Raw genomic sequence first — 72,089 nt, 5'->3', positions numbered from 1 at the left:
TATCATCCCTGTTAATTATGTATATTTGCATGTTTTATATATTCTTCAGTCAAATTTTCAAGAAATATTTGCCACTGAACATGAGTAATCAACAATTAACAACCTCCAACTTGTTTTCTTACTCTTTCAAAGCATGTTTAAGGAATTTCCTTTTCACAAAACTAAAAACTACCTTTGTATTATCATTATAACAGTTGTATATTTTGCAAAGTGCTTAACCAGCAAACCGCAAACCAAAAACTAACCTCATAATATACAGACTCAATTTCATACTTACATTTTTCTTGTCCTTGATTATGATCAGCTTTAAAGATCATATTTATGAGTGAAATATTTCCTACTTTAATCAATGAATAAACAACAGCTTTAAAAAAACTCCTCAAGAAATTTTCCCACTTGACAGTAATGTTTTGAATACTTTGATTTACAGTTAGATGAAAGCTGTTTTAATGCTTTACCACTAGATATCCAAAGAGAAATAAAAGGTGCTTATGGCAATCAAAGTAAAGGGATGCAGATAAACAATAGATCTCTAAATGCCAAGAATAATCGTGTTAATCTCGCATCACCTAGTAAAGATCAGTCACCAGGTCATGGAAAGAAAAACAGTCCAGTGTTTAAAGTGCCTAAACAACCAAAAGGAAAATCTGGAAGAGGGAGACCAAAGAAACTTAACTTTGTATCAAAGAAACAACCAAAAATTAATGCTGCTGTTTCAGGGAAGAAATCTACAGAGGTAGATCTTCAGTTGAATATTCCTTAAAAAATTATAATTGAAAATTCCTTTGGGTTTATACTAAGAATGAAATTAAATGCTTATTAATCGTTTGTTAATCTTTGGTTTCATGTAAAAACAAATCTTATTTGACAAGTTTAGTAGGTTCTTTATCAAAGGAATTTAGAAAAAATAGTCGAAATAAGTAAAGAAACTTTAGCATATTATTGTGTCATATTTGAATTGAAATAGTCCATTGAATTGGAGATAAAAAAAAGATATATGAGAAATGATATATTTTACATGGTAATTTTTTTACTTTTACATTTAGTTGTTAAAACTGTTGTTCTGTTTATATTACAGTTACATCCTACAGATTTATTCAGAATATCAGATGATCCAATTATAATTGATAATGAACCACCTTCTATCACAACTTATCATGGAAAAACTGCCCCTCAGGAACATGGAACAACCTCAAATACAAATCAGGACAGCATTAAAGTCCAGGTTAACCTGTGTGGGGCTGTTACTATAACAGAAGTCAGAGCTTTGTTAAAGGAGTGGATCCAGACATCAAATGGTAAGAACAAAAACCTAAATACCTCAACCATGTGTGTAGACATTGACAAATACTAGTATATTTGACCTTGCTTTCAGAAAACTGACCTTTCAATGTGGATCTCATTGGGGTCTAAGCATGACGCGGGATTGTCGATTTTATGGTAAGCGTGACACGTGAAAGTCAAATTATTGTGCTGTGAAAACGGGAAATGAGGTCTAGCATGACACAGAAATTACAAAAAAAATTGAGAATTGCTTACGTACATTAGTGTAAGTGGGATACGGGAATCTGACTAAACAGTAAGCAGGATCCGGGATCAGAACCCCCCAATAAGACCACTTTCAATGGCTATTTCCAAACTTTGATAAAACATTGGGACATTCCATTAAATGTCGATATATCTGAATCCCATTTTGCTATTCAATAAGATAGGCATTAAACATTTTATTATTAAAAACAACTTTGGCAAAAAAATCATTTTTGTCTTTAAATACTCATTTGTTAACATTTTAATTTCAACAGATATCAATTTAAAATAAATTTTTGTATCTTTTTTTAAATTATTATTTTTGATTTACAGATCCAGAGAAAGACGATGAGGAAATAATGACTAGTTATCTCACAAATCTGGTACTAGATCGTAATTTAGAGCAAGTTGATTTGGTGGTCAAGTTTTTGAACAGGTAAGAAGGTTTACCGTAGCTTAGTTTGATACACATGCAAAGAAAAATTAATTGTGTCAGAATTTTTTATTCTGTATTTCGATTACCATTTCATACAAAGAAGATCACCTCATGCAAAGATAAAACAATGCATACTTGCCAAACTTGAAAAACTGCAAAAGAGGTCAATTTCATTTAAAACATTGCTTTTTTTATGCCCCACCTACAATAGTAGAGGGGCATAATGTTTCCTGGTCTGTACGTCCCTCTGCGTGTCCATACGTCAGTTTGTCCCGCTTCAGGTTAAAGTTTTTGGTCAAGGTAGTTTTTGATGAAGTTGAAGTCAAATCAACTTAAAAAAATTATAAAAACAGGAAGCAACCAAAATTCAAATTGTTAAAAGTGTGTGCATAATCACCAAAAAACACCTAGATATTAAACAAACAATTACTTTAAAGCTTATAGTAACCAAAAGAACAAGAATCAAGACATCAATTTCAACTGAAATTTAAATATTGCAATAAGACAAACATTGAATTCAGCTTTTTAAATAAAAATAATTATTGTATTGATTTTTTTTCAGGCACATTAAAAGATTAGAGAATGCCGCTTGGATATCTACTTTTGACAGAATATTAGACTCTGTACAAAATGTTGTGAAAGGCCTTTATGGAAGTAGATTAAAGATATGAATAATAAACACATTTCCTGTAGTTTATTTTTAAAAAAATGATAAAAGAAGATGTGGTATGAGTGCCCATTAGTCAAATCATTAGCCACAATTTGTAAAATTAACCATTATAGGTAAAAGGTCTTTAACACAGAGCCTTGGCCCACACTGAACAGCAAGCTATAAAGGGCCCCAACCATTTAAACAAGAAAAATGAACAGTCCTATCTATATAAAAAAAGTATAAAAGTTATCAGAATATCTGTTGGGCCATCATTTGATTTCAAATCAGCTTTTATATGACTTGTAATAAAATTATCGGTACCTATTTTCTTGCACCAAAGCTTATATAAAAGATGAAGAGCTATAATCCAAAAGGTCCAAAAAGTATAGCCAAATCTGTGAAAGGAATCAGAGCTTTGCACGAGGGAGATGCATTCCTTAATTTATAATGATTTCTATATTTTGTAAGAGCAAATTTTGATAACACAAAAAATCCGTATTTTCATGCCAGAACCGAAGTACTGGCTACTGGACTGGTGATACCCTCGGGGACTAATAGTCCACCAGCAGAGGCATCGACCCAGTGGTAGTAATAAAATTAACGGTACCAATTTTCTTGCACCAGATGCGCATTTCGACAATACATGTCTCTTCAGTGATGCTCGTGGCCAAAATATTTGAAATCCAAAGCTTATATAAAAGATGACGAGCTATAATCCAAAAAGTCCAAAAAGTATAGCCAAATCCGTGAAAGGAATCAGAGCTTTGCATGAGGGAGTAAGTGAACTGACATATACAGGAAATAGTTTCTCTTTTTTATACACAAAAGTTTATTCCCAAAATAAAAAGGATTTTTTCTTAATTACTAATGTTTTAATTGGCAGTTGATTAGACATCCTAAATTTTGATTTTTTATGCATCAGTGTTATTTCTTATCATTAATCGGCTGGGTTTGTATGTTTTTATCAGCCTTTCCAAAGGCTAAATTCAGAAGACCTTGTTTAGAAAACTTTAATCAGAGCTATCTTGGAAGGGAATGATTTAATATTTTGTCTGCAGCTTGATAATGTTGAGTTGAAGCGAGGAAGCACTTTTGACATCCACAGTGAAGCCATGTCCTGTTTGTCCTTAGCAGTCATTGTACAAGGAGGTACTTTTTTGCTGTTGTAGAAATGATGATCTTGTATGGTTTGAAATTGGTTTCTATGCCTCCAAGGAGTCTAAACACAATAGTTCAGTTTTAAATGACATGGATTTTTTGGAGTAAGATTGCATGAAATGCAATTCAAATCCCATTGTCACTGACTTGATACCTCATCTATACTTTTATATTACAGGCAACAGGACAGTAAAGCAATATTCTTTAGAGAAAGTCGTGTATCAATTTATAAATGATATAAATGATTTATACTCATTTATATTTATAAATGATATATACTCATATTAACGTTACAAAGTGATGTGTATTATTTTACTTTTCAAGAAACTATTTTAATGAAAATTTCACAAGTTAAACGTGTTGCATGAATCTACTTGTTCTAATATTAATGTATCACAATTTAAAATTCTATGTCGAATTGGTGCTAAGAGTTTGCACTGCAAAATGAATGCTCCCAATACCAGTCAGTGCTAAAAAGTACTTTGACTGTGGTTGTGATCTCAGTAGTATTTACTCCACAACTGTTTGTATCCTTAACATAATTTCATGAGGAAGTATTTATTTAGCCTTCAGACGACGTTTATTTTACACCTGGTATTCGACCTTTATTAGTGTAGTGAGAACAGCTTACCATTCTGAATCAACCAAGTTCACCTGCCATGCTGTTTGTCGAAAGACTTGTAGATGTAAGTGTTCTGCATTCCTGTCATGTAATGCTGTCATTTTAGGAATATATTTAACATTGCCATAAAGAGCAGAGGTTTGGCTAGCCATAAAACCTGGTTCAACCCACATTTTTTTCTTTAAATGTCCTGTACCAAGTCAGGAGTATGGCAGTTATTATCTAAAAGTTCGTTTCTATGTCTGTAGCATTGTCTTTTGTTTTTGTTGTGCTTCAGTGTTCCGTTGTTTTGTTGTTTTCCTCTATAATGGTTGATGTGTCTCCCTTGGTTTTAGTTTGTAACCTGGATTTGTTTTCTCTCTATTGATTTGTGACTTTTGAATAGGGGTATACTAATGTTGCCTATAATAATCCGGCGGTGCTGTTTGTTTAAAACTTCATATTTCAGAAGATAGACTAGCTGGAAAAACCAAGCTTGTCTTTTGTGCCTCATCATCGGCCTCTGTCTTGTAAATGATAGTTGTGGGATTATAACATCGAAAATTACTTCAAATATAAGTTATTCATCCTGTATCTTTAATTTTTTGTCAGACAAGGGCCAAGTGATCTTTTCTCATCACTTTGTATCTGGTGTCCGGTGCGTCGTCTGTCTTTAGCTTTTACAAAAATCTTCTCCTCTACAATTACTGGGCCAAATAAAACCAAACTTGGCCACAATCATCATTGGGGTATCTAGTTTAAACAAGAGGCTCTTAAGAGCCTGTGTCGCCCAATTGTTAATTTTTAAAGAAGTTTTGCCACTTTTGGTTATTATCTTGAATACTATTATAGATAGAGATAAACTGTAAACAGCAATAATGTTCAGCAAAGTAATATCTACAAATAAGTCATCATGACTAAAATGGTCAGTTGACTCCTTAAGGAGTTATTTCCCTTTATAGTAGTCATATCATACGTTACAGTTGCATCTGAAGTTGATACTGAAACAAATTCAAATAATACATAAATATAAGTCTATTTCTTCTTGCAAAATCTCTCGATAAAAGTATTCCCCATTCCAAATTAAAGACAAATTAAAAGAATTAATCCTGTTTTGATTCATATAAACGAATAGTTAACGTAGCTACACGCATCTAATCTTAGAAAGGGGTGCAAAAATCACTTTCATACAAACAAGAAATACTCGGATGAAAACAACAACATGCTTAATTTCTTGATTGACAGCATGTGTGTCACGTTTGAAGGACGTTTTTTTCAAAGAAGAATCTGCACTCCAATGGGAACAAATTGTGCTCCTCTTCTTGTCGAATTTTCCTTTATTCATGAGTTACTTCATACAGGAGCTTCTAAGGAAGAATGAAAAGAGATTAGAATAATCTTTTGACTTTGTGTTGAGCTTTATAGATAAGATCGGTTCACTGAGGAATTCAAAGCCTCAGTCATCAATTGATTTATAACTCTTAAACACCGGTATACTACTTTTATTATCCCATCCTACTTGAAATTAAGGATACAACCGATACAGTTGAGTATGTCTCATATCTTGACACCATCTAGATGATAACGAATGAGAGTCGGCCTAGAACAATACTTTATGACAAAAGAGATTATTCTAGTTTCCCTAATTGTCATTTCGCATTTGTATGTAGTTGCATTCCAGCAGTGACTGCATATGAAGTATATACCTCCAAACTGATACGATTTTCAGAGCTTGGATTTTTTAACATGATGTTCTTGATATAGGGTTACTGCTTACAAAGGCTATAAAACCAATCATCTGTCTCACAGATGACAGACTGTGCGAGGGCTGTACAGCCAGTCAAGGTCGTTAAAAACTCCCATCATCAGATGACCACGGATATGAAAAAAAATGGTAACCATAAAATAAAGGCAACAGTATATCGCTGCTCAAAATTCATAAATCGATTGAGGGAAAAGCAAATCCGGGTTGCAAACGGAAATTGAGAGAAACTCATCAAATATAAGAGTACTACAACACAATAGAAACACAAGTTACACAACATTAAAAGGTAACACGCATAGAAACGAACTATAATATAACAATAATATCGTTATCTTTTTCTCGAATGTGAGGTACTAGTACTTGATTAGACTTATCATTGAGTTTGTACTTCCATGTCACGGCAGCACGACATGTGCCAGATGTAAACCAGGATATGTAATTTCTTGATTACCTGATGTCATTCTCTGGTGTTTGCTCAGTCTTTAGTTTCCTATGTTGTGTTGTGTTGTGTTGTGTAAACTATATGTCTTATGTTGATCGAGCAGAAGTTGTGCTTCTTCGTTAATATTGCAAATGTTTGCTAGGCGAATGATACAAGCAACTAGATGTAGATTTTATTTTCTTGAAGAGATGGCTTGTATGCCATCTTATGACCTAAACTTTTGGTCAGACATATTGTTATACTTTTCTAGTCTTGTGTAGACGAAATGCGCGTCTAACGTATTCAATAATTAGTCTAGTATCTTTGATGATGTTTAATTTGCAGACTCTCAAGTCGATCCAAAGGTCAATTTATTTACAATGTTAAATTTGTGATTTACATTAGAGAACCTGTAACAAGTTAACAAATGCAACATAACAACTGAACATTTCTTGTCTATTTGTCTACAGCTCAGTCCTAAAATACGATTTGAAACATTCAGAAATGGGGTAGGATCTACTACATTTTCAAACAAATTATTCTAATATTGTGACGGAAACCAGCGGCGTTGTGCTGAAGTTCTACACTTTCATCATGTAAACCAAGCTACCATCCTGAATAAGCAGTTTCAATCTGCAGTCTTTTCAAGGAAAGTTGTAGTTCAAATAAATTCAAATCTCATCATATGCTAGGCCAATACCCATCAGCGGAATAGCTCAATATCACAGAAAATGTAATGCTGAATATTTTCCAAAAATGTATCCAAATTTAGCATCAGGTTCATAACCTCTGAAACCATTAAAAGAACTAGCAAACGAGATAGCACCAAGTATAACTATTATCTTTACAAAATCACTTAAAACCGGGGAAGTAAAATATGATTGTAGGAATGTAGAAAAGAAAAACAAATACTGAACTCAACTGAATTTCAAAACGGAAAGTCTGTAAACAAAAGGCAAAATCAAAAGCTCAACACATCTCACGAATAGATAACAGACTTGGAACAGGCATTTTCTTATGCAGAAAATGGTGGATTAAACCTGGTTTTATAGAAATCTAAACCTCTCACCATGACATTCGTATAACATTTCCGTTTTCAATAAAGGTGAGAGATATCTCACACCCATCTGCTACAATTTCATGGAATATATCATGAATAACAAGCCAGATTTTGAAACTTGTAAAACTCCACATCATTTTATACCCTTTACAATAATGTACGGTTTTCGCAGAAAAAAATTCATGTAACTTTTGATACTTTTAATTTAAAATATCACATAAATAGTATCCAACAAAGAATCTATGACCAGGCTTATCAAATTATAAATTGTTCTATCAATAAATGTGAAAAATTAAATTTCTTTTGTCATACGAAAAGAATTAGGAAAAGGCCCCCATATATTGATATATGTAAATTCAAAACTGACCGATCAGTTTTCAGTAAATTTAAACTAAGTGCACATTCCCTAGCAATTGAAAGAGGGCGTTATACCAACATTGAAAGAAGTAAACGCATTTGCTTATCCTGTAACAGACAAGAAATTGAGGATGAATACCATTTCTTCTCAATCTGTCCATGTTATTCATCATTAAGGGATACCTATATACAAAATATTAATAAAAATCTTAATTTCAATTTTATTAAATTACAGTCCACTATAACACTTAAGCATTTGACTGTACTTTTAAATAGCAGTCTACCAGTCATTATAAAAATCACCATAAAGTATATTAATGATTGTCTTTTATTAAGAACATCTGTATAACTTGTATTTCTTTTAATATGCAATGCCAACCTAATTTTTGTTTGTGCTCTTTTTTCAATTGTTCATGAACATTAATAATGTGTTAACTGTTGATATTTATAGCCTTTTTTCTTCTTTGTTATGAATACCACTGTCACTCTAATATAATTGTAATCAATTTAACTATTGTACGTTTATTGTCTTAATTTTGTATGCCATAACCATTTAATGTAAATGTGTTTGTGCGAATAAAATATTGTCTTATTGTCTTATTGTCTTATTGTAAACCCAGTTGATTGAATTTATTGACGATATAACCAACAACATGAGCATAGGATATCAAACAGCCGTACTCACTTTGTCAATAAGTGGATCGCTCTCCTTCTGTCTTGTCGGACAGTGGATGGATAAAGCTCAACTCATTCTCATTCTGATGTAGAGTCTGCAGTACCCTAAGGAACCTGTCAATATTTATTTGGGGTTGGGACCTGTGCAATTCATATTTCTCCCTTAAAAGAAATCTTTGTCCTACCCTCTGAATATACCAAAAATGTTTCTGTCCTATATTAAATGTCTACTAAATAAGTATATGTCCTATCTAATCTATGAATAAATCAAACAGATTGTAACTTCATTTTTTTTTATCAGATTAACATAGATCATATATAGTAGTCTTTGAATTTGTCTGGAATTTTAACTTATTTCCTATTTACTATTTACATTTACTATTATTACTACTGTATTCATCATTAGTATTATTATCATCATTGCTATTATCACTGTCAGAACTGTAAAAGGCACTTATTACAAGGTCATCTTTGACTGGTTTTTTTTCCGAAGTTAATTTTCTACTCATAATGTTTTATTGTTAAATAGTTTTCCTTATTTTTAAAGATGTTTATTTTATTAAATCCTACCTTTATTTAATGATTTGCATTTGGTTATTTGTACCACACTGATGGCAGTATATCATATCAATTATTAAAATCGCGCCCCATCACTGTTCTCTTTTTACTCCATAGTGACTTCATACACCAAGGAGGTTAACTTCTATCCCATATGGTTTGCATTATACATATTGCGCCAGAATCGGTAATTTGGTAACTACTACTACTACTCGTACTCCATAGTGACTTCATACACCAATGAGGTTAACTTCTCTCCCATATGGTTTGCATTGTAAATATTGCGCCAGAATCGGTATTTGGTAACATTTGTTTTTTGTGTTTTTTTGTTATTACCGTGATGTATTATTTTTTTTTAATGTACACGTATATTTTTTTTCAACCTTTTTAAAAGCATTACGTGATTATTAATGTCTAGACTTAAGATTGTATTTCCTTTGTTTTTACTTGTTTGTCTCTCAATTAATCTTGTTTATTTTGTTGAAGTTAGGTTTGTGTAGCCTATTTTCTACATTCATACATATGTTATAAAAGTATTGCTGTCCTAACAGTGCTTAAAACTAAAAAAGTAGAATTCCTATCAAAAACTAAGTAAAAAAAATGTGTGTCCTACTGCGTTTTGCACCGGTCCTAACCCCAATAAAATATTGACCGGTCCATAAGGTTTTGTAATCGGGCCTACATTATTTCTATTCTACACCAACGACATCTCAGATGGGATTAAAACCAACGTCCGAATATTTGCAGACGATACAATAGCGTACCTCACAATATCATCAGATAAAGATTCCGAAATGATTTACAAAAAGATCATATGGCTAATTTTGTATATCTTTTGTATAATCTTCTGGCCAAAAACCATCAGTAATAAAGATCTATACACCCTAACCTTACAACGAGACATCAGAGTTGAAATTAAAGAAAGGCGATGGAAATGGATAGGCCATGTTCTACGGAAAGACAAACATGACATCACAAGGATAGCTCTTCTTTGGACACCAGCAGAGGGGAAAAGAAAGAGAGGAAGACCTTAAGAGACATGGCGACGTACAATAGAAAGCGAACTAAGAGCCATGGGAATGACATGGGGAGAAGCCGAAAGAAAGGCACAAGACAGGCAACAGTGGAGGGCGTTGGTAGTGGCCTCATGTGCAAGTATGCACGAAGAGGATTAAGTAAGTAAGTAATTTTGTATATAGGAAAATTAAATTGATGAATGATAGGAAAAACAGCCTCAGGAATATTGGACCTAACTGTGAAATGTATATACTCAGTCTCTATATCATCGTGACAGGCCGGATGTTGGAATGTTGCTACATATAGATTGAAATGAAGTTCTGAAATCCTCTCTTTTCTCGTAAAGTTTCGCTCGACCGGCCATCATCCACAAATTTGTTTGTTGTGGTTCTCCTGCTTGCCATTTTACAGAAGACGACAGGCCTTTCTCATATGTTTTCAGAAAAAGTTTTTATATCCAAAAATTGTCAAATATAAGATAAAAATAGGTAGACTAAATAAAAAAAAAAAAAATAGATTTTTAAATGATATGCCAAAGCGTAGTTCACATAGTGGTCTTTTTCAAATATAAAATTTAAAAAAAAATGGGTTTCTGGTTTTTTTTTCAAGCTACAAGTTGTGCAAAATTATTAGATTTTGTATAGATTGTTCATTGAAAACACGACTTTGCGTGATAAAAAGAAAACTTAACTACTTGGTAAAATATGAGAAGATGGTCAGCTTTCGAAAATAAAAATCACAATGAGGGTCGCAGGACTCATTGTCTTTTTATAATTAAAAATAGATGAGTTTGTAACACATTCCAGTACAAAAGCTACATTATCTGAGTTATCTCCCCTCATTTGAGAATGATAAAGCGTAACTGTATGATGACACACATAATTTCCTTCATTTAGACGAAAAGTCTAACATGTTAACTTTACAATATTCTCACATAATTTGCACATTTCAGTAAAAAGCTAGTCCAGTAACACCTTAACAAGGACATATGTTAGCAGAAGTCCATTAGAAAATCATGACTTCTGATGTTAGTTTATTGTAAAGCACACCAAACCATACAGTATTTGAGTTTTATTTTTATCAAAGCTTCTGAATCTGATTGAGATACAGAAAAAAGTACGAAATAACGAATCAAGAGGCTATCACCTTTTTATTTCAAAATTTGTATTATGGTAAGTCAAGCTTTTATGAAAGCTTATACTTGAAATCACAAAGTTTTGTCACATGATCATGATCGTCATTAAGCTTCTGAGTGTGATTGATTCACAGAAAAAAGTATGAAATAACGAATTTTAGGCTTTCACCTTTTTCTTCCAAATTTGTGTTTATGGTAAAGCAAGCTTTTGTGAAAGCTTGTACTTGAAAATCCAAACTCCATACAGCGTTATCGTTCGGGTCATACTTCCCTTTCTCTGTAAAGAAGCGTAGCCAGATGTCACCACTGTTTCGGAGTTTGCTTGAAAATCATAAAGTTTTGTCACATGATCATGATCGTCATAGTGATTGGGTTGTATCAGCCGCCATGATTGTTATGATTTTCGATATACCATGTGGAAAATGTCTCCTTTTGTAATTGGATATTAAAATTAAGTTCTGAATGATACGAACAAGAATATGATGCATATAAAACAGCAGCTCGAAGACAGATACGTAGATGACAATGAGGAGGAGGAGTCTGGTTCGGAAGAATCAGAATCAAGCGAAATCGAAAGACTTGACACTGCAACTCCAGTCGAATCCTATGACAATGTTCCTACAGAAACGCCCACTGAAAGAGGAATAGCAAAAACAAAAAAGGCCGAAGAGTTGATTTTAAAGATTATCGGTCAAACTAAAGCCCTAGGCTCAAACACTTTAGATCTAGGATCAAAGGGTGTGCGACAAATACCCAGTGAACTCTTAGAACTATCTCAATTAGAGGTAATGAATTAGTAAATTACCTCTCCTCTAGCAATACACAAATTCTCTACACTTCTTCTAAATATTGCCAACATTCAACATGATGTTTATAAGTTGTGCATGATTAAACACTGGTTAAGATCCCCAGCATGCCTTGTGTGAGTTCCTAATAATCATTGAAAATTTACTTAATTTTCATGCTAAAAATTACAGAAGTAAAGATACAGATTCTTTATTTGTTAAATTTTTTGGAAAGTGTTAAACACAGTTTTCATGCATCCTGAGCGTTTTAAGTAGGCATCTTTATCTTAAACATTTGTACCTACATGTATGTCTCATGATCGTTCACATACATGACATGTGACTAATAAGTTGACATACATTGTACTGGTAATCTACAAATTTACTAATTTTTTAAACAAGATGAAAACCTAACATGGTCTTGCACAAAAAGTTATCAATCAGATACATGAGGCAAACAAGAAAAAAACACTTGCCCCAATTTTGCACATGAATAAAGAATAAAGCAAATGTACTTCAGAAAATATTTAAAATTTCTTTGATCTAGCCGCAGATTATAAGCTTCTTGGGTAAACCGTCAATAACATTAAATATATTTACATTTTGTAAGTTCACAATTTTTGCTAGGGCCATGAAAAAAAACATGCTTGTTTGCCCCAACCCTACAGATAGGCATGAAGACTGAAAAGCATATGTCACTTCAAATTCAATTTGGCTTTGCCAAAGAAAAAAACCCAACCCAATGTACATTTTACTTCTACATGTACCTACCCACTGTCCCTGTCTTAAGATAAAACAAGATATTTTTTAAGTGTGACCTACATGTAGGTTGTTGTGACAAAAGTCTTTATAGCATACATGTAACTGTGAAAAAATTAAAGCTTATGGTTAGCCATCTTTATAATATTATATATAATATTATTAATAACATGGTGACAAGATAGAAATTTGATGTTTAAATTAAAATATAAGATATATATATAAGGGGTAAAAAATCTTGCATATATATGGTTTGTACATGTATGTTACAATGTTGACAATTTTTCTTGTATATTTCAGTACCTGTATTTGGAAGGGAATGAGTTATGCAGTCTGCCTGATGATTTCTTTGATAAACTTCCTAACCTTGTGTGGTTGGACATAAGAAGAAATGGATTGCTACGTTTACCAAGTGTTTACACTGGAAGACATCAAAATCTTAGAAATCTTCTGCTGGAAGGAAACAATTTACGTAGTTTGCCATTAGAATTGGGTAAGCAAGTACAGTACAATGAAGTGCAGATTCATCTTTTCAAAAACAATCTTGAATGCCGATATTGAATTTTTTGTTTCTTTTTAGTCATAAGGGATAAATCATTGTAATGACATGCAAACATTTAAAACAGCAACATGGATTAGATACCTTAGCTTCTTACATGTATGTTCTTTGACACACTGCATTAACTACATCTAAGAAAACAATTACTGTACACATCTACATTATTGTTGAATATTTTTGATACAGTGTAATTCAAAAAAAAAAAATCAGCTGTTTTCTGCTCTTTGGTCGGGTTGTTGTCTCTTCAACACATTCCCCATTTCCATTCTCCATTTTATTTATACTGTTTAAACAACTTTGTGTCAAATAATTTTATCCATGAAACCTTATAATTGACAGTTTAGCAAAATGTTCATGAATGTTATAGTATGAGATTTTTATATCTTTGCAGGTTTGATCAAATCATTAAATGGACTAAACATCAGTGGCAATCCAATAGAATTTCCTCCAGGGGAGATAATAGAGAAAGGAACCAATGAAATTCTCAAATTCCTCAGAGAAATGCTTCTTGCCAAGTCTCAAGGACGTCTCACAACTAGTCTAAATGGGGGCACCGGTATGTATTTTTTCACCTACAAGTAGGTTTTTTTATGGTATGTATAAATGTAGCATTAACTTAAATATGTATTAATGTTCACATTGCTGATCACTAGGAGAACATTGATTGTACAAATTTGAAAAAGACTATGAATATATGACATATAAGCATTTCTTATAATCTTTTGTACACTAGTTTCTTACAACTGCTTGTCATTTTTGATTAGAGCGTCACTGATGAGTCTTTTGTATACAAAACATGCATCTAGTACAAATTTAAAAATTCAATTAGGACTGGTATCTATGTCAGATGAGTTTATTTACACTCACTCACTGTACTAACACAGTGAACTATTGTATCATCATTATGACAGTTTAATCCTTTCACTATTTGCCAGGGTACATAAAATGGCACCTGACAGGGTCTTCCTATCTGTAATTTAATTAACCTTAAATGAGGTGACATTTAAAATTGAAATTACCTGCATTCTACATAGGCAGTATTGGTTTTAAACCCTGTGTTTTATAGAAACTCTTTGTGAGATTAAAAACAAAACTTACCAATTGCAGGTAATTTAAAACAAAACACTACTTGTAATTGCAGAAAATTAAGTTTATGTATAAAGCATCATGATTCTTTTATAGGAGAAAATGGGGAGGATAGTAGTAGTAGCTCAGAGGACTGGCAGGATGAGAGAGATTTACGAGACTGGGCTAAGATACAACATAGATCTTTGTCCATGGAAGACAATAAGAGTACTACAACAAAATCTTCAGAATTTGGACTGATACCTCATTCTGCAGAGCTACATAGACCAGTTAGTTATACAGAAATAAAACAAGAAAAAACTGATAAAATAATAAAAGCAGGTGCCATGGGAACAGTAGAAAGGTAAGACTTCTTGACTTGTTTAAACCAAAAAAAAACAAACATGCATTTTTATATATCAGAAATTATTCTAATCACATGAACTTCGATAAGTTTATATAGGGCTCATGCTACTGGACCGTTGGGGTAAATCACTTTTCTGTTGTTCTCTTTACTTTTCTTCTCATCCAAAAGCAATATCTAGTTTCCAGGGGGGTAGATTGAGAGTATGTCAAAGATATTTCAAAGAAACTTTTTTTACGCCAATAAATTGAACTTTATTGGAGATTAAAGCTCCTGTGATAAAAAGTATTATGGTTTTGTAGAATTTAAGGTGTATAATGTTATTCAAAAATTAAAATTGCTAATAAAGTTTCCTTTTGTTGAATAAAATAGGATAAAAGGTGACTTTTGGCTGCCATAATGATACAGCAACCAGTTTTAGAGTCAATAAAATTTACTATTGTATTTAATGGGAATGGTTTCATAAAAAATGTGTATGTATTCTTATGTTTGAATAATGAAAAACTGTTTATAATAATTTTTTTCCCTTAAAATATTTTTTTTTCAATGGTCATCTTATTGTGAAAACTACATGTATACAATTTATTCAAGGAGGCCTAAAAGTGGTAAAATTAGACCTAAGAGTAGTCCACAAAGGTATTTTTATCAAAGTAACATGGCTTATAGCATATCCAGAATGCTTGGAGGAAAATGCATGACCGTAAATATCCATGCTTGCTTTTGAATAATCCTAAGAAAGAATGGTCGTTAGAAATTAGATTAAATATGTAAATTTTCACAGATATATTGCATGCTCTATTCTTAGTGGCTTAAAGATTGCTTATCTTTTATGCATGCCTAAATAATGAATGATGCATGTTACCAAACATTAATTAGTCTTTGAAATACTATATTTTGTACTGATAATTGATAAACATTTTGGCTCCATGTGATTTTCAGACTTAATACGTTAACACAAAGTGTTGATAGGTAAGAACAGAGTGGTTTATTACTAATGTTTTCAACACACAACATTTAACACAAATCTGTTTCCAACACACAACAATTAACACAAATCTGTTTTCAACACACAACATTTAACACAAATCTGTTTTCAACACGCAATGTTAAACACAAATATTTATAGTATAACTAGTCGCTGTATTCGAATATCAAATATTAGACAACGTGTGACTGAACAACGGCGTTCGGTCACAAATTGTCTTATTTTTTATATTCAAATACGGCGATTAGTTATACTTTTTATTACATTGGCTAATGTTTTTTTTTATGACATTAATGTAGAAAATGTAAGGAACTATATGTTTTTCCTATGCATTCACAATTTGTTTTGATCCGCCGTTATCGACGTCTTGACAACGCCTATTGTTGTATGACATCAGAGAGTGAAATAACCACGTTTATTTCATATTTGTAATTATCGGTTTTTATTTAAATGGGAAATCAATGTAATGTATTGCAACCAATATAATTACAACATTTATAAGGATTTTATTTCTAACACACAACATTGAACACAAATCAACATGGATAAGGATTTTTTAACATTCACAATATTTGAGTACAATTTCAATAACACAATATAGCACTTTCTTTCCTTCATTCTCATTGGTCAGTGCATATTTGTTTCTCACTTTATTTTGAATATATATATATATAAATCTCGTCAATTCTTTGAAAGATTGAGACATTTTTTTTTAAATGGGAACATTTAAGCAGTTATTTTGCATTTGGGTTGTAAACTTCTTGTAATGGAATTATAAAGATATTATTTTCAGCATTGAACAATGCTTATCAAATTAGATTAAACTTTTTTTTAAAAGCTTGAACCATAGAAAAACAACTCACAAACATTCAATATCATTGATCAGAAAAGAGGGGAAATTATGATTTTTTTGTTTTCAAAAGAAATGGTTTTGATTTTGATATCATCAGACTTATCTTTGGAGAAGCTTTCATTTCTTTTAATCAAGTGAATCTTCAAAAGTGATAACCATCATACATATAATAAAATTGAGAATTGAAATGGTGAATGTGTCAAAGAGACAACAACCCGACCATAGAGCAGACAACAGCAGAAGGTCACCAACAGGTCTTCAAGGCAACAAGAAATTCCCGCACCCGGAGGCGTCCTTCAGCTGACCCCTAAACAAATATATATACTAGTTCAGTGATAATGAACGCCATACTAAACACCAAATTGTACACAAGAAACTAAAAGTAAAAATAATACTAGACTAACAAAGGCCAGAGGCTCCTGACTTGGGACAGGCTCAAAAATGCGGCGGGGTTAAACATGTATATGAGATCTCAACCTTCCCCTATACCTCTAGCCAATGCATAAAAAAATGAATAGTTTTCTCTACCAAGAGTATTTTACATGTACATATATTTATACAATACTCAGGGAAGATACATGCATGTTTTTTTGCAATTACTATATATACTAAGCTACAACTCAGCTTGAGTATCTTCTTCTGTTCTGTTTATTTTATCACATTTACAGAAATTCTCTATGCGTACAGTTACACACAGTATTTATGCATGTTAAGTTGCATGTTATTTGATATTGTAAGAAATGATTTTCATTAGTGTTTAAAATGTATGTGATAAGCAAATAGGAATGGGGCTTTAGTATTCTTGACACAATTATAATCGAAATAGACTATGATTTCTGTTTGATTAATTGTCAGGCCTAGTGGGTTTTTTTTTAGAAAAAAAATGTAATCTTATTGTATTATATGTTTTTTAAAGTAATTTTATAAATGACAAATTATTTTTAAAAAGTTCTGTTTTGTTAAAAAAAAGATATATTAATGTTACTCATCTTTGTGCATTGTTTTCTGGGTCATGCCAAGTTGTAAGGAACAAATAAAGCACCTTTTTTTTCAAACTTCAAACCACTATTGTAATCATGATGACATTTTATGATGTCTGAATAGAAATTTGACTTCTTTAACAAATTTTATAAATACATTTGTATGTGGTTTGATAAAACAATACAGATTGGGGAACAAGGCAAACTTTTTCTTCAAAGAGATTGGGGAACAAGGCAAACTTTTTCTTCAAAGATTTCCAATGTTCAAAGTTTTTAATACTTCAAAAAATGTTTTAGTAGAATGCTTCTTTAACTAAGTAAAATATTTTATTAACATTTTCCATTAAAAAATCTTCCAAAGTTATTAGATTGATTTGTATTTTATTCATAAATACATTTCTACGTAGGGGTCTTATTTCCAACAGAAGAAATGATTCTAGTAGGTACTTACTCACGAGACAGAGTACATTTACTAGTAGACAAAACACTGTCAGGTAAAGTGTGAAATTATAGTGTGAAATCATAGAGTGTGAAATGCTGCAGTGTGCATTTATTAAGTGTGAACTGCTGGCAAAAGGTATATAACTTCTGCTGAATGATGTATAATATTGTGTAAAGTAACGCAGTGTGAAGAATGGTGGTACATGTATTGCAGAACTAGATTCTGTATTGTAATACCTGGTGTGAATAACTGTTGTTGGAATTCTTTTTATTACTGCATTATGATGTGGTGTGAAACTTATATGCTGCTACAGTGGGAATTTTTATAAAGTTCCATTTAAAGTGCCTAAAAGTAGAATTAATGTAAAATGTAAGTGGTTATGGTATATTTAGCAGTTTGTATAGTCATGGTACAAAAAATGTATATTAAGCAGTTTGTAGGATTCTAATGCTAGCTTGGTTGATAGGTACTGAGAATTTTGCAGGAACATATATATAATTTATCGTTCCGTGTAGAACTTAAGCATTTTAGCCTAAATATACACAACCAAGCTTAATGTTGATTCAGTCAAACTCACTCTTATAAATGACTATTTCCTTCTGTTTACTGCTTTCTTTTTATATCTTCTTTCTTTGTTCCTTCTTACTTTCTTTCTCTACTCTTGTTTCTTAGCTTTCACTGCCTCAATGAAAGAAACAAAGTAAGGACTCACTTTCCAACCATCCGTGTTAGTATCTCGCGCCGAAATCATCAGAGTGGTGACTACAGGTTTGCATTTCATTTATTTATAAATTTTAATCTAACTAGGACTGTTTCCTTTTTTTTTCTTCTATTTTTTAATTACCTTTTAAATTTAATTTTAGGGTTGAATTAATATGATTCTCTGAGATTTAAGCACCATGATCTTTATTTTGACCTCATTTTTCATAATTTCATAAACGTAATAGTCTAGAGGACCTATCATTCATTATTTTTCTTTTTATGTCATCTTTCTTTTTTATATATCTTTTACACATCTTTTCTCTTTGATTTCCTATATACTCTTTCTTCTCTGTTTTTCTTACTCTATCTTCTTTGTTTTTCTTTCTATATCTTCTCTGTTTTTCTCCTCTGTCTTTGTTCAGCTTCCACCAGGTTAATAAAAAACATGAGGAACAAAATCCAATTTTTCCACTGATAGAAATAAAGATCACCAAGAAAAGACTTACAAAGCCATATGTTCCAGATCACACGAGGTTTGACTTATACTTCTATTCTTACTGTGAGAGGATTGAGCAACTATTTCTTTTTTACTTTCATAAATCTTTATTCTAAACCACATATCTTTTTACAAGGATCTGTCATTTTCAATGACTTCTTAATTCTTTAAATGAAAAACAGCATTTGAATTTGGTAGATTAGGAAATAACAGAATAGTAAAAATTATCTTTTTCTTAATAAGGAATGTTTTAAGATTTTGCTGAAATGTGCCACTGTGGATTTATTTAATTTTTGTGGGGATTCAAATTTCGAGGATAGAGGATAAATCGCCTGTACCCACTTAATCTGCCAAAATGTATATCAAATGACTTATACCAGTAATGAATCCACAGTAAATTATATGATTAAACTAAGAAGTTAAAACATTTACAAATAAAAAGAATTGTTAAATTTAAAAGAGGAACATTCACCTCATGGAAAAAAAATAGTTGAATTTTTTATTGATATTATATTGTAACATTGTTATGAATGATTGAATGAATACATGTGTAAAACTCCTTTATGTGGTAATGGTAACTCCTTTTTGAACTTGCATGTGTTGTGTATGAAAACACCTTACTAAAAGATGTGTATTAAACATCAATGACACAGCAGTCCATTGACGCATCATTTTTATTATTCTATTGCATATTTTTTTCAGGCAACAACGTGAAAGTGAAAATGGTAATATAATTGGAATTACATGTAATTGAAATGTATTTCTATTTGATTTTGCAGACGACAGTCAGCCAATAACAGTGTGTTATCATGGAAAGTTAACCCCTATCCAGAGCCCCCTCCAGCAGATTATGTACATTTTAAAATGAACGAAGAAAGACAGCTCGCCAAGGTCAAAGATTTCAAAGAAAAAACAGATGCCATATTGCAGAGAAGAAAGTTTGTACATTTTAAAAGCTTAGATAAATGTTTATGATTTGAATTAAAAAAATTAGGAAAAAAGAGAGAAATTATTCTGTTCATAATTGTTTTTTTTTTTTTTTTATACACAGAGATGTTTCTCTAACCTCCTGTTCACTAATATATGTACAAAACAATCAACAAAAAACTGTGACAAAAAAAACCCAACCAAATAAACAAACTAGATATATATTTTTTTATCTAAATGTGAATATTTATTTACAGAGATGAAAATGTTCTCAAAGAATGGAGACATGAAACAAAAATTAAACAACAGAAACGTCAAATTGAGATCATGAGATCAGGGAAAAAAGGTATGAAAATTACTTATATGAAGTATGAAATGTTTTTATTAATGAAATCAATCTTCCTTATGATGTTTGACTATAATATATATACAGCTAATGAAAATGTAAAATGGCATAAAAATGGCTGAAAACATCAAAATCTAGTATTTTTAAAAGCAGTCTATGGTAATCAAGCCAATTTCCAAGGTTCAAGTGAAGAATCTGTTGTGATGTAAGAGTGAAAGTTCTTTTTTTAATGGAGTACCAATTTCAAAGAATTTTTGTGTTTAATCAAACCCCAAATTAGAATGCCAAACATTAAATTCAAATTTCCCATTGATGTATGATGTATAATCTACAAAGTATTACCAAAGAATTAAAAACAAACAAGCCAATGATTTTCATACAAACCAAGACATATGGAATCCAAAGATAACTTTCTAGGGTATAAGGCATCCTTTCTTGATTATCATTATTGTATTCTATCTTTTAGACTATACAGATCCTGTAGAAAAGGCACCATTTGATATTGATGAGAATCATATTAAAGTTATGTCCAACGAAGAAAGGATTAAGGTTGGTAATTTTTACAAATAAGGCCTGCTTAAATGTGTATCTCCGTATGTGAGAGTTGATTTTTCTGTGTAATTAGAAGATCTATCCTCTGTATGTTCAGTAATAAGTTTAATTTTTATTTCATTCTAAAAAAAAATAAAAAATGAAAGTAAAATTGGTACATATATATAGAAACATGTGAATGCAAAAATGTGTCTTCTTTGGATAGAGTAGTTTGTCTATAAAAAAAAAACTGTTTTGTTAGTTTTCAAATAAATTAAGCGTTTGATTTAGGAGGGGAAAAAAACATTTAATTGGGTATATCACAAGATATAACATTATTGAAAAAAACACAAGGAAAAATAATGTATGCAATGGTCAATGTACTTTTATTTTTTATGAAATTTCAATATCTGTGCAAGTTATTGTTTGGTAGTTTAAGGAATCTTTGGTTTGAGATTTTGCAATTAAATATGATTGCATTTTGATAAAAAAATAATTGTGGTTTCTGTCTATGAAAAAAGTTGTGCCAGAAATATAATAATTTACAATATATATTTTTAGTTTAACCAAATATATATATTTTACAGCAAGATGTAAAGACTGCCCACGAAAGGTTAAGACGTCAATTGTCTCCAGCAAGCAGACAGAAAGTAGAGGAAGAAAAGTAGGTCTATCTTTTGTAAAGGTCATTTTTGTCTTGTAACAAAAATTGAAGGATAAATAATTATTGTGTGTCTACTTGTGTCAATTATATAAATTAGCCAGTAGGTCAGTTTTAAAGTCTGATACATTGAGTGTTTTATATGTTGCCTCAATGACAGGAATAGATCATGACAATTGTTTTGTTTGAGACTTAGATTTCATTTACAAAAGAAGTTACAAAATGGTATTTTATAAAGAATTTTGATATTATTTTTTAAAGCTTTTTCATGAAACTTTGATTAAGTTATATTTTAATAGATGTCCATACAATTTAATGATGTTTTTGATTGATTTTGATATAGTGGTACTAACAAATGCCTAACTCCTCCCCATTTGTACACCATAAAGACCCATTTTACAGAATACTTTCTTCATGGTAGGACCGGAATAGCTAGCAGTGCACTGACATATTACCATTTTAAAGACATCAGCAGTGAATGTTTTGAAGATTAATTATTTTACATTGTTATTAATTTCCAATGACTTTCAGGGTAATGATGAATCAAGAATTTAACCGTATACAATTTACTCAAATTATGAAAATTAATTTCCACAAAAATTCTCCTTATTATAGTTGCACTAAAATAAACACAAATACCAATCCTACACCCTCTGGAATTGTATTATTTAGCTTTTGATCTGTATGTTTTTGAAAAGTCGTATATATCAGAAAATCTATGTTGAAAGAACAGCTTTCCCATGACATTAACATTTCTTGTGTGACAATTAATGTAGAATATTGTACTTAAGTTAGTGTAACATACATGTATTTTACAACTTGTAGTGGTGCAGAAATAAAGTAAGAAATGTGTAGATGTAATACAATAGCTTAATCCCCCAGAAACCTCTGTATATATTTAGTCAATCCTGCTTTAACAGATTACTTTTAGTTTACTTTGATGTATTTGATTTTTAATTATGACCTTTCTTTAAAAACCATGTTTCTATCCAACATGGTTTCGAAGGAATATGAAACAGTTATTAAACAGAAACATTTATAAATAATTATTTTCTGATCTTTGAATGTTTCTTCTTTTAGTTTGGGAAATGGTGAATTACTGAACATTTCAATACATCTGCCAGTTAATACGAATCTTTCATTTCATTTTCATTATGTTGCAGAATATATCATGTTTAAGTGTTGTAATAAAAATCATTTATTTTCTGCTTTAACCATTTATTGAATAACATTATTGTCATCCTTTCACAATTTTCTTTTAGAATAAGTGTTAAATATGAATTAGTGTAGTAATGAGTATTGTTGATATTCTATGCATAGAAATTGGTTCTAAAAATACTTTATGGGATATGGTTGTCAATGAGACAACTCTCCATCTGAGACCAAATACCTTCTCTTTTTCTTTTCAAACTCATCAGTTTCATACATCTGAAAATATAAAGAAGAAATGGAATGTTATATTAAATACAAGGAGATGTGGTATGATTGTCAACAAGACCATTATCTTATAAACAAATCTCTGTTTAATTGCATCTTAAGGTTTGATTCTTATTTATTAAAAGTCGATTTTTTATAAATAAAATGCATAAAACATGCAAGAAACAGCATCAATTTGATTACATAGTTTACAAAATTTCATGTTTTTATTAACACCTACCGTAGTTGTCTATCAGTAAGCAGGAGTTGTATTGGTGTGAAAACAAGGGATATAGGTTATAACTTATTTTACTTTTCTTCAGAGCTGCAAGAATAAAAGAATTAGAAAAGAAGATAAAACTACATACATCATCGATGCATGCTAGAAGGAAACAGCAAAAGGGTACACCACAGGAAGAAATGGAAGCTGCTAGGAGAGATTTGGAAATTGTAAGCCATTATAACATAGCCGTATTATCTCCCCTATGTATACATGAGTGTATTACACATATATGGTCACTGCTTGAAAATAGACATGAGTGTTTGAAATTTGAGCACTCATGCACTTCATGAATCATATAAACTGGGAAGTCCTTTGCTTAAAATTTATTTATTACTTCTAATAGACAACTCCAAAGTAATTGTAATTTAGACATAGATTCCTATGTATAAATGTTTACCTGTCAGTTGAGATGTGATTCATCTTATGAAAACCTTATCCACCATAGTAGTTCCCTTTATTTGTTATGTATTAGAAGTGGCCAACCTTTTCCTCCCCCTTCAGATAGATTTGTAGAAAGATTGATACTGCTGCTTTGTGTTGAAATTTCACCTTTCCTCCCTTTTTACCCCTCTTTAGCATGGTTTAAAATAATTAAAAACATTGTAATAGACTATAGTTACATTGAGTTCTTTTTTCTTTTTTTTTTGTATATATTAATAAATGCAACCAAAAAATATTAATTATATTTAACAACACAGCTTACATATATTTGTATCCACATGCTTTGCATGTCACTGCCTTAGATATATAATCACTGTTTTTGCAGTCCCTTCCAGATATTTACCTTTTCACTATCACCTTTATGTCAATCGTATTTCTGATCAAAAGGAAATCTTCTTATTGATATGAATATATTGTATAAATATGGTGAACATTTGCTTGATGAAAATTTTTTTAATAGTATTTTCAATAAATTTCCAAGATGACATTGAGTTTTGATGTCATGAAATATTGTCTTTTCTTTTACAAATATTATTGAAAAAAATAGAAAAGTTAAAGGTTAAAGGTTAAGAGAAACAGCTGTCATGAGGACTATCCTTCGGCACAGCTTTGATTTTAACATATGCTTATTAAACAATTTATTTGTCCAGGTGAAAAATCTTCAGAAAGATTTGCTGAAACGGTATCAGGAACTGAAGGCCTGGACTACAGGTTATATCATTGTTACATTGTAGATTGCTAAATATTTTGCTTTTCTTACAATCAGTGCATGCTTTATGAGGAAAACTAATTCTCACTCTACTTTTAACTTTTATAATTAATGATTTTTTTAATACATTAATTTACTTGTATACTCATTTTAACTTTTAATAAAGTAGAATAAGTTTTAACTATGTTATTTTCTAATAGAAGTCTTTTTTATTAATTTTAATTTGTTTTCCATATAAGCAGAAAAGCTATACTTTTTGTAGAGCCTGCAACTTTTGTTGCAGAAAGCTCGACATAGGGATAGTGATCCGGGGGCGGCGGCTACGGGGGCGGCAGCGTTAGCTAACTTCTTAAAAGCTTTATATTTTAGAAGGTAGAAGACCTGGATGCTTCATACTTTGTATATAAATGCCTCATGTTACGAACTTTCCACCAGTCACATGTCCAATGTCCTTGACCTCATTTTCATGGTTCAGTGACTACTTGAAAAAAAGTTAAGATTTTTTGTAATGTTAAATTCTCTCTTATTATAAGTAATTGGATAACTATATTAGTTATGTGCGTACCTTGCAAGGTCCTCATGCCCGTCAGACAGTTTTCACTTGACCTCGACCTCATTTCATGGATCAGTGAACAAGGTTAAGTTTTGGTGGTTAAGTCCATATCTCAGATACTATAAGCAATAGGTCTAGTATATTCGGTGTATGGAAGGACTGTAAGGTGTACATGTCCAACTGGCAGGTGTCACCTGACCTTGACCTCATTTTCATGGTTCAGTAGTTATAGTTAAGTTTTTGTGTTTTGGTCTGTTTTTCTTATACTATATGCAATAGGTCTACTATATTTGGTGTATGGAATGATTGTAAGGTGTACATGTCTACCTGACAGGTGTCATCTGACCTTGACCTCATTTTCATGGTTCAGTGGTTATAGTTAAGTTTTTGTGTTTTGGTCTGTTTTTCTTATACTATATGCAATAGGTCTGCTATATTTGGCGTATGGAATGATTGTAAGGTGTACATGTCTAGCTGACAGGTGTCATCTGACCTTGACCTCATTTTCATTGTTCAGTGGTCAAAGTTAAGTTTTTGAGTTTTGGACTATTTTTCTAATACTTTATGCAAATAGGTCAACTATATTTGGTGTATGAAAATATTTTATGATCTATATGTCTGTTACGCAGGTTTTATTTGACCTTGACCTCATTTTCACGACCCATTACTAAGTGTTAAGTGTTTGTGTTTTGGTCTGTTTTTCCTAATTTATTAGCAATAAGTCAACTATATTTGTTGTTTTGAAGAATTGTTAGCTGTACATGTCTGCCTGGCATGGTTCATCTGACCTTGACCTCATTTTCATGGTTTATTGATCAATGTTGAGTTTATGTGACAGTTGTAGTAAAGCTTTATATTTAGGTCTATCAACATAATATCAATGATTAGTAAAGAAGGCTAGACATTTCAGCGTGTGCACTCTTGTTTATTTAGGTGGTACCTAACACTACAGGGAGATAACTCTGTAAATCAGCAGATTGCTTTAATGACGTTGTGTTCTTAAGGGAATATTAAGCTTCTCAATGATCAAAATAAGTGTTTGTCAAACTGCTATATAACCAGTGTAATTTTTCTGATTAAACGGTTAGTTCAATTTTTTTTTTTTTTTTATATTTTTGTCAAAGGGTCAAAGTAAATACTTTGTCAAAATTTTAAGAAAATTAAACGAGCCAAATTAATTTTAGTTAAGGTGTTAGGTACCACCTTAACTTTTATATCACCTGTGAAGAAAGTGTGATACAATGTAAAGAAGGATATTTTTGTGAGATAAGTATCTTCACTTATTTGCAAGATTAAGAATCAGTTAATATATTCCAATCCCAAGGTTTCTTATAATAAAGCAAGGACAGTTTTTCACATGTCTACAGAAGTCATAAAAACTTTCTGGGAATAAAAATAAAAAGACATTTCTTTTTTAATTTAAAATCTGGACTGATGTTTCATTTTGATAATCAGAAATAGTTTGATTTAATGACAATTTTCTCCCCCAAATGATACAATGGTATGCAAAACACAGATGCAACAGAAGCCCATATAACTCACATATTAAAATTGATCATTGACTGAGCTTTCACAAATTCTTTCTCTAGAATTGTTAGTCATATTATAAATAGAATTATATATAATCTTCTGATGCCCAAAATGAAAAATTCCCGAAATATTTTTAATATAATACCGGCAGTAAGTTCATATCTAGAAAAGTCGTATTTATTTCTTTTAAATTTAAAATAGTTTTAGCTTTTTGACATATTATGTTTGTTTATTCGAAATTTATATTTTATTATTCCATAGAGCTTTATATATATATATATGGATAGAAATATGGATAGAAATATATTCAGATATCAGGTTTTTGTCTCACCTTCAAAGTTTAAAAAAAAGGTGTGCTGTTCTCGGCTTTGATGATGGCTGCATCAGTAATGAACTAGTTTGTTATTATGTCAGTTTATGGTGGGTCAATAACATCTTGGTATGAAGTTAGTACATTTATGTACATCTCATTTCCATGGAGTTAATTTTGAATGCCACCTCTGTTATGTTTTTTGACTGAATTTTTTCATTCTTCATATCATCAGTGAATTATTTCTTTGCCTTTTTCTACGCATTTGAAACGCAAAATTCTTGATCTACCTGGAATAAGAATTAGAGAAACTTTTATAATATTTTCTATGGAAAGTTGCTTACTTTTGGAATGAGCCAATATGTTCAAGAAATTATGATCCAGCAGTTGTTTTTAAATTTGCAGTTTTATCAGCTAACAGAATACTAATACACGTGAATTTAACTCGGAGAAGAAAGAGAGTCATTTAATTTATTAATTTGCATGTTTTCATTCAATTTAATGACATTTTATTTTTAAATCCTATCTTTCAAATTGATGTTAAATATAGTCAAAACATGAAAGAAGAATTAGTATGTAAAACTTTATTATGACACATTAATTTAGATAATCACAAAATTAGATGAAGTGTATATATTTCTGAAGAAAACTTGCCTCATGAATTGTTTTAGATAACTTGAAGACAAAAAATGTTAACAAAGTTAAATTTTATCTAAAAACTGATCATTTGAGCATGCTTGTCAGGTTGAATCAATTTCCCATTGTAACTGTAACAACTTCTTTTCTCCAGGGTGTGGTGATTTTTTGCCAATGATTGCCACATAGTTAAGGTATCAGGTCATGCAGTTTTGTTTTTTGTCTTTGTTCTGTTTTGTTCTGTTATATGATTTCTCATTTAGATACTTAACAAGGGAGATAAATGTGATTTCTCATTTAGATACTTAACAAGGGAGATAACTGTGATTTCTCATTTAGCTACTTAACAAGGGAGATAATGTAATTTCTCATTTAGATACTTAACAAGGGAGATAATGTAATTTCTCATTTAGATACTTAACAAGGGAGATAACCAAAATTGGGACATATTGATACTTTCAATTCAGAAATTTTTTGTGCATTAATTATTGCGATTTTGTCTTTTTAAACTTAGAAATGTGATTTTAATTATTTTTGTCATATTGATAAAAATCCTGTTCATTCATACAACAAATTTTAAAATGCGAATTTATATATCATTTTTTTTGCAATAATAAAAACTATGCAATAATTTCTGACTTTACAATAGTTTTACTTAAGTTGTCTAACAAAAATTACTTGAATATGGTTAACTTAATGTTAAGGCTGATATTTTTGAAATGATGAATGATCATTTTGCTTATATGAATATTTTTTACGTCCTTAGAAATCAAAACAAGTCGGTATGTAAAATATAAACTTCTGAAAAGGAGAGAGAGTGGATTACAGTGCTTTCTATCTCAAATTCAGCTGAAGGATGAATTTTTTAGCTAGCAGATAGGAATCTTTACCTTATCGTGGCCAGTTTATATTTTTATTTTATTGTTTAGAATGGTGCTATGATGTAACCAACTTTGTTTGTTTCCCATATTCATTGCATATTTTCATTTATTGACACACTTATTTACAGAATAACTATTGATTTTAATTGATATGGACTTGTTTGTCTTGTTACATATTCTGGAGTTTTTAGCTCTTGTCTACAAGTCTGTCCTTAAAAAAATTCTAAAAGATTGTTACTTCACCATTTAAAATTATATATACTATTTAGAAACCAAAATATTACTCTGACCAACCTTGTGAGACTTGTGTGGGTAGGTAAGATGGTTAAACCCCTGTACTGTTGACCAGATTTGGCTCCCATTGAAAATTATCTAAATGAAAAGTCATATTATTTTGAAGTTAACTGCATGCACAAACATTAATCTTAAATGTTACAGTTGTTTGAATATGTTTATTTTTAATATCAAAGAACCACTCGTTTGTACTTCTAATAGCACTTGCTAACACAGGTTAACCAAAATTGCATATTTGTGTTCAGAATTTTAGCCCTGTTACAGATGAAATAGAAATTCGGACATCCAAACTTTTTCCTGTGGAGGTTAAAAATATTAAATAGGGTGCAAAGTTAAGGGGAAAATTGTCTTTAATAGGTCACATGATTTCAGTATAAAATGTCTATACTCAGTATACAGACATTTCCTTGAAATGCTAATGAAATTTGGCAGAGTTTTTATTTCATAACTTTCTACTTTTTACAGTGTCCACACTGGCTAACTTCCCTTCAATTTCTACATTGTGATCAATCAAAATAGTTAATATTTATATGTATATTTTAAAGATGGTGATTTTGAGAACACCCCTACTCGAATTCGAGTGGTGATTCCAACACTTTATTATTTCCCTGAGTATTAAGGTGAGTGGCTACAGCTCATTACATTTGGCTCAAAGTAAAATAAAAATGTGTGAGCTAATGTCAACATGCTAGTCATATCAAACATTCATTATCACTGAACTAGTACACATTTTTGTGAAGGGGCCAGCTGAAACATGCCTTCAGGTGCGACCAGTTTGTGGCCTTTTACTGTTTTCTGCTCTTTGGTCAGGTTGTTGTCTCTTTGACACATTCCCTATTTCTTTTCTCAATTTAATTGTTTCAATTCAGCAAGATAGCATCTCATTTAAAATCCTGAGAACAAATTCATCTTGCAAGTTAGATTTAAAAAAAATATAGTTTCAATTCTAAGGGGGATCAAAGCATAATAAGTTTAAAGATTGATTGTTTTCTTTTAATATGTCCAGTTACAAATATTTCCTGCATTTTCAGGCTGAATGAAACAATAAATGAAGCTGTGGCATATGCTAAACCATAGTTAAAATAAATTTCAATTTTGTTTTACTGTAAATCAAATCATAGAGTTGGTATCAAACCATCGGGAAAATGAAATTTTAAACCATTTTCTGTATAAATCAGTATAAAGAAAGTTTCCTATAATTAAGCATTACATTCTTCCCCATTTTCTAGACTTCAAAGCTCTCTATCATAAAATTTAACTCACTGGTCTAAAAACAAAAATAGTATTTCAATTTGCTAATTTATTTGTCTGAATACATCAATAGGGCTAGAAATTGTTATGATTGCAAGGACTGGTTTAGGGTTTATTTTGATATGAACATGTTCCTCATAGATACACTATTTTACAGATAAAAAAGAGGAAAATCTTGCCTTATTGTAAGGACTCTTGAGAGTGTTAGGTAGATGGGTTATCATTTCATTTCATACTTTCAAGGATTCAGTTGTTTTAGTTCACTCTTTTTAGTTTGATATTTGTTCTTTTGTATGTGTGATGAATTTAATTTTTGCAGTTTGATAAAGAAATTTAATAGTTTGTATTTTAATTTTGGTTACTGTGCTGATTTAATTCTTATGTTTTGAGGTTTTTTTAAAGTCAGTTTGAAAACATTTTTTTGCCTTATAATGAAATGGCCAATTTTTTTTTTTTTATGTTTAAAAAATGAGTTGACTATTATTTTCTTTATTAGATTTGAAATTGTAGGTAAATAATTATTTGGCATTTTTTTAGTATTAACATTGGAGCCCAAAATTATCAATCATTAATAATCAGAAATACCTTAACTTATACATATAAAAAGTATATGGATTTTTAAACAAGGAATTTTAAAACACAATGAAGTAAAATGTCTTGAATTTCTTATAATCAGTTTTTTTCTAAGTTTAAGAATAGCAAATGCTTAAATGTTTTCCACAGATATTGTCTTTTTCATACATAGTCAATGATTTTATGGATCATATACATTACTCAAAATTAGAGAGCTAATTGTGTGTGTGTGTTTTTTTTACTTATGCTTGATTTCTATACAGGGAGGATGACAGCTAAATTGTTTTCTAAAAAATGAGGTTTGTAAGTAAACAGGTGTATATCGTAGCTAGTGTAGTTATAGAATGCCAGGTTGCATTACTTTGTGGTTGTCTCCCCTTAAATGCCATGATGCTTATTATTCATACATACAGAGATTTCTGTTTTAACTGAATGAAACTTACTCAAAGGGCTTAAGAAAATTTATAAAATTTCCATTGAACAAATACTGATCAGTATAAAAAAAAACTGAAATTGAAAATACGTTTTGGGAGTCATGTTATGTTAGAATTTGATTCTCTTCTTCCAGGAAGTGTTTAAATTATGTATCGTTATCTACATTGCTGAAGGTGAAAGAAGGTCTAGTTGCCACTTGACTCCATCTGTCTGTCCATTAGTCCATCCTAAAAGAAGACTTGAGTCATTGTTTTCTTGGCAAATTAAATCTATGAAAAGGATTAAATATTGTGTACGAGCTTGATAGTGTTGACTTGTAGCAAAAAAAGCAATTTTCACATCTGCTGCATAACCACTTCCTGTAAGCAGACACTGAAATTTACAACACTTATTGTTCAAGGAAAATTGTATGCAGCGAAGCAGGACAACTCCTTTTTATTGATCATGTTTTCAAATTTAGGAAAACAATACCTTCTAAAATTGACTCAGATGACATTCTTCTTTGAATAATTTAATAAATATTTATGTTATTGAGTATTCCTGTTTATTCCCCTACCAATTTGCAGATATATTCTTATTTATTTGAAATGACTTCTTTGATTTATCAAGGACTCTAAAATCATATGTATTGATGAAACATTTCCTCATTAATAACTAAAATAGTCACATGGACATCAATAAAATGTTTTGCTTATATGATCTTATATACTGGTAAAACATTGAGTAAATCATTTACAGACAGCTTTATCCAAGCTTTATTTGTTAATGTATCTAGATTATTTTGTTAATGTTTAGATTTGTAAACTTTTTTATATAGCTTAAACATGCCTTATTCAAATCTGCATTTCTAAATCAAAAGATAGAAATACCATTGAAATAAATGTTATTTAGAATGTGGTTTGATGATGTTTGAAATAGTTGCATGCATGTTTTCAAAAGATCTCTTGTACTTGCAAATTAGATATGAGTGTGCAAGACCATCATCAAAATTTGCATGAGTTTGGTAGATTGATCACAGGAAATAGATAAAAAATATAATAAGCTTCACTATCTAATGCATGCATCCACATATACTGCATTAAGATTTTTCCTTTTTAAAGAAAATAAAAATGTAAACATTTTCAAGTTCAAAGATCAAAAGAGACCATGTCATCCCAAATCCTCCTTTGTACCAGAAATCTCTAGTGGGTTAACTGTTGTCAAAACTACTAATGAATTATAAATAAAAGGAAGAAAAGAAAAAATCTGTCAGATTTGTTTATTGAAAGTTTGTATTACAGGACTTCAAATGATAATGTATGTTTGAATTGTGATGCTATTGGTATGTAACCTGGTGAGACAGGGTAACAACCAATACCCACCACTCATGTCTCATGTTTGTTCAAATAATATTTGCTCTTTATTTTTTTGGAATATTTTATAGTTAGGTGATTTATAATGTTAATAATTATCTACGGTTAACTTATACTCATTTATTTTGATATATATTTAACCTTTTGGTATCCATTGTGTCAAGGTTTTACCAGAAACATGGGTCATGTTCTTAGAAACCAGTGCCGTATCTTTCAGCAAGCCATATTTTTATGAACTGACAAAAATTGTAACTCCACATTACAAAAGAATTCACTTCCAAATAGTTAACTGAAAATTTAGTCTAAAATATTAAACAAAACATGAAATTTTGCTTTATTATTAATATTTCTTAATTTTTTTTTACTTTTAGGCTGAAGATCTCCACAAGGAGTTAATGAGCACTCGTAAAAATTTGGAGTACCGATTCCGAGCCTTTACAGCTGAAGTATCGTCATATCCAAGAGCCAAGAAAACTCCAGTGTAGAGAAAAATTAGCAAATGATATTCAGACTATCTTAACTTTGAAATGCCAGTTTATGCCTTGAACTAAGTATTTATGTAGACAATGAAGTTTGAGTTTCTTTTATGTTTTATATGTACATGTGATAAAATATTTGAATACCTAAACTGATATCTGAGCAATGCAAATGAGAAGTATTTTAGTAAATTCATGATTGGATAATTTTATGAATATCAGTTCATTCTGTTGTATATTTCCTTTTTAGTTCACTTGACCTTGATTGCCAGAATGACCATTGTGTCCATCTACTGTCTGGACATTTTTTGAAAAATTTTGAAAGTTTAAATAGAACATAATCACTTTAATCTTGAGCAATTTATGTTTCTAACAAGATTCTTGTAGAACAACTTACAAATTGTTTAATTGCTCCTTGCTAAAAATTTCCTTCTGCTTAAGGTTGGAGTAAAGAAAGTGATGTATAAGATAAAAACAGTCAAAAGGATTGATACTGCTTTAGTCTAATTCTTTAATAAATTTTGTTTACACTACTAGGATCTAGATTTAGTCAATAGTATGCATAGATTGTCGCTTTCTTCACTTTTACAATAAATGCTTTTATTTATGTGTTCACAAAATTCATTACACATTATAACTGATTTGAGCTCACAGAAATTTCAGTTCATACTAAATTTTCAAATAAACATGAAGAATTTCAGTTTTTATACACAAGGGTATGACTTTAAGAGGATATTTTGTGTTCAGTTCTATTTGTTGTCTATTTGTCATTTTAACCAACTTCAAAAGTTGTGTTTTCTGTTTATATTTTTGATTCTCTTAAAGAGGTGTATGGGAAGAATGTGATGAAATGGTGTGTGTGGTGTGACAGTGTGTGTGTTCTTTTTTCTCTCAGTGTTATTTTATGTCAATTTTCATAGACCCAAGTTATTATTGATATTGAACAGTTAGAATTTTATTGCTTGGACTTGAAGGCTTAACTGACTTAATACATACTGCAAAAAACATTTAGATGAACTTAAGTTTATGTATGCAAAGTGTGATATATTATATAGAAAAAAATCCTATTTACATTATTGAATTTGAATACTTATCTTAAACTATCATAAATATTAGTAAATTGAATAAATCTGTTACAGGGAAACAACTCTGTGATATTTACCTATAACTTAACAGTGAAAATGTGTATGCTTATAGTTTATGGGGTTTTCTTTTACATTCCTGCTCTTGTTAAAATCTGTACATTAAAAAGTTTATAAATTATAAGATGAAGTTAAAATACTTCGTCTTACCTCTTCTACATTCTTGTTTAACTCATTTCATTTCAATGTCGTAAATCAACTTTAAAAAATTTGTAACTGCCAGTGCATTTTTAGGTTTTATTCTTGTCACTTAATTTTTGAATGAAAATGTTTTCCTGTAGAAGTTATTGACAGATGTTCATGCTACTGATTTATAGAACTGTATGAAACTGTTCACTGTTGATAGTTGTAAGCAATATTATATGAGAAAAACACAAATATTAGAAATTCTTTGTAGTTTGACAAGTATGATGATTAAATTATTTTAACTATAGATTCATGATTTAGACTTGTTTAGACCTTAGTGTCAAAGAGCTGATAGTAATGTAATTTTCAATTTCTTATTAGATATATGAGTTCCAATAGTTTTTATGTCCTACCTATGATAGTAGAGGGGCATTATGTTTTCTGGTCTGTGCATCCGTTCGTTTGTTTTTCCTTCTGAAACTTAGTACACTTGTTCTCTATGAAATCATCTTTCTAATTTTAATGCCAAATTACAACAGGTTTTTACCCCAATTTCAAGGTCCACTGAACATAGAAAATGATAGTCCGAGTGGGACATCTGTGTACTATGGACACATTCTTGTTTTAAAACTGATTTCTGAAGCGTTTTTTTTTAAGTAAGGTGATGTGGGTTCATTGCTGTCTTGTCTGTATTTGTTCACTGTGTCACTAGCCTGCCACAACTTGAGGTTGTGAGATCAAACACTTGACTTGGCAGATGCGTCTGACTTCTATCTTTATTCTGGTCTATTGTTGTTGGTTTTCTCCTGGCACTTCTTTCTCAGCCAAGAAACGTGGCTGCCATGAAATAGATGATATTGTTGAAAGTGAGGTTAAAAAATAAGACTAAATCAAAATTAGTTGATGACATGCTATTCATGTAGTACTAGCTGAGCAGAAATTCATATAATTTTGATCAACACTTAGGTAGCACTCCACAGTTAGAAAATAAAATTAAAAATGAGCCACAAAATGTTCTATCATCTCCTATTCCTGGATTTCTAATACATTAACCTAACTGTTTGTGTTGTACATGTGCATATGTATGTAATCAGTATCTTCCATAGATTTGATTTTCAAAAGTGAAAAGGGTGAAAATTAATTCCTTTTATGTGTATCCATGGTAACATTCTGCATTTATTTCCCATAAAATATTGCAAAAAGGGGGGTGAACATGTCACATTTCACCCAAAAATTTGGATCAAACTAGAATTTCAATGCCTTTGAGTGATACCTTTTCAGAAACTGTTTCCCGAAATCTTCCTATTGATCAAATAAAAAATGGGTGTCTTTCGCCTCATTTTTTCGTAAAATCCAATCACAGTTTGTGCGATAAAAAGTTGGAAAAAAACATTGCAATAATTGCCGGACCAGTGTATGGTAAGGACATGCAAATACGGACTGTCATACAGAAAACAGCCTATATTACATACATTACATAACCTTGATGTTCATATAAACCCAATACAAAGGTTATTTTAATACTCAGCTATCCAAAAATGAATTTTATTGCACACTAGCTCTCATATTTGAAAAATTCACAGGGCCAAAATGCGAAACTACACATTTAACTGTGGAGTGCTACCTTAATAAAACACTATGCCTATTAATGCGTGAAATTATTCAGTATGAATATTAGTAAAATGGTGCTTTTGATTGGTTCAAATCTTTAAAACAAATTATGGGGTAATAATTTTATGTCAATCAGAACATGTTAAATGAAATAATGGAAGAAAGTAACCTTCTACACATGGCCATGCTTACAGAAAACGAGGTTGCAGACCTATTTGTCAAAGTAAAAACAAGTCAGAATGAATAAAAAGAGATGTGAGGCAGTCCTGAAGGAGACATCAATCTAAAGGCCAAAAACAATGTAGAGGTCTATAGTCTTTAACACTAGGCAGGTGTCTTATACCGTATAATAAAGCTCTAAAGCACACAAAGAGTCTAATAAGATTTGAATGAACTTAACTACCAATGATCTGCCGTCGTCAAACTCACAAAAAATTGCAGGTAATACAGTATAGAAATATCTGTGATTGTCCATCATTTAATTACAGTTGGGATGTCCCACAACTGTCCCAGGTTGTGGAAGAGTTGAGCCCTCATAAGATCGCTTTTTAACTCCACAATGTCATGTTTTTAATCCAAAGCAGGAGCCTGTAAATTGGTTTTTTTGGTTGTTGTCTGTCACAATTGTTTTGTTGTTTTTTAATGTTTCACAGGGATTACTATTGGAAGGCAGCAGTTGCAGAGTAAAAAATATGTAAAAAGCATTGTATATTCAGAAGTTAGCAGATCTAAATGTGTTAGTCTGGTAGGTTTCATCTGATCATGACCTCATTTTTATGATTCATTGATCAATGTTAAGATTTTTTTGTTATGATTTGTGTTTCATTTACTATAAGCAAAAAGGTCAACTATTTTTGAAGTTTGGAATAATTGTATGATGTAATTATTAAAATATGTGGTACAATTGCCAAGGAAACCAACTCTCCATCATCTCTCCATCCAAGTCACAATTTGTACAAGTAAAATATTATAGATCAAGGTATGGTCTTCAACACAGAGCCTTGTCTCTCACCAAACAGCAAGCTAAAAAGGGCCTAAAAATGACAAGTGTATAACATTTTAAACAGGAAAACCAACAGCCTACACTATATAAAAAGCAAAAAACCAGAAAACACTTATGAACCATATGAACTAACAACAACCAATGAAAATCAGGTTCCATGTCTGTCTGACAGGACTTCTCTGACCTTGAACTCTTTGTCAAAGATCCTTAAAAATGATTGATTTCTCACTTAATGCAAGAGTGCACACACTGAAATGTCTCTCCTGTTTTACATTTGAATAAATCAAAATAAATCTTTTTTAAGTTTATGTGATAAAACATAAAATCGATGGTCAGTGAAGCAGGCATGACATTTCAGCTTGTTTTATGTTATAAGCCAAAATCTGGCAGATAGTTTTGACTTTTGAAATGATTCATATTTTATTACCCAAGGGATCTATTCATCTAACTACAGGGTATGGGTATTTATTACTCAATGTTGTAAACTATCATTTTGTCTATATTGTGTCTCATTGGCATTCATCCCATAAAAAACTTTTTATATATCTAGGAGAAAAAAATGTCTTGAGAGCCACACAACTAATATTTTCAAGCCATAATTCTGTTGAAATGAAGGCACTGATTTTTTTTAAATTGTGTGAGACATTTCTTATATAAACCTTTATTTTTTTAATTTGTAGTTTAGCTTTACCAACAAATCCACACAATTGGTTTCTCACTTAATGCAAGAGTGCACACACTGAAATGTCTCGCCTGTTTTACATTTTAATAAATTTAAATAAATCTTTGCATTGCCACTTCAATATCTCTAAATCCTAAGTAAATACCAATATTTTTAAAATATCATTATATATTTATTGTGCAAATATGTATAAAAAAACAATTGACAACATTTATCTAGCATGAAATGAATGTCTAAAAAAATGACTTTGAGTATAGAGATCAATTTTCTATTGATATGATTTCCTCTAGATATGTTATATGTGACCTTAGACCTTAAATCAATATACATAAGTAGTGTTTTTGCCATTTGTGCAATACCAATAAAATCAGAAAAAGACATGTCCTATAACAATTTGATAATAAAAAGATCACAATGATATGACTCATAACAAACAGATACCTTTGAATAAACTTAACTTATTAACAGAAAATTAAATACCTTTAAACAAATTTTTGACAACAAAAACAGAATGCCTCTATACTGTATTGAATAGCTTGAAAAAAACAACATTGATCCCCCCAAAAAGGTTCTATTTTAACCAACTTAATATATATTTTTTGTTCCTCTTTTTCACTCATAAATGCCAGCAGTACAATTATCTATTTTAAAACATTTTAGTATACGTAAAAAGCAGTAAATATAAACACTTATAATTGAATAACAAACCTTGTAGATATAAAACTAAACTGACATGTTACATTTTTAATAAACATACATATGTTACACTGAATAAACATATGTTACATTTAATAAACATACATTACACTGAATAAAGACATGTTACACTGAATAAACATGTTACATTGAATAAACATATGTTACACTGAATAAACATGTTACATTTAATCATCAGATGTAACACCGAATAAACACATGTTACACTGAATAAACATGTTTCACTGAATAAACATATGTTACACTGAATAAACACATGTTACACTGAATAAACACATGTTACACTGAATAAACACATGTTACACTGAATAAACACATGTTACACTGAATAAACATGTTACATTTAATCATCAGATGTAACACTGAATAAACACATGTTACACTGAATAAAAACTATTCTATCTATACATATTTTAACAATTGAACAATTCATCTACTAGTTTCTATAGGTAAAATAAACCAGTGATTTCCAGTTATAAATCTGCATAATGTTATTTAATCTCTATAAGGTAGTAAGTCTAAATAAAATAAATATTCTTCAAATTAAAAAAAATCTTTAAAACTTTATAACATACATGTAATGCTGTTTTCCATTTCTGATTCTTAAGCATGTTAAGTCTGATAAATTGGTCTAATATTTTCTGTGTAATGTTCAACTTCAAACAATTTTTGATTAAAACTGTAAATACTTTGATTTTTTTCAAAATATTTGAAAATCTATATTTCTAATTACTTTTTTCATGCAAAATGTTACCCATAATTGCTTCAAAGCACTTTGATTTTTTCAAATGTCCAATCATGTCTGAAACACATACTGACCAGCAGCTGTTTGAAATGTAAATAAAGAGAGACTAAATGTGAGTTCACAAATGTACATAATTAATAGCAATAAAAATCACAAATTTAATAAAATTGAGAAAGGAAATGGGGAATGTGTCAAATATATATTGTGAATCAGCTAAACATGCCTACCTGATTCTTTAATGTGACCATAAAAGTGAATGAATCCTGACTAGCTAAACTTGAAGCAAAAATTAAGTTATGTGTCCCATACTGTAAATTCAGAAATTAATTAATGCATTTATTATTGGGATTTCATCATTTTGGACTTATATGCAATTTTGAATTTTACGATTTTGAGAAAAATCCTGTTTAATTCATATAAAACATTTCAAAATGCCAGTTTTAATTATTGCGTTTACAAAAAACCTCGCAATAATTTCGGAATTTACAGTATATAGCATGTATACATATCACATTAAAGAAATTTTTATACTTATAAGGACTAGATCAACCTTTTATTTACATGTCATTTTGATTTGGATGATTGTAGAAGTATTTTGAGCAATTTCTAATGAATAAATTATTCTAACAGCGGCTAATTTCGCAGCAAACTCAATATTAATTATGTAGTGGGCACCAGAGCAACAGCTGTTTTGGTTTAACAAATATTGTTACAACGATAAATTTATTGTGGTTTAAGAAATTTTTATGATCCTGATGGTGTTTAAATGTATTTTTGGAGTAAATGGTTGTCTTTTGTTTGTCCTTTTCAACAATCATAATTCGGAACATAATGGTTATTCATTGAAAATTGACAATTATGAATTAACAAGTGAAACTACAAGCTACTGCTCACTGATGATACCCCCGCCGCAAGTGGATAATATTAATAGTGTGAAAATATGCAAGTGTTCGGTAAACAGGAAGTTGTAGAGTGATGAATCTGAAAACGCATCACACGGTATAGGTGACTTATATAAATCCTGAAACCAAATTTCAGAAATCCTTGTATTGTAGTTCCTGAGAAAAATGTGACGAAAATTTTCAACTGGCTATCATGTGTAAAATCATACAAGTGTTCGGTAAACAGGAAGTTGTCGAGTGATGAATCTGAAAACGCATCACATGGTAAAGCTGACTTATATAAATCCTGAAACCAAATTTCAGAAATCCTTGTATTGTAGTTCCTGAGAAAAATGTGACGAAAATTTTCAACTTGGCTATCATGTGTAAAATCATACAAGTGTTCGGTAAACAGGAAGTTGTCAAGTGATGAATCTGAAAACGCATCACACAGTATGGCTGACATATATAAATGTTGATACCAAATTACAGAAAGGGTGGATGTGTAGTTCCTGAGAAAAATGTGACGAAAGTTTTGTGGGACGGACTGACTGACGGACGGACTGACGGACGGACGGACTGACAGACAGAGGTAAAACAGTATACCCCCCCTTTTTTAAAGCAGGGGTATAAATAGCATTTCATTTGACAGTCTAGTTAAAACTGATTGTAAACAAGTATTAAAATCAAATAATACCCCTGTTATAAGAAATCAGAAAATAGTCTGAAGTTGATAAACTTTGAATCAGAAAACTCTATACACAATACATATTCACTTGAAGCTTGTAATACATTTCTGAAGAAATCTTTTAACTGCAATTTCCTTGAAAATTGTAATAAAAATTACATATATAGCATTATAGAATTCAATGGGATGAAAGGACATAAAGATGGATGGACACACAGCCAGAGAAAGTTAAAACAGTTGACCCCTCAACTAGAGCAGGCAAATAAAAAGTGTTTATCAAAAAAATATATATATCAAAATTAAAAATTGCTACATTAATAGATCTTTGTTCATAGTCTTGTATAATGTACAATTTTTTGTTAAGTAGCGTATAAGTTATGATATATAATAACTATAAAAAACAAATCTAATGTATGTGCAAAGTGTAAGTTTGAGACACATTTATATGAAGTTCAATAAATTCTCTTTCTTATTACAAATGCTTATTTCATATAGATATAGATAAAAAGGTATAATTCATTACTAATTTCTCCTATATATTTATGTTTACGTTTAAAAACAATCAATACTTGATTTAGGACTTAAAAAAATATTTAATATACTTTTTTTTTTTTTAATTAAATTCAAAATCAGTCAGTTTGTTACTATGATATTTCTTCTCGTTGCATTCTCACAATTTATTTTCTTCCAAAAATTTTGTGAAGTATTCCTATTTTGCATTTTCTTTCAATTCTAGTATCATCCGCAAACCAAAGTTATCAACCTAATGACAAATCACTGTTTTTGAATATCACAAAACGTACCTCAAACTTACATGTATGGAAATTAACAAAAAATGCATATATACAATGCATCCCTGATTATGAAAGACATGTCAACTAAAGTCCCATTTTGTTCCTCAAACATACTTCATACAGTTATTGTTTTCAAAAATATTGCTGTAATTTCATAGGATACTTTGTCAATGCTACTGACTGGTATCCTTTTCAGTAAACTGTACCAGTACTTCATTTTTAGGTCTGGAAACTGGTAACCATTTATGAGTGAGATCTTGTTCATCAATTAATGATACTTTGAATTTGGTCAACATTTCATCAATAATGGTCTACAATAAAGAAAGAATATTATTTAGTTGATGATCGATTAGATGTTGTACTTTAAAAACAAGAATGTGTCCCAGTACACCAATGTCCAATCCGCACTATCATTTTCTATGTTCAGTGGACCGTGAAAATTGGATAAAATCTCTAATTTGGCATTAAAATTAGAAAGATCATATCATAAAGAACATGTGTACTAAGTTTCAAGTTGATAGGACTTCAACTTCATCAAAAACTTCCTTGACCAAAAACTTTAACTTGAAGCGGGACAGACGGACTAACGAACAGATGGATGAACAAATGGACGAACAAAGGACACACAGACCAGAAAACATAATGCCGATAAATGGGGCTGAAAAGTGTTTTACAGCTATGAATGGCTTTGGTTTAATCAACCATATTTGTTATCAAATTCAGTGATAATAAAGAATAAGAAGTTGTGGTATGATTGCCAATGAGACAACTATCCACCAGAGTTAAATCCTATTTGATAACACAGAATATTTTGATTTTTTTTCTTCATAATTGTATATGTGTTATTGATTTCTTAATGGCTCTGTTGTTCTTTATTCTTTATAAATACCTATAAATATCATCTATACACAATTTACAAATATATTCTCCTAATTATATTTTTTACATGTAAAAACTCACATCAATTATACACCAAACTAACTTCTGTCCTACACAACATCTAGGTCCTGCACCAAAGCAAAATAATTTGTCTTTGTCATTCATATTTCTGAAAAGAAATAAAAATTTATTTTTGACTAAAATTAGTAATTTTCTTTTTAATTTCACATATGTGATAAAAAGATAACAACATAAAATCTTCATTTCTACCATTCTTTCAGCATTCGACCCACACATAAAAATAGAGCCTTGATTCCTCTTTTGCTCTGCATAATAACCTTGAGTTTGGTTTTATCCTTTCAACAATATTTGGACCTTGTAATCATGCCCTTAGTTCCACATGGGAATCTCATGAAGATAGGAAAAAAGCCACCAAATAAATTATAATTCTGATACCTTGTTGGATCATATTTTGGTTAAACTTATATTATGATGTCAAGTTTCGTCCCATTTGTTTGCTGGTAAGTTATTGCCATGAAATTGACATAAATGCAAGCAGGCTAAAGATCTACTGATATTAGAGAAAACATTTTTTTTAGCTAAAGGATTTAATAAAAATTGCCAAAATTACTTTTCTGTCCATCGTTGTGGTTGAAACTGGTGAGGATCATCAAATACCTCAGGATCTCTGTGTGTGGCATATGTAGAAAATACAATGGCATTACCCTTCACAAACTTCTGTTTATTAACCTCAACATCCTGAAAAATAAAACACATCTACATAAATATAGGAAAATTATGTTCATTTTCAATATAAACTGAAAACTTAAATTAAAAAAAAAAATGCTGTTGTTTGGACATTAGAAATTAAACTGGTGTTGTAAACAAATTCAGATGTGAGGAAATAAAAAATGTAAAAACCAATACTGTGGATTCATTATTATTTGTTGGATATCAATTTTCAAGGATTTCGTCAGTTTAGGTGAACCTCGAAATTAAATGTTCAACAAATAACAAATTTTCAATAGGAAAGTGCAGACTTCATAAAAACCATGAATTAAATATCCATTAACATGCAAGATTTCATTAATTCACAAAATTGGTACCCGCGGAAATAAATGAATTCAAAGGAGTAAGATACAATTATACTTTATTGAATGAAAACATTTTTCGGTTGATGAAATGTAAGATCAAAAAATAAATAATTAAGAATTAGGTTGATAATTTGGGAAAACACCTGTTGCCGCGATATAGCCTTTTTGTGCTAATGCGGCGTAAAGCAACCAACAATCAATCAATGGGAAAACACCTTACCTTATTTATAACTCTCCTACCACCAAAGAATGGAGGGTACATTCTCTGGACTTCTAACATATATATCTCTCTTAAACCTCTGTCTGTAAGAATGCTTTCTTGTAGGTCCTGTTTGAAATAAAAGCAATTTTCAGTAGGATCTTTTAATTAATACTTCTTTTCCCCTTCATTGCATAATTGGTGTATGTTGTGTATGAACTTATAATTTACAGTTTTTTGTTTGTGAGTATGCTGTCATCATATTCTCTCTGGTGGAGAGTGGTCTCATTGTCAATTATACCACATCTCCTTATTTGCATATACATTGGACTGGCAGTGCAAATGTATGGATATTGCATTAAAAAAAACACATACTAAGAAGACTTACATTGAACATTGTATAGAAAGAAATGAAAATACCTAATAATAAAATGTCTTCTTTCTATTTTTTTCTTTAATTGCGCATATACTTCATTGCTTATACATCAGAAATCTATAAATTGTGTACCTTTTTTTAAGAGAGGTGTTCTATGAAACTTGGTAAATAAAACATATGGTTACTAGATATTATTAGTTATCTTGGTGCGCCTCAGGGTGTATGAATTTTCAACAACGGTGTAAAATTCTGTACACCCCTGATTACACCAAGATAACGAATTTATTTCTTATGAACAATTCCTTTACTCATTTGAAACCAGGATGTAAAATTGTAAAAATGGTAATGAAAAATTTCCAGCGTAATATTTTTTCAATGTCCATGCTGCTGCACATTGTCAAATACTTTTTACTTTATTTTTGGAAAAATTCAGAAAATTTTTGTGTTCTTTAGAGTTTTCAAATTTATTTTTTTTGGCATTTTGCATTTTCTTCTTATAATTTATTTTCTTAATTTTTTCTTTATTTTGGAAACATTTTATATTATATTTAAATTTTTTATGGCAAAATTTCATTTTATTTTTAAACTTGGCAAAATTTTATTTATCCCCGGGTGAACCAGGGTGGGGTGCTATTTACACTGGGGTAGTCAACCAATCAGATTGCAGTATTTTTGCTGCATAAGAAATAATAAGTTTTATATACCTTTTGCTTGGCAACTTCTATTATGAATGATGTGAGTAATGAAGATAATGCTTTTGGTACAAGGGCAGAGGTAAACAGAAGCAGATGATTGTTCACAAATATTCCATTATCTCCCTTGGGTACTTCCTGTATCTTCTTTGCAAAATGACGACTAGTGCTTGTTTTTTTGTTTTGGATTATATCAAGCAGTTTTGCCTGTAAAAGTAACAAATGTCTTAATTCATTGCTGCTTTATACAACCATGAACACATGATATGCCTGTCACATTTTCAAAGAATAAAGTACAATTACTTCTCAATGTTACATTAGAATTTATGAAAATAAAAAATTATGAATACAACAGTAGATATAAAATAATTCACCCAGTTTCATGAGATTTGGTGAAAACATTTTTGAGATATTGTCTAAAAACTGCAAAATCACCCTTTTTTATGAATAAAACCCCATAGCTTGGAAATGTAAAATCTAAAATTTATAAAAAAAACCAAAAGGGAACTCACTTCAATAGATATAAATAATTAATCAAAGTTTTAGGCAAATTGGTTAAAGCTTTTTGAGTTAATGTCCATTATGTTGATGAAGGATGAACAGACAGACAAACAACAGTATACCATAATAAGTCCTGTAAAAGGGGGTGTATAAAAAACAAAGCTTTGATTCAAGGATTAAAATTTTAAGCACTTAGTGGAAAAGTTGTTAACTCTTGAATTTTCAAATTACAGTGGATAGACTACACAAAACTAATCAGAAGAAAATATCATTTTTTTGGGGATTTAAATAATTGTATAAGGCCATAACAAGACAAATCAAAGAAACCAATAGATATAAGTACAAACCTTTGCATCTAAAGCTTTACTAAAAGTAGAGGCTCCACCAATAGGAAGTTTTAGATTCACTGGAACTGATATTATACCTATTAAAATAAAGCATAATTATACCAGGTTTTGTATATGTAAATTTGAAGTTTTATATGACTTAAATTTATAAGATATATCTACTAAAGGTAAATTGTGCTAGAGGTATAAGGAAGGGTTGAGATTTCAAACCCTATTTAAACCCGCCACATTTTTGCGCCTATCCTAAGTCAGGAGCCTTGTTAGTTATTTAGGTAATTAACATTTTTCAGAGTTTAGTATGAAGTCCATTATCACTGAACTAGTACATTTTTGTTTAGGGTCCAGCTGAAGTATGCCTCCAGGTGCAGGATTTCCTCACTGTTTTGAAGACCTATTGGCGGCCTTAGGCTGTTTTCTGCTCTTTGGTCAAGTTGTTGTTTCTTTCACATATTCCCCATTTCCATTCTCAATTCTATTCCAGTCTGTACTATGTACTTTATTTTCAGAAAAAAACCTCCAACAGGGCTTATATTAGTATAGCATAATAAATACATTCTGAAATAAGGATTTTTACTTTCAAAATTCCCCAACTAATTAAACTCACCATGCCAATGAGTGGTTGTCAAGGAGACAATAGTTTCTGTTAATTCTGTCATTGTATCAAAGTCAATACCAAGGAACAAACTAAGACACACTTCTATACACATCCTCTTTAATGTTTGATACAAACATACTGGATTCCTGCAAGTATTCCATATAAATATCAACAAGGGATCTATAAGGCCAAAAAAAAATATATGTCTGTTTAAGGTTACATGCTTTAAAAAATAGGGTAGGTAGGTCGGTATTTCCATTTTATCATATTTATTTTTTATGACATGATTTTGAGTGTGCGGTTTCGTCTTGTCATCTGTTGATCATGGGCAGACTTTACCTGTAATTTTAATGATTGGATTATTTCCTTTTGATATTGGTTGGAAAAATATGGCGGAAAAATGTTTATTACATCACACGAGTAGCGAATTTCCTTAAAACAGCTATCATATTCACGATTATGAACATTGGGATGTATCAGGCAACACTATCTTCACTTTAGAGACGAGTTTAGTTTATTTTTCACTTTACCACGGAAATAAAATGGCTTAGGGTCAGCGATGAAAATAGTGTCAGTCAAGTAACCGTAAACAGACATATATTTTTTTTGGCCTAACAGGGGAGACAATTTAAACTGTGAGTGTATTATCATTTATTTCAGATGGTGAAGATTTTCATCACTTATTTGAATGTTCTCTTTTACAGAGGGGAGTACATACTGGTCAGTATTTTTTCATACCAAATACAAATTTCATTTAATTTCCTATCTCCCTACAAAACAAAGATGAATAATGAGGGATCTTATTTGAAAAAAAAAGATCTTCTATAGCTGACTAGTTATGAGTTATGGATTTTGCTCATTGTTAAAGACACTACAGTGAATTTAAGTTGATTATATTCAAATCATTTGGACCATGGTTGAAAGATGTATCATTTGCAATCATACCACCTCTAAGTATTTTGATATCAACAAGCCTTCAGGAAGGTCTTGCAGAGTTTATTAACCTCAGTTCTTTGCAGAGTTTTTTGGATTAAATTCTTGAGATTAAAATTTTAACTCTAATGAAGGTCAAATATTACATTAATCAGGAATTCAGAAGTTTGAGTCAATTTTCAACCTTCCTAAACTTGAGAAATTTAAGGTAAGTTGAAAAAAACACTTGTATTCTAGCAATTTAATTTGTGGAAAAGAAACTATAAAGACCTGCATCTGTAGTGATTATCTGTACTTACTCCGTATCTATTTTGTGTATAAAGTTTGTCACCACATGTTTGATTATCTGTACTTACTCTGTATCTATTTTGTGTATAAAGTTTGTCACCACATGTTTGATTATCTGTACTTACTCTGTATCTATTTTGTGTATAAAGTTTGTCACCACATGTTTGATTATCTGTACTTACTCTGTATCTATTTTGTGTATAAAGTTTGTCACCACATGTTTGATTGTCTATACTTACTCCGTATCTATTTTGTGTATAAAGTTTGTCACCACATGTTTGATTATCTATACTTACTCCGTATCTATTTTGTGTATAAAGTTTGTCACCACATGTTTGATTGTCTATACTTACTCCGTATCTATTTTGTGTATAAAGTTTGTCACCACATGTTTGATTATCTATACTTACTCCGTATCTATTTTGTGTATAAAGTTTGTCACCACATGTTTGATTATCTATACTTACTCTGTATCTATTTTGTGTATAAAGTTTGTCACCACATGTTTGATTATCTGTACTTACTCTGTATCTATTTTGTGTATAAAGTTTGTCACCACATGTTTGATTATCTGTACTTACTCCGTATCTATTTTGTGTATAAAGTTTGTCACCACATGTTTGATTGTCTCTTGATAAGTAGAAACAGCTTCAGGGGTAAACAGTAGGATTAAAGACTCTCGTAAGGATACCATGTCCAAACCTGAAATTCAAAGAAGAAACTTAACATGAATTTAATGCATTCCCAGATTTGACCACTGGGCACATGATACACTACAGATGCCAATGCCATTCTGTATTAGCCTACTCTCCAATAGCACTTGATACCACTCAATGTCTAAAATCAGTTTGTACTGTGACAAGTTTTAGTTTCTTGCATTCATTGTTTTTCTTTACATTTGATTTTGTGAGTAACTGAAAGTTGGTTTGTGCTCACAGATAGATGTTCACACTAAAAAGGTTAAATTGTAATAAAGAAAACAGTTAAAGAACTGCCCCAACATTCAAGATAACTAATTTACATGATCCTGTTTGAAATTTGTTTATACTATATATGTCAGTTTGACAAGAAAGATCACAACTAGATTATAATCATAAGCCTTTGTTATGTGCTATAATGTACTGAAAACCAGATCAATAATGGAAGGCATAATGATAAATAGTGGTGGCTAATGGGTTTCTGTCAGAACAACAGAAGGTAGCCCCATATCCCTTCATGAAACTTATCAATTACCAAAACTGTTCTAAACTATACACTATTAAAGATGTTGTTATGTAAAACCTTTAGATTATATTCTGAAAAATAATCTTCTCACCATCAGTAAATAAAATGTTGTCACCATAGATGTCTCCCATGAACATTTTATATCCCAGATCAAGTTTATCTGCCTCTTCTGAAAATATATAAAAAAAAAACACTATTAGTATACCTGTCCTTAATTAAACGGGGGGAAATGTGCCTCTGAGTCACTCTATATTATGGCAATAAATGAAATGTGGGATACAAATCTATAAGCCTGGCAGTAAGTGATGTATGGAAGACAACTCTTAACATTTGGTAGGTATTGGAATATGGGAGACAACTCTACAAATATGGCAGTTATTGATGTATGGGAGACAACTCTACAAATTTGGTGTTAGTGATGTATGGGAGAAAACTCTACAAATCTGGCAAGTGATGGAACATGGGGGACAAATCTACAAATCTGGCAGTTAGTGATGAATGGCCACACTATGAGAGGCAACACTACAAAATCTGGCAGTTAGTGATTAATTATTATAAAATCTCTAAAAGTAAGAGTTTTACACAGATAATTATTACTAAAACAACAAACCTGTCAGTAAACATTTCAAAGTTTTGTTGCATCCAACAAACACTGTTGATTTATTCAGAAATCTTCCAATAAAATTTCTGTTCTTGTAGTAACTGATGTTTTTCTCCATAAACTTCACTGGGTCTTTATAGAAGTCATATGATCTGTCGCCTAGCAACGGCAATCCAGCAGATCCAGGGATGGTTGCCATGGTGATCTTTTATTATTTATATTTTACTATCCCATTATGTCTGTTACTATGGTGTCATCCTTAAACAGAAAATAATATAAATAAAGAATCAATCATTTTAGTGAGTTAATTGTACACATGCATTTGTCCTTATATCATTTTCAATATCTAATCAGATTGCTGCAAATATATTCAGAAAAACATTATATATTCATGATGTGTTGTTGGAAGATACATGAACACATTGTTGCTTAATTCATAAGTAACATTTACTAGTCCTTTTACCCATAAAATATAATGCAAAAAAAGTCCAAACCTATAAAGTGAAACCTTAGTTTTGGTAACCCTGATTTGTTACAATAATAATTTGCAACACTATTAAAAGAAGCTGAAGTAATGGACCAGTATAGTTAAAATGCAGTACAAATATAATTTACAAATCAAAGGGTACAGTTTTTAAGAAGACTGAAATTGTTCCATTAAAAATAACAACTAAATAACTTTGTATCCTGTAGAAGAATCTTTGTAGGCTTGGTTGACTTCTGTCATATAATTTTAACAGAGTTGGGATTAACAAAGTATGACATGTCTGTTGCATACCAGGAGAAAAGTCAACAGAAGTGATAACTTGTCTCACCATAGCTGGACAGTCAGGTGACAATCATCAAACATGACAATATTTTGGACTAACAAATTGCAATTTATCTGAGTATAATATACAAATTTAAAAATGTATTGTTAATAAATGTCCTATAGCATGTAGATGAAATTAAAAATAGTAATGACTGACAAATTAGTATGATTTTTTATCAATTGATGAATAAATTAAAAAGATAAATCGAGATCAATATATAGTCTTTAGCATTAGACAGATGTACATGTCTTCACAAAATTTCAAGCTTTAAATTGTCCAAATTCTAAAAACAGTGGTCTATAAATTAAAAAAAAATATTGCATTGATACAAAATCCTTAATCCAACCAGATCATTCAGGATATGACATAAAATTTCAAATCAGGTTCTGGGCTTCAGACAACCTAGTGTTAGATATCCTTTTTGAGAAAATAAAAGGTAAAAAAAAAATATAGAAAATATAATATAAAATGCATGTGTCTTACCATTTATTTTCTGTAAGTGATTCCCTAGAATTTATTAATTTATTAGTTTTACGTCAATTTATAAAAAAATGACCAGATGTTACGTACCTTCCTTAAATACATACCAGTAAACAGAATTAATATAATTAAAAAATCTATAACTTATGTCACTTTTAATATTAATATATTACTACATACAATTTGATTAGTTTCAGCTTTATATCCCTTAAATTCAATTTCTTTTTAAAATATCCCTTTGCTTGTCAGTAAAATTACCTTCCTAACAAAATACTACAATAATTATATACAATTACGACATTTAAAGTAGAAAGATATTCCTTTTTAAAAGTTCCTTACTTTCAGTTTACAAATGGTTTAGGCTTTTACAAAAATCTAAACTTTGCCTTTTGTCATCTCAAAGATAAAATGTAAAATAAGGAAAAACTTCCTGAAATGATATATCAACCCTAGCTCATGTCAAAAATTTGTGTGACCCAGCAGTAAAGATTATTCCAAGAATAGATCTATCTTTATATTAAAAGTTTTATACTGAGAACTAATGCTCTACGTCTATATACATATAAGCCCCTTAGCCTATATATAGCTAAAAGCCATAATATGCATGCCAAATTTGTGCAATTTGTGTTTAATAAGTGAAGACAAACATATGTGTTTCTTTGTAAAGATCATTAAATAATGTATGTGAATTATGCATGATTTGTGTTTCATTTGTTAAGATTATATAACAATGTATGTGATTTATGCATGATTGATAAGTACATATGTAAATTTATACAGAAATCAAAAGGATTACATATGCTGATATTAATATATATTTTTTTCATCTAAAATTTGTTGTACTAGTACATTTTTATTGTGTCTGATCCATTTTTATCTTTTTTTTAATAAGAAACAAAACAACCAAAAAAAAAGCACAAACACAGATATACAATAGTAGACACTTTATTAGAACAATTTCCCATGGTCCAGAAAGCCTGACATTTTTCATTAAGAGTCTCTTCCTCTTGCATAAATATTATGGCAGAAAAATACTTTGACCTCTGTTTGACTATCAATTTATTGACCAATTCAAGCATGGCCATGGATCTTAATGTACTAGTCTAATCTTGATAATGTTTATCAGTTTAACATGTTGTTTAAGAAATCAATGGTTTATAATCTTCAATAACCTACCTCATATAGTTAAATTGATTAAATGACTTACGTTAGTGTTTTACTGTTTATGAGTTTTAATGGTTTTTTTTTCTAAATTACCTTTCCCCAAGGGTGGCTGGGATATAGAAATATGGTCACTTGGTCTTCTCCCAACCAGCAGTAAAACACTTGCCGAAGTGGGGCGTCCGTTTGGCTGTGCGGGATGTATCAAGTTGGCAGTCACGTCCGGTCAGAAGGGGGACGTAAAATCTGATGCCTCGTGTAAAGAGAGTGCCACGCTCTTTGTACGTTAAGAACCCTTGCAACAACTCTTTGAGGGGTCCGTAGGTGGCCTGTTGCAAGGCAAAATTTCTGTCCCTATCCAATATACCCTCTTTTTCCGGTGGCAGTCCAAATTTCCCAGACCATCATCCAAGATGGCCTCTATTGTATCAACCTACCTATTGTATTTATTGTGAACTTGTTCTCGTCCTGAATATGCATGAATTATTTGCCACTGGACGTTAAGCAACCAACAATCAATCAATCAATCTAAATTACCTAAGTAAAAATATTCACATAACTGATGTACCTTTATATTTTTTTATACAGAAACACAACAATATATTTCTAAGTACTTTAGAGATTTCTGCAAACATCATGCCAATGATACTTACTTTAAATATGGTCAGTTATCATGGTAATAGGAAATTCTATGGCTAAATTGTCAAATGGATCAGTCTATACAATAACTTTACTATTTAATTTAACAGCCACAAATGTAAATATAGTACACAAGGTTCAATAATTCTGATTTATCTTTAAAAAATATCTAAACAGCTTAAAATGACAACGTAAATAATATCAAATCAATTATATATATTACTTAGACAGCACAAATCTACATTCAATAAGTTATACAGATAAAGTTAAAATTTGCTACTGCATATTTAAATGTAAGTGATGATATGTATCTTAACTTAGATTTAGCACCTATTTGGCCCAAAAATGTAATGTCTTTGGTGTATTGAAAGGTCTTATTATCATGATTAATTATAGTATAACTAATCGCCTTATTTGAATATAAAAAATAAGACAACATGTGACCGAACATTGCATGGATTAAACGAGTGAACTAGCATACTATGTAACGAATTTATCTTACAGACTATCTTAACATGTAAAATTTAGACCAGTGATCTGTCAAAGTGAGCAAGTTTTCAATACTGTTTAAAGTAATAGCATTAAGAAACTACTTCCATTGATCCCACAAAAACAATAACAACTTGTTAGGTTTAAATGTGTTTTATAAATTCACTTGATCATCAATTTCTTAGTCAGTTGAAACCTTTAAGATTTTTTATCAGTACTAGTACCGTTTTGTTTTCATAAAGGGACTTAACACCACTACTAACCATGTATGAAATAAGCCCCACCTCCTTATTACCTTGTATGGAATATAAAGGGACGTAACACCACTGCTAACCGTGTATGAAATAAGCCTCGCCTCCCTACTATCCTAATATGAATATACACAGTCTCCATGTGGATGTTTTTAACCAATCATATTCCTAGAAATGTATAGGAGGTAAGATCATAATAAATACATAGGCAAATTTTGCTCACGTGAATGTAAACATTATTCTAAACTCCATAAAATACACAAATTTTGATGGATGTTTTACTGACCAAAAGGAACTTAGTACAGATGAGAACCAAGGGATGTTTTACGTCTGTGGTACATGTAGTCTATATGTATATAGCTACATGTTAAATATATGTTTAATACAGGCATTTTATATCCTTAGATATTTTACCTAATGTAAATGAAAAACAATTTGAATTACAATTTCCCATCGATATGCACATCTACAATTAACATGATTAATATGTCTTCAATTTCTACAAAGTTTATGTTATTCTGTTGCATCGTTTCAGGGTATGCAATGACAAACTGATACACTAGTATCTTGGTGTCAAAATTCTATGTTCATACCGCTATATAACTCCTAGAATGAAATTTAATAAAAATTTTCTGATGATATTTAAATATACACACATAATATGTTCTAATTATCATGAAATTCTGTTGTGTGGTTTCAGAGGTGTTGTGATGACAAGAACAGAACTGATGGACAGACGGACAGGTGGGGACGGGTCAAAACATTATACTCAACACAACTTTGTTAAATAATAAAGTTTTAATAAATGTTGTATCACTAGTGTGAATTCCTTTAAAACATATCTAAACTGTAATGTTATATTATCTTTCTGTACAGTTAATTAACTACAAAAATTATCAATTGGTTAAATCATTATGTACTGCATTTACCGGTATTAGGCAAACCTAATTTGATTAAAAGAAGATTTCAAATTGGTTTGTTATCTACACATAATACATTGGAAGTTTAAATATTATTTGTTCTTTTTAATATATATAAGCAATGTAATACTGATAGCTGTGAGAATCATGTGTGCAATATAATGGCTTATTCTCAATCCATTAATAAAAGTCAACTACAAGTACCTACAAATTGTCATCTATGTGATACTGAGAAAAACATCAGGTGGAAATGCACAGATTGTGGACTATTTATGTGTGATAAATGTAAAGATGAAAGACATTGTAGAATAAGAAATGCACAGGATCATAAGGTCATAAATATCGAAGATGTTGATCTTAACAATGAAGAAATTGATTTAAAAAATATTCAATGTTCAAAACATGCTGAAAAATCTTGCCGTCTTTTTTGCAAGAGATGTGACAGTCTTGTTTGTCCTATTTGTGTGTCTGAAGTTCATATAAATCATGTAAATCAACTTATTGAGATTAGGGAAGCATACAATACTAAAATAGATAGGCTGAAACAAGGACAAAGTCAAATTAAAATGGAAAAAGAGAAGGTCATCACCAGAAAAAAACTTTTGGAACAGCATAAGAATGCTGAAAATGTGAAGCACAGCAAAGTAATCCAGAGTATTATGAATCATGGCGATTTGTTGAAAAGGACTATTGACAAATATATCCAAAAACTAAAAAATGAAAATGATGAAAATATAAAGACTATTTTGAAGTCAATTGATACTGAAATACATACAGTTTCGAAATCCATGAGAGAAGTTTACTTAAAATACAATGAAATTGGTGACTTTCTTAAAACCAGAGACATTACTAAGTTTTTTACTGACATAAGGAGAATTGAAAATTCAATGGAAGTCAAAGCACCGAAAACACATTCTACATACAATTCTACACCTATTTTTTACTCAGGGGAAATAACTCAAACAAATGTTGGAGTTTTAAAAAAGCCAGAGAAATTATTAGTTTCATTTCATATTATTGAAGAGTATCTTACAGAACTTTCTGCTGTATCGGATATCATTTCATATGAAGATTCTATTTATATTAATTCAGCTTTAGACAATAACGTTGTAAAAGCAGAACCTAAGGAGAAAAAACTTGATGTAGTTTCGACCTTGAACTTGGCAGTTTATGGAATGGCAATATCACCGTCAAATGACCTCCTTCTGTCTGTTGGGAAATCAAGACTTCAACAACTTAACATTTCCACCGGTGAACTTTCAGACACTGTATATAATGTGAAACCTTTAGCTTCCACAATAATCCACATAACCAGTAATAATAAAGTTATAGTAGGAGGTGTTAATGATAAACTAGGAAGAAAAGCTGTGTTTGTAATGAACGAAAAGGGAGACCATGAGACTGTGTATGAACATGATCAACATAATCAACCTATACTTACATACCCTAGGAGTATTACCAGTACCAGTACTGGCAATATCCATGTGGTGGACCGTGAACCAGGTCAGGAAGGAAGAGTGGTAGTGTTTGAACCAGGAGGCGAAATAATTAATTCATATAATGGCCATCAAAAAATCAACAAACTCAAATCATTTAAACCAAATAGAATAGTAACAACAAAAAGTGACAATGTTTTGGTGTCTGAAATGAATACGAACTCCTTACACATCCTGGATAGTACAGGGAACCTTGTGTCATGGTACAACACTAAAGACATAGGAATACTACATCCAGTTTCCCTTTCGTTCACACAGACAGGACAACTCTTCATAGCATGTGGTGCAGAAGAAGGCCATACAACCAAAGACGCCAAAATTTATAAAGTGACTATATCAGGATGTTAAAAAAACTTGCCTGCACATTATTTTTGAGACCTTTTACATACCCAATTTATAATTAAATACAATATAAGTTGAAACTGAGTTTCTTCATTTGAACATATTTTTTTTTCAATGTGTCCATCTATTGAATTTTACTTTTAAAATTTACAAACAGAAATATCAAGAAATGTATGCTAAAAACCATGTAGTTACAAAGCCCTGACTAACCTGGGCTAATTATACATGAACCTTGGGGATACTGTGGATTCATTTATTTTCATGGGTATCAATTTTCGTGGAATAATGAAAACTTGCATATTCGTGGTTCACCTTTTCCCACGAAACCCACGAAAATTGGTATCCAACGAATATTAATGAATCCACAGTCAACAGTCCATCAACAGTGGTATCATCTCAGTCCTAGCAAATTGAAATAACTTACACTAAAATAAATTTGGTGTGTTCAAAGGCTTTTGTTTGGATAAACCTTCACCAGGAACACTCAAAACCAGAAATGTGAAAGAAAGTATATATAACCATCCAAAATTGAGAATAACAGTCAGCAAATTTAAAAGCTGGCTAAGGATTGATAAAATAGCACTCAGGGCATGTTAGGTGGTAATTTCAAATTCTAGATTGGTATATTGATGGTATATTGATGTATATAAATGTATTTGTAACACACATCATAAATAAAAGTAATGAAGATTGCCACGAGTAACAGCTCTTCTATGAAATACAAATGAAGGTACAGTCATTCTATGCATTTTCAGGGAAGATAACTTTTCCAAAGAATGAAGTTATTTAGAGGGAGGTTACTTTAATAGATAGAAACCAGTCATCAATATTTCATGAAAACTGCTCAAAGCACTTTAGAGTAATGGTTTCGAAAACTGGACCCCCTTTTTTATGAATAAAATCCCATACACAATGTACTTCAGAAACTTAAAATTTAAAATTTACAAAAAGTGAAAGTGAATCTGCATCCTTAGATATTTAATCAATTCACAAAAGTTCATAATAAATTGGTTAAAGCCTCTTTGAGTTTTTTTCCAACATGTAAACTCGACAACTAACAGGCAGACAGACATAATGACGAACAGTTGTACACCATAATGTGTCCTGTAAAGGGGAATATAAAACAGATATTTACACATAATTTATTTTACAATGTGTCATTTAGTATAATGATCAAACCAGATAAATCAGTTAAAAAGGTACATGTAGTAAAAATTAAAAAAAAAATATCATAACAAATTAAAATAATACATTGTAAAAAAAGGATTGTGTCAAATACTTTTTGATACTTTTTTTTAAATTAAAAAGTGTTTTGGACTTTACTACACATATTTTATAGTAGTTTTATAGGTATAATAAAGATAACATATTTTTTGACACATTGGTCTCCTGTTAACTTTGTATGTTATCTTGGATGATAAGTTATTATTGTGCCTTTAGTGAAAACAGGTTTAAATGTATGCACAGAAATATTAATGAGTCCTCGGTAGGATGTAGGATGAAAAACACTAGGCTTTAAACATATATTCTGGTTCCTCTGTGACTAACTATGGAAGTAAGATTAGTCTTTACATTTAAAAATTATTTTAAATTTGTATACATTTTAAAGTAGAATTTGTACAAATGTGTTACCAATAACTTGTCATTTTTCATTTAGCACTGCTTAAGTCACAGTGTCGCTCCCATCGATTCAATGTTACAGAAAAAAAAGAGTACCCTAACTATTTTAAAAGTTACTGAAACCACACATTCTATTTTATTTGGCTCTAATTTGATCCTCATGTGCAAAAAGCGTCACATTTTACATTATTTTTCTCTACCTGAAAGTCAGAGATAAACTAATAGATACATCCAACTATTGTTTAGATGTAGAGTTGACCCAAGTGAATCAGTCAAAAGAAGGTCATTTGCACCAAAATTTAAAAAAATTCCAAATTTTTGTCACAATTTTGTACTTTAACTGGACCTGCAACTGGAAGAAGTCGTTGGCTGGCATATTTTGATAATAAACACAATCAGTAGTTATATGCTTTTGGGTTTACACTATTTGTCCAAGTTTAAGGCCTCATAACTTTCTTTTTTAGACTTCGAAGGTAGGCCAACCCACCAAAAAAACCACTTTTGTCCTGATCCTAACTCAATTTTCCAAGTTCGTATTTTAGCTCAAAACTTTAAAAGTAAGAAAGATGACAATTAATTAATAAAAAAATTTTGGTAACATGGATACTTCCTATTTAATGGCATTACGTTGACCTCAAAATGTATGGAGTGCCATTTGTGCCAAAAAACAGTGGTTTGGTATGGCCATAATATTATGGCCCATGCATGATATGGGTTAATTTGTGTTTAAAGTATCTGTGATATTGATAAAACTAAAATTTGAATGATTCTCTTGATCTGGTTGATCGCCAGATCATATGTTTATCGTATGTCAAATGTAATTTGTATACTGTTTATGCTTTTTAAATGGAATTTGTGATGTCACAATGAATCTAATAAACACCATTAATGTAGATTATTGGGTTTACTTCACATTGTTATCATTAAATATCAGCTGTGAGTCACAATATGAACTTTTGGGGCGAGTAAGCAAAGCAAAAGAGTTTTAAAAAAAGCTTCATGTTGTGGAGAATATAAAAAAAAAAAAATTATCTGTTTATCGTACTATTACCAGTGGCGGATTCAGAGGGGGGCGTAGAGGGCGTACGCCCCCCTTTGCTCGGATTTTTTTTTTTTTAGTAAAATGATTAATCAGACTAGAGTATTTAATTTTTATACGACAATTCTTTACTTATAAAGCTATTTTTCGCTGGTATTTACTGATTGTCAAAGTCATGTGATTTGCTATGGTGGAGTTGACCAGTGCGTTGAAAAAACGGCACTCGGTCAATTTGAAATTCAAATTACAGTAATACACATTGGGTAGGCTGAGGATGTCTTGACAATCAGGAAACCTTCAAACCCACACAGGATTGAGCAAGAACGTATTGACTTCTATTTCACTATTCCACCAAACAGAAAGTAATAGTAAATACTATATAGACTAATTTGTGGAACTTTCTTTTTCATGAGAGTGTAAAAGTGACTATTACACTCTCATGAAAAAGAAAGTTCCACAATATTATTTACCTACAAAACATGTTTAACTCCAAATGCCCCAGCTTATTTTATAAATAACAAAGTTGAATAATGATCCCCAGTCCAGGGCTTCCAAAACGGTCATATATTCCGGTCATTTGTATAATGTCCGGTAAAAGACCGGCTGGGAAAAGCATGAAACGGTCATATTTTTTTTAGTTTTCAAGGCTTTTTCGGTCATTCTAATATAATTCACGATCTTTTTGACCCAACATTTTGCCTTTAACAGCCATACATTTCCGGTCATAAAAGTGACATGTTGATTAATTACTATCAAAACAACCCTTACTTCAATACTTTCTAATTTTAATCAAGGCTAATTAGTTGTTGGACAGCTGAAAACTATACCTGTTCAGGTGACAGGTAAACTAATTTCAGTACCGGACATCGTATAAATTTAATCGTTCCATTCACAATTACTTTCGTACATTTCAGCGGTTTGTATCTAATTGATTTAGTCCAAAAGATCAAATTTATAATAAATATATTTATAAACTTGATTTGGGGCCCAGTCACCCCGCCGCATTTTAGCGCCTGTTCCAAGGCAGGAGCCTCTTGCCTTTGTTAGTCTTGTATAACTTAATTAATATTTTAGTTTCTTGTGTACAATTTGGAAATTAGTATGGCGTTCATTATCACTGAACTAGTATATATTTGTTTAGGGGCCAGCTGAAGGACGCCTCCAGGTGGGGGAATTTCGGGTTGTTGTCTCTTTGACACATTCTCCATTTCCATTCTCATATTTAGTAAACGTTCTAAAAATATTTCAAGTCTCATGTACGAACCATTTGATTTTAGGAGGCAGTTTGAGATATTTTAGAGAACAAAATTGACTCTGATTCTTGCCTCAAACAAAAATTCTGGCCGTAAGTGGATTGAAAACAATAGTCTTGTCCACTTTTTTGTTAATAAAAACGAAAATTTCCAACAAAATTATTTAGCATTATCATGAAATGAACATGATGAATAAAATCAGGCGTATTTATTTGTGGAAGGGGTTTGCATGTCTGACTTGAATATCTGTTTCGCCGGACTTATATATATTGAATACTTTTTTTCAAAACCAGACTGTAATCTGCCTGCTGGGTGTGACCTTTATGTCTCCATTTGTCGACTGTCATTCATAAATTCGTTGTCATTTCAGACACTTTCCTAGTCTTTGATGGATTTGGAACCCCTCACTTCGGTTCCCTTAGTTAGTTATGTTGGGTGAAACATATCAATCAAACATTTTGATAAAAACTGCTTGTTTGTCTTTTTTAACTCGTGTCGGTCGTATTGTAAATTTCATGGAATTTCCATGTCTATTTTTTACTGATAAGTTCTACATCAAATATATCAGTACATAGCTTTGGATCAATACTATCATTTTATGATAGACAATTAATACGGAGAATACAGCATAAAAATGTCCAACCCGTACACTTTACAGCAACTATAAAATGTACATGCTCCAATCCAGGAACCGTTTAAATAGTGCATATTATAAACGTTTTTTATGTTTTTTAGCCCCAAAAAGGTCCCCAAAAAATTTAAAGTTTAAAATCTTCGCCCCCCCTTTCCACAATCCTGGATTCGCCCATATATATCGCTAATTACCGTCTTTTTAAAAGAAAATATTACGAGTGACAGAAAAAATTTGATAACGCATCCTCTCACATTGAAACATTGCTGAAAACTTCTCCTCAGACATTGTGACTTCGCTGGTAATGTCTGCATGGTCTCTTCTCAAAGCTGTATGTGATACGAGAATTACTGATCTCTGATTGAAGGCACTATAACTGATAGCAGAGAATAGATGATGTTTAAAGTCCATTCAATATAATGTCAATAGTTCTGAAAACGCATGAAATATTTGCCACTGGACGTAAAGCAAAATTATTGGGTATGATAAATTGATATGATTGTAATTATTCTGCTCTTTCTAGATTGGCAAACATAAATATACATGTGATTGTGTTATATATGTACTTATTTGTTCTTGAAGTATCTTACTTCTGTTCAATCTTTTTACTGTTTTAATGATTCAAACTTGTTGTTTCCTGAATCGTGCATGTGAAATAATTCAGAAGCGGATGTAAACAAAAATAATCCAAGTGGTTGAAGTTACACACTCTATGATTGGATAATTTCCCTTAATTCAAAGAAGCCCAATTTTGATTAGGTGAACCCGAAGGTCAATGTATTTCGCGGGAAATTTCCACATGGTTAACAATAACAACATCCAACGCCTTAGAATAATAATGAATAATCAAGCAAAGATTTCAACATTTTTCACAAAAGTTTCACCTGGAAAACGTCAAAATACTGGAGCTTTAGAGGTAAAAGCAACAGGTTTATTGCCTATAACCATGATTTAACCTATTTAGGTATTATAATTTTAGTACCCATTAAATTATTAGATCTGATCTTATCTAAGCTTAACATCCAGGGCAAAATTATATATGATTATAAATTACGATTGATGATTAATTCATAATTTAGAGAAGCCAGTTTTATAGTGTCATACATGTAAATTTATTATTTGACACACTAATATGGGTAATATTAGATCTGAGACCTAGAGATAGTTGCATGCACTTTTAACAGCTTAATTAAGATTAATAAATATGTTTAAACTAACAGCTTAATTGTCTTTAAAAACATTACACCTTATCACTATTTGTCGTCAAATCACAGGGGCTTGTTACAATTGCCGGGTGTAAACCCGGCATAGTAAACCCGGCAATTGTAAAAAGTGTTTTAGGGGTTTGTATGGATAGTAAACCCTGCAATTGTTACAAGCCCCTGTGGTCAAATTACTGGACATCACAAAAGTTCCCATTAAAATTTGATGTCATAATAGAAAATATCTGACACCACAATAGTCCACATAAAAGTTTCCATAAAAATCTGATGTCATATTAGAAAATATATATCTGATGCCACAGTAGTCCAAATAATAACATGTATGACATCCGGCAAGACGTCAATTTTATTTGGACTAACGTCTCAGTGGAAAAGTGATTGTTGTATGACATCAGAAGTTTAAGCAGGAGAGATTCTCGGGTCAAGCGGGACAGATTTTTAAATAACAACAAGGTGTTTTACCTATATACTTGATTATAACATTACATACTAATTTCACTAATAATTTTTTGAGAAATGTCATACGACGAACTTGCTTTAAATTTTGATTCTGCTGTAGTCTATACCTTTTAACTTTGTTATGATGTAATAGATATTTTCTAAGGAATAGTGCTAAACACACCTATTTCTGTTGTTAGAAAAAATAATGGCAGACCTTCCAAATACATTGTTTGTCAACCCTAAGTTATTTTGTCTTCTCACAGCCAAGGACCCATGTCATGCTCACTGTCAAATGGCAAATTTAATCATTTGTCACTTAAAAAAAATAATTAGAAAACCGAAATCAGGGTTCACACTAAGACAAGTCATATTAGTCCAGATCGATGAACCCCTGAAAATCTGTCTGGATTCATCATTTTGAAATGTGGTAAGTTCAATGATGCATTTTATTTAATGTTTAAAGATATTGCATCAACTTTGCCATGGTCATAAATGAGGAGTCCCTGGAGTCCCCCTTTAAGATCCTTATTTTTTCAACATGACTACTTTAATGTGTGTAGTAGATATAAAAACAAAAAAAGTCATGTATTTGGGTAGAGTGACTTAAATACATTGTACATCTTTAGTAAAATCCATGGTACAATAGGCTACAGATTATTTTACCAATACAGCTTTCTGTCCATTATCAAGATACTTTGTATTAATTTTTAACCTACATTGTAATACTGCATTTTTTTGTAATACAGAAACCTCCGAAGAAAGCAAAAATAGACAGTGAAAATATTCCTCCTTCACCAAAAACAGATTATGCAAAAAAAGAACCAGCCTCACCTTTGAAGAAAGATGATACAAGTCCAGAAAAGGTCCTTCCATCCTCTCCTGGTGGAGATATGCCAAGAACTGAATGTTTATCCCCAGAACAGAAAGATCGAGTGAACGGGAATAAAGCTGCTGCTCTAGCAAAATTGAGAGAAAAACAGACCAATGGATTACTGGCTAACGTTGGTGATTCCTGGTATAAAGCTCTTCAGGAAGAATTTACTAAACCATACTTTGTTGAGGTAAATAGATATAGGAAGATGTGGTGTGAGTGCCAATGAGACAACTCTCCATCCCAATAACAGAACTCTCCATCCCAATATCAGAAACAATTTAAAAAGTAAACCATTATAGGTTAAAGTATGGCCTTCAACACGGAGCCTTGGCTCACACCGAACAACAAGCTATAAAGGGCCCCAAAATTACTAGTGTAAACCATTCAAACGGGAAAACCAAAGTTTGTTTAAGTGCAGGATTTTCTTACTGTGTTGAAGACCCATTGGTGGCTTTTCGATTGTTTTCTGCTCTTTTGTCAGATTGTTGGTTTCTTTGACAGATTCCCTAATTTCCATTCCTAATTTTATTAGCTCACCTGGCCCGAAGTTTAAAAAATGTGTGGCGTGACCCGGTCAACCAACCAAGATGGCCGCCACGGCTAAAAATAGAACATAGGGGTAAAATGCAGTTTTTGGCTTATAACTCAAAAACCAAAGCATTTTGAGGCAACTGACATGGGATAAAAATGTTTATCAGGTCAAGAACTATCTTCCCTAAAATTTTCAGATGAATCGGTCAATCGGTTGTTGGGTTGCTGCCCCTGAATTGGTAATTTTGAGGAAATTTTGCTGTTTTTGGTTATTATCTTGAATATTATTATAGATAGAGATAAACTGTAAACAGCAATAATGTTCAGCAAAGTAAGATCTACAAATAAGTCAACATGACCAAAATGGTCAGTTGACCCGTTTAGGAGTTATTGCCCTTTATAGTCAATTTTTAACCATTTTTCGTAAATTAAAGTAATATTTTACAAAAATCTTCTCCTCTGAAACTACTTGGCCAAATTAATCCAAACTTGGCCACAATCATCTTTGGGGTATCTAGTTTAAAAAATGTGTGGCGTGACCTGGTCAACCAACCAAGATGGCCGCCACCGCTAAAAATAGAACATAGGGGTAAAATGCAGTTTTTGGCTTATAACTCAAAAACCAAAGCATTTTGAGGAAATCTGACATGAGATAAAAATGTTTATCAGGTCAAGAACTATCTGCCCTGAAATTTTCAGATGAATCTGTCAATCGGTTGTTGGGTTGCTGCCCCTGAATTGGTAATTTTGAGGAAATTTTGCTGTTTTTGGTTATTATCTTGAATATTATTATAGATAGAGATACATTGTAAACAGCAATAATGTTCAGCAAAGTAAGATCTACAAATAAGTCAACATGACCAAAATGGTCAGTTGACCCCTTTAGGAGTTATTGCCCTTTATAGTCAATCTTTAACCATTTTTGATAAATCTAAGTAATCTTTTACAAAATCTCCACTGAAACTACTTGGCCACAATCATCTTTGGGGTATCTAGTTTGAAAAATGTGTCCGATGACCTGGCCATTCAACCAAGATGGCCGCCACGGCTAAAAATAGAACATAGGGGTAAAATGCAGTTTTTTGCTTATAACTATGAAACCAAAGCATCTAGAGCAAATCTGACAAGAAGTTAAATTGTTAATCAAGTCAATATCTATATGCCCTGAATTTTTCAGATGAATTGGACAACTGGTTGTTGGGTTGCTGCCCTCCAATTGGTAATTTTTAAAGAAATTTTGCCGTTTTTGGTTATCTTGAATACTATTATAGATAGCGATAAACTGTAATCAGCAATAATGTTCAGCAAAGTAAGATCTACAAATAAGTCAACATGACCTAAATGGTCAATTGACCCCTTAAGGAGTTATTGCCCTTTATAGTCAATTTTTAACAATTTTCATTAATTTGGTAAATTTATGTCAATGTTTACCAAATATAGTTCTCTGTTACTAATGGGCAAAGTTCATGATAGATATAATTGTAAGAAGCAAAATCGTTCAGTAAAGTAAGAACTTCAAACACATCACCATCACCAAAATACAATTTTGTCATGAATCCATTTGTGTCCTTTGTTTAATATGCACATAGGCCAAGGTGAGCGACACAGGCTCTTTAGAGCCTCTAGTTTATAACATAGTAGTATTAAATCAAAGCCCACAGAGGACTGTTCGAGCTCATTATTTCTCTCCAAATTGAAGATGATACAAAGTGGTTGTTGGATCCATTCATACCACTGATTGGTACCTTTTCATTTACATACTTCTGTAAGAACCTGCATGTATGTAAAACTCTGACAAATTGATCTTTGAAGCTATAGTGCATTTTCCTTACCATGTTTTGAAAATAAAGGTCCAAATAAACCTGTGACCATTCTGCTTCTAGTGTCAGATATACATTTATTCAAATCTTTATAGCAAAAATGTACTAGCAATATTTTTTTAACATGACTAGATAGGAAAAAATCCTGAGTAACATCAACAGCAGTCTTATACTTACAAAGTACCTCTATTCTTTTTCTAATACATTTATCCTGCTTAAGAGTATAGATTTTATTTATTGCATATTTTCAGTTGTCAAAGTTTATGGAATCAGAAAGAAAAAAAGAAACGATATATCCTCCTGCTGACCAGGTCTTTAGCTGGACAAGGTATTGTAAAGTCAATGATGTAAGTTAGTAAGTATAGATTCTATTGTTGAATTCTGTGACTTATTACGTATCAGTCCAAAAAACTATCCTGCAATACAAAAAAAAGTATTTACTTTAACACATGTTGGATGATGCCTTGAAACTATTTTAATTGTTAATTTAACTATGTTTGGTACACATGGATGAATGGTCCTTCTCATATTATCATGGCAAAAATGGACTAGAAAGTTACAGAGAAATTCACTGCAGATAATGGAGTTATCTCCACTTACATAACTTGCATAGTACATTTTATATGTAACCAATATTTCCTATGAACAGTGATTGAAAAAGAAATTATTATCAGCTTTAAATATAACTATTCATGCTGAAGAAATTTCAGAAATAGTTATTATTAAACTTTCCACCAACAAAAACTTTTTGCCTTATTTAGGGTGGTTGGATTGAGAAATAAAACCACACTTTTCATTCACTGCATTTGTAGTGATTTTAAAATTCTTTATTTGTTTGTGTATTTTTTTTCTTAAACTGTCCTAATGGTGTGTCAGTGAATGACGTGTAATAAAATTGAAAATGTAAATGGGGCATGTGTCAAAGAGACAACAACCTGACCATCAACAGGTCTTCAATGCAGCCAGAAACTACCGCACCTGGAGGAGTCCTTCAACTGGCCCCTTAAATATGTAAACTAGTTTAGTGATTATGGACATCATACTAAACTCTGAATTATACACAAGAAACTAAAATTAAAAATAATACAAGACTTAACAAAAGCCAGAGGCTCCTGCCTTGGGACAGGCGCAAAAATGCAACAGGTTAAACATGTTTTTTTAGATCTCAACCCTCCCCTATACCTCTAGCCAATGTAGAAAAAAAAAAAACCCACAACAATACGCACAGTAAACTCAGTTTTAAAAAAGTCAGAGTCGAATGTCCGAAGATGTAACAAAAGAAAATAAACAGAATGACAATAATACATAAATTAACAAAGGACTACTAGCAGTCACTGACATACCTGCTCCAACCCTCAATTAAAGTAATTGAAAGATTATTTTTTCATTATATGAATATTCAAGCACAATTCCTCCCATTAGGGGTTTAGTATTATGCCATCATAAAATATATGAGAAGAACATAACCTGTGCCATGCCAACAACTGGTTTTAGAATAAATTTGTTTAATTCCGATGCAAAGAATCAATATTGAAGCCAAAATATGCGATCTTTAATGACCTGACAACAGTATCGTAACTATATCCCTTCTTAAATAGTCTGTTTAAAGGTTTTGTTACACCAGTTTAATTTAAACATGAATTTTATTACACTAACTTAACTAACTGTGTATTGCTACCTTACAAGTCAGTAATTTTGCAGTTGAAAAAATCAGCAGAATGAATAAAACAAATGATTAACTTTAAATAATTATAAGCTTGTTCCAGATCTATGAAATATGTGTGTAAAGGAAGATGTTTATCTTAAAATTTTCTGTTTTGTTTTATTTAAAGAATTACCATGTTGTGGAAGATAGTACATACATGTATTATGATAGATATGAAATATAGATACATCAAGATATTTTTAAGGTTTTCTGTAGTTTGATAATTTTGTACTTTTTCTACATGATTTAGGTAAAAGTAGTTATACTAGGACAGGATCCTTACCATGGACCAAGACAAGCACATGGTGAGCTGTTACATATATTTATAGCTTCAAAAATACATTAAACCTATTGTTCATATAAACAGGCTTGTCTTAATTTTTCTGTTGAAGTAATTTTTGGTCCAGTCTGAATGAAGTCCAAACCAGTAGGCCAGGTAGGGGGAAGTTTGAGCGATATATACGGAATCAACTCCTAAAGTTTTCAACCTGGATCCCTGAAACTTCACAGTTTTAAACTTCAGCAAAATTGAATTTGGGTTCTCAATGGTTTTCCCAATATAAACAAGATAGCTGAATGGAGATCTTCAGTAGATTTTCACAGCAGTACCACAATTAGTATTGCAAAAGTAAGAACCTTGCATTCTGATATCTGACAATTATATTGGTATGCAGATTTTCATGAAATTGCAATAATTAATCTCAAATTTTTGTTCATTCTTTTTCAACAATCACAAAAATAGATGTCCCCAATAATTCTGTATTTATGATATCATTATGTCAATATTTATATTTTATTTCAGGTCTTTGTTTTAGTGTACAGAAGGGAGTGCCTCCTCCACCTAGGTAAATTTCTACGGTTCTTATTGTTATCTATTAATAGCCAAGTCAAAAAAAAATCTGAAAAGGTAATTGTAACCAATCAAAAATAAATTCAGGATTCACAGAATTTAAAACACATTTTTGAGGAAAGCTATGTTCTAAAACTAATCTAAATTATTACTCAAGTATTATTATAACAGATATTTCTATGTTCTATACTCTCAAATTGTTCAGTGCAACGGTCATCCTTAATTTTTAACATCACATGATTAAAGAACTTTTGAGTTATTCCCCCTTGGTAAATTGATATAAGTCAAATTCATGGTGAGTAGATATAAAAATAATGAAGTGTGAGATAAATCTTTTAATACAAATAACAAAATCCCAATGATTCAATAAACCAAATGCTAATCAGAGATGAACTTTTGGTCTTGAAAAATAGATTGGTGATTTTATAATATGGAAATCCTTCAACACTAAATTCTACAGATGTTGGTTTTATTTTTGTATTAAAAAAGTCAACCTGACTAGAGACAGACACATCAATTGTCAGGATTGTACTGATTATTTGAGATCTCAACTATCACTATTTTCTATGTTGATACCTCTCCTGGTGGACTACTAGTCCCAGAGATTCTTGTGTCATAATAGTAGATACGGTAGCAGTGATATGTATAAAAATATAAAGATGTGGAATAGTTGGTACAGACAACTACTGTAAATTCAGCAATTATTGTATGCATTTATTATTGCAATTTTGTCATTTTGGAATAAAATGCGATTTTGATTTTGCCATATAATGAAAAATTCTGTTTAATGCATATAAAAAATTACATAATGCAAGTTTAAATTGTTGCAATTATAACCCTGTTGCAATTTTCACACAACAATAAAATCAATTTTCACACAACAATAAAATCATTGCAATAATTTTGAATTTACAGTATCCAATCCATGAATAGATAAATCATCAGTATGTTGAATTGTTTTCTTGCAGCCTTGTAAATATGTATAAAGAGCTGGTGAATGATATAAAAGGATTTGAACGTCCAAGTCATGGAACATTGACAGGTTGGTCTGAGCAAGGTATGTTGTTCATTAGTTCATTGGAAATGTATTTGATGATAAAAGCAATGTGAAATAAGACTTGGCAAATCGCTGCAAACCACCTATAACGAAATAATATAGTTGTGATTATAAAAGCTCTGTTTTTTTGTAGAAATCTTTTAAATGTACACATTTGTGTTTTATTTGTTTGTCAGCTGCATTATCATAATTACAAGGTAAACATTTTTCGTTGAATATTTTTGTTTGAATTCCTGTTTAACAGTTGAAATCAAGCTCTACTGCAGCATCAGGTACTCAAGGGAGTGATACTGGTTCATTTAAGTCTATAGTTTACTATTTTACTCCCCTTTATCAACCTTTATCAAGACAAAACCCTTCCATGCAAGAATACATTTTAGCCTGTTAATTGCTCTTGCTTAATTTGTTGTCATGTTTTAATAAAATTACATTTTAATATACTTTTTATTGATGCATTTACTTTGAAAAATCAGCTTTTAAAAAGAAACAATGTTATTTTAATGAAAAGATCTTATTAGTAGTGGAAAATCAGTTCATAATACAAAGGCCTTTTGAGTAACACCAGCCCAATGAAAACTTTATAGTAAGAAAAATATATATTGTAAGAATTTTTTGTTTTCAAACTAGGTGTACTGTTGTTGAATGCCTGTTTGACTGTGAGGGCAAGCCAAGCAAATTCTCACAAAGACAAAGGTTGGGAGAAACTAACAGATGCCGTTATTTCTTGGCTGAATAAAAATTGTTCTGGTATAGTGTTTATGCTGTGGGGAGCTTATGCTCAAAAGAAAGGAGCTTATATTGATAAGGTAGCTATAAAATAATCATGCTCTTGATTTTGTGAACTAACATGTCCTAATAAGTTTTTAAATCATTTATACATGTAATATTTTTGAATATGCAAAGGATGTACATGTAGTTCTTTTGGTATTGATTAAAAGTGTTTTGTAATTGTCAATAAGACCAAAATTTCCACAATTTCAAAACATAGATATCATGATCTCCACCTATGGTCTAAACAGTGGTCAAATACAAAACTATAATGCAAGCTTTTAAATATCCTTATGTCTAAGGAAAATAAGATTGACTCAGGAAATAAGCATCAAGACAAAATCGAATCATAATATTAGGTTGCAAGTTAAATTTGATTATTTATTATTTTGTTTACAGAAGAAACATCATATCCTGAAATCAGTCCATCCATCTCCACTTTCGGCACACAGAGGATTTATTGGCTGCAAACATTTCTCAGAGTGCAATACACTCCTCACAAAAGATGGTAAAACTCCTATTGACTGGTGTAACCTACCACCACAAGAGTGAATAGAATAGCCAGGATATTGATTGAAAGCTGTAGACTGCCACACTTCTCAAATATGGCAACTGTTTATCAGTGATGGTGCAATTTAATTACACTTTATGTATGCTATACAAGTGTTTATTGTAAATACTAAATGTGATTTAGTGTTGGAGTAATTATATTACACTACATATTTGCAATACAAGTGCTTATTGCATTGTGACTACTAAATGTGATTTAACCTTTGCTCTAAAGTATTTAAACATCAAAATACCTCAAAATGAAATAAGAGTATAAATGAATGAGACGACCTAAAACAAATTGCACACATTTAATGTGATCATTATAGATGAAAATTGAATTATTTTATGTTGTGGATATATTATTTTCTTATAGTATTACAGATCATTAGTGTTGATTTTGAAGGAAACTATGGTTTACTGATTTATTTTGTTATTAAAAGCAGTACTAGTGATTATGTTTTAAGTTATGAAATATAGATAATTGAAATTAAATGATTTCAGATTACATGTGAAACAGCTTGGTTAGTTATTTACCTATGGTATATAAATCTTGAAATATGCATCATATTTAGGTTCGTAATATGTGGTTAGCCCCTCCTCATACATATTTTTTTACTCATGAAATCTAAAACTTTGATTCAAATTCTTAGCAGCATCTAATTATCTCATGAATGTATCAAGAATATATAGTTGACCATTTATCTGCCAATTTGACCTTGAAAGCACTCATGATGCACTCAAACAAATTTAAAAATCTCAACAATTTTCATGCAAGTAATTCCCTATATAGATATGGATAATAATCTTGTTGATGCTTTAACTGTGTTGTGGATTTAAGTGAAATTCACTTTTTATTATGCCAATACAATTTAATGCAAAAGAAATCATAAGGATTGCATGGGGGTATGTGTATGCATTTGATTAACATGTTCACTTGCATATTTTTACTGCATTGTTAATAAAAAAATAAAAACCTTTTGAGTTTTTTTGCCCTTGATAGATCAAGCTATTACTATCTGTCTGTTGTTTGTTATCTGTCTTTCATAAACTTGTCTTCAAAATTACTTTCTGAAACTACTCATTGGACTGAAACCAAAGTTTGTCTACTTCATCTGTCAGATGTCATCTATAAAGTTTGTGATTTTTGTCTAACATGGTAATCATGTCCAAAATTTAATAAAGGTAACAGTAGTATACAGCTGTTCACATGTCCTAATTTGATTGAGAGAAAACAAATACGAGTTACAAACTAAAACCATGGGAAACACACAAAGTTTAGATATAAGAGGAAAACAACAGAAACACTGATTTGCAACAAAAACAAACGCTAACATACATAGAAAAGAAATTGTCATATTCTTGACTTGGTACAGGACATTTGAAGAAAAAATGGTGGGTTGAATCTGGTGTTATGCCTAGCCAAACCTCCTGCTTAGTTGGTCATGTTAAAAAAATACTGCTAAAATGACAACATTACCGACAGTAATATAGTACAAATAAATTGAGGAACACCCAGGACAGAGAAATACATAAATAGATATGGATAAAGGTCACGCAGACAACAGTTTTTGGCTAATATCCATAAATGTGGAGAACAACTGACAGGGTAAAACTAGTCAGCATAGCAAGTTCTGTCTATTCTAAACATTTTGATTTTTAATATGAAATTGAGTATCATTCCTATGAATTGGAGAATTAGATATAGATTGCTTTTATTGAGGACACTTTGGGTGTTTGTCTTTTTACATTGTAATCTTTTTCAGAAACGTTTTCCTCTGAAACCAATGGTAAAAATAACAGCAAACATGACAATTCAGTGCATGTGCCCCAGTTTTAAAAGTTTCCGTCTACTGATAGGATAGCTATTCATAATGGTTGATCTTAGATGGTATCTGGTAGTCTACATTAATAGTCTGACATTTACTCACTTTCAATAAGTCAACATGACAGTTATTGAAAAATGCAGATCTTCTATTGGCTTCACGTTAAAATGTCAAAAACAAACTGAGGTTGCAGAAGCTGTTACTAAAGGGGAGATGTTTGAAAGTATCTGTTGATCT

The 72,089-nt window shown here is 31.0% G+C and overlaps 5 protein-coding genes across 15 annotated transcripts in view; 4 read left to right on the top strand and 1 right to left on the bottom strand.

Moving 5' to 3' along the window:
- The window catches only part of LOC134715885 (DNA repair protein REV1-like), a 24,580-nt gene extending 21,938 nt beyond the window's left edge, over nucleotides 1–2,642 (top strand). For both annotated transcript variants that reach the window (XM_063578421.1, XM_063578422.1), the window contains exons 17-20: nucleotides 431–736; nucleotides 1,079–1,298; nucleotides 1,861–1,963; nucleotides 2,526–2,642. In XM_063578421.1, the coding sequence (XP_063434491.1) occupies nucleotides 431–736; nucleotides 1,079–1,298; nucleotides 1,861–1,963; nucleotides 2,526–2,634 (738 nt within the window). In that variant the 3' untranslated portion in view covers nucleotides 2,635–2,642. The remainder of the gene's footprint in view (nucleotides 1–430; nucleotides 737–1,078; nucleotides 1,299–1,860; nucleotides 1,964–2,525) is intronic.
- Nucleotides 2,643–11,719: 9,077 nt separating this feature from the next.
- Nucleotides 11,720–34,532, top strand: LOC134715883 (leucine-rich repeat-containing protein 27-like). 8 transcript variants are annotated; one of them, XM_063578416.1, is made up of 14 exons: nucleotides 11,720–12,147; nucleotides 13,207–13,399; nucleotides 13,857–14,021; nucleotides 14,648–14,894; nucleotides 18,827–18,922; nucleotides 19,279–19,389; nucleotides 20,132–20,290; nucleotides 20,537–20,625; nucleotides 21,092–21,174; nucleotides 21,744–21,820; nucleotides 23,557–23,683; nucleotides 24,608–24,668; nucleotides 27,850–27,889; nucleotides 32,853–34,532. In XM_063578416.1, exons 1-13 carry the CDS (start codon nucleotides 11,842–11,844, stop codon nucleotides 27,882–27,884), a joined length of 1,749 nt encoding a protein of 582 aa, XP_063434486.1. In that variant the 5' UTR covers nucleotides 11,720–11,841; the 3' UTR covers nucleotides 27,885–27,889; nucleotides 32,853–34,532. The 8 variants fall into 8 exon arrangements, 7 of the variants coding, with proteins under 7 accessions (XP_063434486.1, XP_063434487.1, XP_063434484.1 ...); XR_010106811.1 differs by lacking the exons at nucleotides 24,608–24,668; nucleotides 27,850–27,889 and having other exon boundaries at nucleotides 32,853–33,398; nucleotides 33,460–34,532; XM_063578417.1 differs by lacking the exon at nucleotides 27,850–27,889.
- Nucleotides 34,533–37,680: 3,148 nt separating this feature from the next.
- On the bottom strand, nucleotides 37,681–60,909 carry LOC134715882 (putative cytochrome P450 120). 3 transcript variants are annotated; one of them, XM_063578411.1, is made up of 11 exons: nucleotides 60,799–60,909; nucleotides 49,085–49,333; nucleotides 48,566–48,643; nucleotides 47,832–47,952; nucleotides 46,039–46,175; nucleotides 45,435–45,511; nucleotides 44,599–44,793; nucleotides 43,540–43,647; nucleotides 42,857–42,984; nucleotides 42,307–42,394; nucleotides 37,681–41,657 (listed from the first exon to the last, which is right to left on the bottom strand). In XM_063578411.1, the coding sequence occupies exons 2-11, from the start codon at nucleotides 49,272–49,274 to the stop codon at nucleotides 41,520–41,522; spliced, it is 1,260 nt and encodes a 419-aa protein (XP_063434481.1). In that variant the 5' UTR covers nucleotides 49,275–49,333; nucleotides 60,799–60,909; the 3' UTR covers nucleotides 37,681–41,519. The 3 variants fall into 3 exon arrangements, with proteins under 3 accessions (XP_063434481.1, XP_063434482.1, XP_063434483.1); XM_063578412.1 differs by having other exon boundaries at nucleotides 60,775–60,875; XM_063578413.1 differs by having other exon boundaries at nucleotides 49,085–49,336; nucleotides 60,801–60,873.
- On the top strand, nucleotides 53,989–55,671 carry LOC134716785 (uncharacterized). The gene has a single exon (XM_063579793.1). The coding sequence runs from the start codon at nucleotides 53,989–53,991 to the stop codon at nucleotides 55,669–55,671; it is 1,683 nt and encodes a 560-aa protein (XP_063435863.1).
- Nucleotides 60,910–60,978: 69 nt separating the features above from the next.
- LOC134715881 (uracil-DNA glycosylase-like) lies at nucleotides 60,979–70,534 on the top strand. Its single transcript, XM_063578410.1, has 8 exons — nucleotides 60,979–61,124; nucleotides 62,619–62,933; nucleotides 65,349–65,444; nucleotides 67,053–67,107; nucleotides 67,605–67,647; nucleotides 68,621–68,709; nucleotides 69,337–69,515; nucleotides 69,877–70,534. The coding sequence occupies exons 1-8, from the start codon at nucleotides 60,984–60,986 to the stop codon at nucleotides 70,027–70,029; spliced, it is 1,071 nt and encodes a 356-aa protein (XP_063434480.1). The 5' UTR covers nucleotides 60,979–60,983; the 3' UTR covers nucleotides 70,030–70,534.
- The last annotated feature ends 1,555 nt before the right edge of the window (nucleotides 70,535–72,089 follow it).

The sequence above is a fragment of the Mytilus trossulus genome, chromosome 4, assembly GCF_036588685.1.
Source record: "Mytilus trossulus isolate FHL-02 chromosome 4, PNRI_Mtr1.1.1.hap1, whole genome shotgun sequence".
NCBI lineage: Eukaryota > Metazoa > Mollusca > Bivalvia > Mytilida > Mytilidae > Mytilus > Mytilus trossulus.
This window is presented reverse-complemented; position numbering and strand designations above follow the sequence as displayed.

Excerpts from the sequence above, each read along its gene's own strand:
- LOC134715881 (XM_063578410.1), top strand. The coding sequence starts at position 60,984 with ATGTATTTCGCGGGAAATTTCCACATGGTTAACAATAACAACATCCAA. Across the intron at positions 61,125-62,618 it reads AAAATACTGGAGCTTTAGAG|AAACCTCCGAAGAAAGCAAA; the intron begins GTAAAAGCAACA and ends TTTGTAATACAG. Across the intron at positions 69,516-69,876 it reads AAGGAGCTTATATTGATAAG|AAGAAACATCATATCCTGAA; the intron begins GTAGCTATAAAA and ends TTTTGTTTACAG.
- LOC134715883 (XM_063578414.1), top strand. The coding sequence starts at position 11,842 with ATGATGCATATAAAACAGCAGCTCGAAGACAGATACGTAGATGACAAT. Across the intron at positions 14,895-18,826 it reads GCCATGGGAACAGTAGAAAG|CTTTCACTGCCTCAATGAAA; the intron begins GTAAGACTTCTT and ends CTTGTTTCTTAG. Across the intron at positions 23,684-24,607 it reads CTAGGAGAGATTTGGAAATT|GTGAAAAATCTTCAGAAAGA; the intron begins GTAAGCCATTAT and ends TTATTTGTCCAG.
- LOC134715882 (XM_063578411.1), bottom strand. The coding sequence starts at position 49,274 with ATGGCAACCATCCCTGGATCTGCTGGATTGCCGTTGCTAGGCGACAGA. Across the intron at positions 47,953-48,565 it reads CAACATTTTATTTACTGATG|GTTTGGACATGGTATCCTTA; the intron begins GTGAGAAGATTA and ends TTTGAATTTCAG. Across the intron at positions 41,658-42,306 it reads TAGTTTGGTGTATAATTGAT|ACCATTATTGATGAAATGTT; the intron begins GTGAGTTTTTAC and ends TCTTTATTGTAG.
- LOC134716785 (XM_063579793.1), top strand. The coding sequence starts at position 53,989 with ATGGCTTATTCTCAATCCATTAATAAAAGTCAACTACAAGTACCTACA.